The sequence below is a fragment of the Bufo bufo genome, chromosome 2, assembly GCF_905171765.1.
Source record: "Bufo bufo chromosome 2, aBufBuf1.1, whole genome shotgun sequence".
Classification (NCBI taxonomy): domain Eukaryota; kingdom Metazoa; phylum Chordata; class Amphibia; order Anura; family Bufonidae; genus Bufo; species Bufo bufo.
In genome coordinates this window covers 414,977,994-415,050,082 of record NC_053390.1, presented here as the reverse complement: position 1 = coordinate 415,050,082, position 72,089 = coordinate 414,977,994, and the positions used below count along the sequence as shown (strand labels likewise).

Below are 72,089 nucleotides of genomic sequence, written 5' to 3'. Positions count from 1 at the left end.
GTCGAGCTTGAAAACAAACAAACACGTTTGCTCATCCCTATCTATCAGTAAAGGTGAAGAGTTATCTGCAAGAAGTGTGATGCTTTTGAGCAAGTGTATCAAATTCAGCCAGATATATGGGCCACTGATAGAAAAAATTGGCCCGCATTCATTTTAAATACAATACAATTATAGAAGTGCAGTACAACCCACACAGGATCCCGTATCTTCTGTGTTACATGAGTGTAATACCACACATACAGCACATGCATGTCTCACACTCACCACCCCTGAGCTTCACCCCAATCGGCCGTGCCCAGAAATTACGCAAAGATCTCCCCTAGTGGTGAGAACAGTAGGATGAGAGAGGTATCACTACTTTTTTGTGGAATTCTAATCCATTTTCAAAAATACCGTAAATTGTATGTAACCGGACAACCTCTTCTTAAGGGCTCATGCACACGACCGTATCCACAAAACATGGATACCAGCCAAGTAAATGCTGCAACTTCTTTTTTAACTCCTGATAAAATATCTTATCCTTGTCCGCAAAATGGAAAAGTATAGGACATGTTCTTTTTTCTGGGACTGCAGAATGGACATACAGTTGCAGAAAGCAGACCATGTGCTGTCCACATCTTTTGTGGCCCTATTGATATTAATGGGTTCGTATCCAATGCAGACAGAACATACAAAAAACGCGGATCGGATGCGGGCCCATTTATCTCAACGGGGCAGCAAGAGATGTTCGCATCCATAAGTCCACCCTGCAAAAATAAAATAAAAAAAACATGTCCTATTCTTGTCCGTTTTGCAGTGGCTAAATTGCACAACTATGCAAAAATCACAATGTGTGAACACAGCCTATGCACGAGTTCAAACCTGTTCTAAATGGATTCTTCATATGTTTTTTCTTTCAAAACAGAACCAAATCTCAATCTCAGCTGTGAGCTGTCCCAGCTGAAAAGGAGAAAGCTGACTTATGAGAGAGTTCCAGGAAGATGCGATGGTCAAACTCGCCTCAAGTTTTTTTAATAAATATTTTACTATTGCAATGACCAATGTTCCCTGTCAGTTAATCGTATTTACCACACTTTGGCTATCAATATAACTTAGAAGTTAATAATACAGTATATGGGCAATTTCATGTTTTTGGTGAAAATCCTCCTTAGGTCTCATGCACACGACCATATTTTGCATCTGCGTCCAATCCGCATTTTTTGCAGATCGTAAACGGACCCATACATTTCCACAGGGCCACAAATTATGCAGACAGCTTTCGGTTGGCCATTCTGCTAATTATAAAACATATCCTATTCTTGTCTGTTTTGTGGACAATAGGCAGTTCTATTAGATATATGCGGCATACCACAAAATACATATGGGCGTGTGTATGTAGCCTTATTTACAGTATATTTCTGGGAGAGTGTCAGACTTCGGTCCTTTTCTCACATCTGCTGTTGGAAAAAAATAGCGGAGCATGCAGTGCTTTTCCAGTAAAATTATGGATACCATGACTGATCCAGATGGACACATTAGGTGTCAATGAGGTCTGTTGGTGTCTGTCATGTGACTGATCAGTCACAGCTTGAATTCTGTTTTTCTGCTCCTATTACAGAGGAGAAAGGAATTCCTAACAGATGTGATCACCTTTCTTGACTGAAAGAGATCTACTTGTTTCCAAACGTTGCAAATACAGTGAAACTGGGACACTTGTGTTCAAGCATAATGTATGTATCTAGGTAAATTACGGTTGCAGTGTAAAAGATTTCATTTGCACTGCCAGCTTTATTACTCTGATATAAAAGTGCAAAAACAGAGATTGTTTTCTAATGTCCATCAAATCAACATACTTTATTGTAAGTGAAAGATACTTAACCCCTTAGTGACTAATGACTTACTGTGTACGATATGATGTGGTGTTAGTTACCGCATTATGACGTGCACAGTACGTCATGAGATCAAAGTCTCACCACAAGTACAGTGCCATCTTAAGAGCATTATAGGCCCCCGGGCAATACAGTGCACTGGGGCCCTGTCTACACAATCACGCACTAGAATAAAAATGCAAATTATCAATAAGGCGATATTTATTGGGCATTTCCTCTTGTGGATTTTCCCCAGCAGTAGGATCAGGTAATGATACCATTGGTATTTCTGCTGGAATTGGAGTGCATGTAGATGTGGATGCTACATCTGGAGGAGCAGAACTACTGGCTGACGTTGCACCTGGATTGAGCCAAGATGTTAGTTTTGGAAGTTTGCACATTTTCTCTTTCTCCTCTGCAGCCTTTTTCCTCTTCTGTGCTCCACTCAAAACATTACGTTTCATTTCTGCACTAAAGGTTATTTTCACCAACACGTAATAAACTTTATTTTTCCTCACCTTTTTTACACTTCCTCGAACGAGTGGCAACTCTAAGATTGCTATATAAGGGGGACACATAAGATATTACAGTCAAAACTTGAGGGGCACTAATAACTTAAAGTGGATGTAAACCCAAACATTTTTTTTTTTTGTGATGTCACAATGTAGAGTACCCAGGCAGTACACACGCCACTCCAACATTAATACCCACCAGCACCAGCAGTACCCACACCAGCATTACCCACCAGCACCAGAGTGTGTGTACATTTATATATATATCTATATTTATTTCGTTTTTTTAGTTGTATGATTAAAGTGGATGTAAACCCCCAAGTATGCAGTATAGCACCCTATAGTATACAGCACCACACAGTATGCAGTATAGCACCCTATAGTATACAGCACCACACAGTATGCAGTATAGCACCCTATAGTATACAGCACCACACAGTATGCAGTATAGCACCCTATAGTATACAGCACCACACAGTATGCAGTATAGCACCCTATAGTATACAGCACCACACAGTATGCAGTATAGCACCCTATAGTATACAGCACCACACAGTATGCAGTATAGCACCCTATAGTATACAGCACCACACAGTATGCAGTATAGCACCCTATAGTATACAGCACCACACAGTATGCAGTATAGCACCCTATAGTATACAGCACCACACAGTATGCAGTATAGCACCCTATAGTATACAGCACCACACAGTATGCAGTATAGCACCCTATAGTATACAGCACCACACAGTATGCAGTATAGCACCCTATAGTATACAGCACCACACAGTATGCAGTATAGCACCCTATAGTATACAGCACCACACAGTATGCTGTATAGCACCCTATAGTATACAGCACCACACAGTATGCAGTATAGCACCCTATAGTATACAGCACCACACAGTATGCAGTATAGCACCCTATAGTATACAGCACCACACAGTATGCAGTATAGCACCCTATAGTATACAGCACCACACAGTATGCAGTATAGCACCCTATAGTATACAGCACCACACAGTATGCAGTATAGCACCCTATAGTATACAGCACCACACAGTATGCAGTATAGCACCCTATAGTATACAGCACCACACAGTATGCAGTATAGCACCCTATAGTATACAGCACCACACAGTATGCAGTATAGCACCCTATAGTATACAGCACCACACAGTATGCAGTATAGCACCCTATAGTATACAGCACCACACAGTATGCAGTATAGCACCCTATAGTATACAGCACCACACAGTATGCAGTATAGCACCCTATAGTATACAGCACCACACAGTATGCAGTATAGCACCCTATAGTATACAGCACCACACAGTATGCAGTATAGCACCCTATAGTATACAGCACCACACAGTATGCAGTATAGCACCCTATAGTATACAGCACCACACAGTATGCAGTATAGCACCCTATAGTATACAGCACCACACAGTATGCAGTATAGCACCCTATAGTATACAGCACCACACAGTATGCAGTATAGCACCCTATAGTATACAGCACCACACAGTATGCAGTATAGCACCCTATAGTATACAGCACCACACAGTATGCAGTATAGCACCCTATAGTATACAGCACCACACAGTATGCAGTTTAGCACCCCACACTATACAGTACCCCACAGTATATAGTAGAGCAGTATAGACCCCCACACTATACAGCACCTCACTGTATACAGCACCCCAAACTATACACGATACAGCCCCCCACACTATACAGTACAGCACTCTACACTATACCGCACCCACAGTATACAGCCCCCCACACTATACAGTACAGCAGTATAGCACTCCCCCCACTATACAGCCCCCCCCCCCCACACTATACAGGCCCCCCACACTATACAGCCCACCACACAGTATACAGGCCACCCCCCCCCCCCACACACACAGTATACAGCCCACCACACAATATACAGCCCATTACACAATATATAGCCCACCACACAGTATACAGCCCCCCACACAGTACACAGCACCCCACTATACAGTAGTTTACAGTATATTAAAATAACAACCCCATGTCACCTTTTTCTGATGTAATCTTTACACAGAAAAGCTCCACAGTTAACTTCTGCAACACTCCTGGTAGGACCTGTGATGACTTCATAGCCATGTGACCAGTAATTGCTAGGTTACTGGTCACATGGTAATGATGTCATTAAGGTCCTAGATCAAAACTCATTAAGGTCCTAGAATTAAGATCATTAACACAGTACGATCATGATGCCTGTGTAGCCGACAGCCTGACACCCGGGGCAGTAGCTAGCAGGGCTCAAGAGGCAGCTGCCTTGGGCCCCCCCAGGAGCAACTGGGCCCAGGGCAGCTGCCCCTTTTGCCCCTTGGTAAAGACGGCCCTGGCGGCAACGCTGCTAAATGACGGTTGGGAAGTTGGCTGGTGGGTTCACTGGGCAGGCGGGCCCCCAGGCAAGTGGGGCCCCCGGGCAACTGCCCAGCGTGCCCATTCGAAAAGACGGCCCTGCACAAGTACACTTGCGGTGACAGCGGCATCTAAACTGGTGCTACGGACAGCTGAGCTGATGGGATAGGGGCTGCACTGCTGTGTTCACTGTGCCCCGATCACCCCCCCCCCCCCCTTCAGGATGGCGAGCAGGACCAGGTAATAATGAGGGGGCCGAACTCCCACCCCTCCCTGCCCCCACAATTATTGAGGATGGCCGAGCGGTAGTAGATTGTCAGCTGTAACATACAGCTGACAATCTACTGTAACAACAGACATCGGTGCTGGCACTGATGTCGGCCGTTTAACCTCTTTCATGTCACGGTCCATAGGGACCTCTGTATGGAAGGGGTTAACAGGGAGGAAGCTCCTTCCCTCCCCCATCGGGCACTACGCTGCTGTGGTAGCGTCCCGATAGATCATAACAGAGGGAGGGAGGTCCCTTCTTCCCCCTCCCATCGGGCCGCTGCTCTACTGGTTACCATGGCAACTGGACGCTTTACACAGGCATCCAGGCTTGCCATGGTATTTAAGGGTACTGTCACACTTGCGGTAGAGGATTCCGGCAGGCAGTTTGTCAGACGAAATACCGGATCCATCTCTACGGTGTCATCCGTAAAAACGGATCCGGTATTAATTTTTTTCACAGATTTAAAGGTCTGCACATGTGCGGACCAGAAGAACGGATCCATCAATGTGGCAATTTTAATGCCGGCATAATACATTTCAATAGAAATGAATGCCGGATCCGGCATTCCGGCAAGTGTTCAGGATTTTTGGCCAGAGAGAAAAATGCAGCATGCTGCGGTATTTTCATCGGCCAAAAAACATAAGACGGACTGAACTGATGCATCCTGATGCATACTGAACGGATTGCTCTCCATTCAGAATGCATTAGGATAAAACTGATCAGTTTTTTTTCCGGTATTGAGCCCCTAGGATGGAACTCAATACCGGAAAAGAAAAACGCTAGTGTGAAAGTACCCTAAGCCTGACAGTGTTCTGCCAGAGGCAGGAGCATGATCAGGCTTACTGTGAATGAAAATACACTGCAGTACACTATGCAGTGTACTGCAGTGTATTGTAGAGCAATCAGACCCACTAAATCTTCAAAAAAGTATAAAAAAATTATAATGACATTTTCCCATATACGCACATTTATAATTGGGTAAAAATGAAGAAAAGAAAATACCCAAAACATATTTGGTATCGCCGCATCCATAACAACCAGCTCTATGAAAATATCACATGACCTAACTCCTCAGATGAACACTGTAAAAAAATAAAAACTGTGCCAAAAAAGACACCTACATCACAAAAAGTGCAACACCAAGCTATCAAAAAGGCATATGCCCCCCAAAATAGTAACAGTCACCTCATCCCGCAAAAAATTAGACCCTACCTAAGAGAATAGGCCAAAAAAAAAAAAAAAAAGCTATGGCTCTCAGACTATGGAGACACTAAAACATTATTTTTTTGTTTCAAAAATGCTATTATTGTGTAAAACTTAAATAAATAAGAAAAAGTATACATAAGTATTGCCACGTCCGTAACGACCTGCTGTATAAAAATATCACATGACCTATCCCCTCAGCTGAACGCCGTAAAAATAAATAAATAAAAACTGTGCCAAAATTACCAATGTTTTGGTCACCTTGCCCCAAAAAGTGTAATAATGAATGATCAAAAAATCATATGTACCCAAAAATGGTACCTGCAAAAAACGAGCCCCTGCACAAGACGACGGAAAAACAATGTTTTCTTTTTCAAAAATACTTTATTATGTAAAACTGAAACAAACAAAGAAAGCAGACATATTTGATATCATCGCATCTGTAACAACCTGCTCTATAAAAATAGCACATTATTAAAACTGTCAGATGAATGTTGTAAAAAACAAACCATTAAAACGGTGCCAAACCATCCATTGTTTGGTAACCTTGCCTCACAAAAAAAACATAATATAGAGCAACTAAAAATCATATGTACCCCAAAATAGTACCAATAAAACTGTCACCTTATCCCGTAGTTTCCAACCTTTTGATTGTTTCTACTGTAAGATGCATCTGGGGGGCTTCCAAAATCTGCCTTCCAAAAACAATACGGCGCTCCTTTTCTGCTGCGCCCTGCCATGCGTCCATACAGCATTCTTGTGAAATACCTAAAGGGTTAACAAAGTTTGTAAAATCCGTTTTGAGTAACTTGAGGGGTATAGTTTCTACAATAGGGTCATTTATCATGCGAGACCCAGAACAGAAGGTTGCAGTGATGTCATTGCGGCTTCTTGCGCTGTTCTAATGCCTCACATGCTTGAGGCCTAGCGGCATGAGGCTTGTGAAGTTGGACCGCCATGAGTGCTTCCCCCTTTATGGGTAGTGAAGTGGCACCCTAGGCGGATGACTACCTTCCTCTACCCATCGTCCCGACCCAAATTCAGAGCAGGGGCGGGCTGGGCCGGGGGGCAGGGAGGCAATTGCCCCCCAGGCCGCCCGAAATAAACGGCCACTGGGCCGACCGTCTTAAAAAAAAAAATTTTTTTTTTTTTTTTTTTTTTTTTTTTTTTATTCTTCAGGGCCGCACCGCCGATCATCACCACAGGCGGCGCGGCCCTGGATGTCATTGCGGCCGTGCTGTGTGCTGTGGGGCAGGGGAGGGAGAGGCGTGTCCCTCCCCTGTTCTTCTGATAGGCCGCAGGCACTAATGCCTGCAGCCTATCAGAGGCCGGCTCAGGCAGAGCAATGACGTCATTATCATTGCGACGCCTGAGCCAGCACACAGCAGGGACACAGGCCAGAAGAGGCTGCATCGCTGCTGATGGAGGTAAGTATTAGTGTTGTTTTTTTTTTCTTCTTTGCAGGGGGCTGGCACTATTGGGGGGGATCTGGCACTATGGGGGGGATCTGGCACTTTGGGGGAGCTAGCACTATGGGGGGGCACTATAGGGGGAGCTGGCACTATAGGGGGGGCTGGAACTATGGGAGGGCTGGCACTATGGGGGGCTGGCACTATAGGGGGAGCTGGCACTATGGGGGGCTGACACTATGGGGGGCTGTCACTATAAGGGGGCTGGCACTATGGGGGAGGAGCTGGCACTATGGGGGGGGGATCTGGCACTATGGGGGGGATTTGGCACTATGGGGGGATTTGGCACTAAGGTGGGGAATCTGGCACTTTGGGGGAGCTAGCACTATGGGGGGGGCACTATAGGGCTGGAACTATGGGGCAGCTGGCACTATGGGGCGGCTGGAACTATGGGGGGGGCTGACACTATGGGGGACTGGCACTATAAGGGGGCTGGCACTATGGGGGGGGGCTGGCACTATGGGGTAGGAGCTGGCACTATGGGGGGGCTTGCACTATAGGGGAGCTGGCACTATGGGGGGGCTGGCACCACGGGGGGGGGGCTGGCACTATGGGGGAGCTGGCACTATAAGGGGGCTGGCACTATGGGTGAAGTGGCACTATGGGGGGGCTGACACTATAAAGGGGCTGGCACTATAAGGGGGCTGGCACTATGGGGGGGGCTGGCACTATGGGGTAGGAGCTGGCACTATGGGGGGGCTGGCACTATGGGGGGGCTGGCACTACGGGGGGGGCTGGCACTATGGGGGAGCTGGCACTATAAGGGGGCTGGCACTATGGGTGAAGTGGCACTATGGGGGGGCTGACACTATAAAGGGGCTGGCACTATAAGGGGGCTGGCACTATAAGGGGGCTGGCACTATGGGGGGGGGTGGCACTATGGGGTAGGAGCTGGCACTATGGGGGGGCTGGCACTACGGGGGGGGGGCTGGCACTATGGGGGAGCTGGCACTATAAGGGGGCTGGCACTATGGGGGGGCTGCCACTATGGGGGGCCTGGCACTATGGGGGGCTTGTACTATGGGGGGGGAGCTGGCACTATGGGGGCATTTCTTGCTGGCACATTATGGGGGGGGCACCATGGGGGAGAGGAGCACTATGGGGGTATCTGGGGGCTCTAAAGGGGCTTTTTTTTTAATTATTGGCACATTCTGGGGGGCACTATAGGGGAGAGCAGCACTATGGGGCATCTGGGGTTACTATAGGGGCATTATTTGGGGGCACTATGGGGAAGTGGGGGCTCTAAAGGGGCCTTTTGTATTGGAACATTATGGGGGGCACTATGGCATTTGGTAGCACTAAGGGGGCATTTTTTACTGGCACATTATGGCAGGCACTATAGGGGAGAGCGGCACTATGGGGCATTATTTGGGGGCACTATGGGGGAGTGGAGCACTATTGGGGCATATGGTGGCACTAAGAAGGGAAATTTTTTTACTGGCACATTGTGGGGGAGAGGAGCACTATAGGGGCATCTGCTGGGGGTACTAAGGGGCATTTTTTTACTGGCATATTATGGGGGACACTATGGGGAAGGGGGAGAGGAGCAGTATGAGTGCATTTACTGGGGCACTATATAGGGGTATTTTATACTGGCATACATTATGGGGACATTAGCTCAACTGCGGGCACTAAGCGGGGGTATTTCATGTACTGTCATATTATAGGGAAAATTAGTACTACTAGGGGGTATTATGGGGAGCTTTACTACTACTGGGGGGCTATGAGGAACATGATTACTAGGGCACTATTGGGGCATTATTACTACTAAGTGTGCTCTGGCAGATAATTATTTCTATTGGTGGGATTTTGGGGGGCACTGTTACTTTGGGGGCACCCTAGCACAGTATCAGCTTAGCACAATTATTTTTGGGGGACATTATCTTTATACTATTAGTGTCTGGGCGCAGTTATTTTTTAGAGCACTGTGTGCCAATAATTGTTTAAGGGGGCACTATCTGTGTGGTAGTAGTATTCCCAGGGGTACTGTTTCTGCAGTATAGTATTGGGGGTGGCAGGAAACTAATGTCTGTTTCTCAATCTCTGCAGAGACGGGAGATGGCTGAAAAATCATCATGGCGGTCTGGTCTGAATGGAGAAGATGAGGAAAAAGAACGTCTACAACAAAGGTGACATTGGATGTAAGAGGTATGTGGCGCTATGTAGGAGAGGAGATGCTCCGGCTCCTCCCCCTGCCATTTGCAGAAGGAGGATTCAGAGCTGGGTGAGGATGACGAAAGGGGGCAGCAGGCCACGGGCGGGTGGCAGATGGTGGGGGGGAACCACAAGCCTTAAGCAGGATCTGGGGAGGGAGGAGAGCGGAGGAGCTTCCTGGCTGTAGCTTGTTGTATAAGCAGGCAGTGCAGCCAGGACAGGTCCTCCCCTCTTCGTATGATGTGTAGACAGGCCTCAACTATAGAATGTCAGCTGTACAGTGTGTGTTGGGAGTGGCCTATTAAATGTAGGAGGGGCTTTTAATAATGGGCGGGGCTAAAAATGGGCCACTTGACTGGATTTGCCCCCCAGGACTAAGGCTGCCAGCCCTCCCCTGATTCAGAGCACATTACTGCAGGAGGTATAACAGGAGAGGACTATAGCTCCCAACATGTCTAAGCCATGATTATTTAATATCAGAGCACATTACAGGGGGACGTATAGGAGGATGGGACTACAACTCCCAGCATGTCCAAGGCGTTATGTAATATTAGAGTACATTACAAGAGGAGGTATAAGAGAAGACTACAACTCCCAGCATGTCCAAGCAGTTATTATGTAATATCAGAGTACATTATAAGAGGAGGTATACAACTCCCAGCATATCCAGGGTGTTGTAATGTAGCCTGATATTATATAATGGCCTTGACATGCTGAGAGTTGTAGTCCTCTCCTCTTATATATTCTCTTGTAATGTACTCTATTACATAACAGGAGGTATAAGAGGAGAGGACTACAACTCCCAGCATTTCCCTGGCACTTACATTGAATCCATACTTCTTCACATCCATGGCTGGTCGTCTTCTTCATTACTTTACCGCACTGCTGAGCTCCACCTCCTGTTCTGGTCACATGATGGTGAGATCATCGCAGGTCCTTCATCCCCTTTTCTCTGCTGAGCTCCGCCTTCTGCATCTGACATTATGGCAGGTCCTGTCAGCACTAGGGTAATGATGTGTCTCTTATATATTGGGTGGCTTCACCCTAGAAAACCTGACCTCACCGGTAACGCCCCGAACCACGCAAAGCCACGCACCCACCACCAGCCAGAAAAACAGGGGGGAGGAGAGGGTAGAACTTTCAGACCGGAAGGTGAGCTGGGGGCAGCCGGGGTGCTTCTCTCCCCCTCAGTCAGCCACAGGGAGCCATGTCTGCGGCTCTAGTGACTGACTGGGGGTGAGAGAAGCCTCAGTCAGTTGCTGCAGCTCATGCTGAGACAGTGCAGTGCTGCTGCCTGAGCGTGAGCTACTGAAAGGGTGGACATTCCTGTGTCTGTCCAGGCCCTGCGCCGGACGGAGGGCAGGGAGCCAGAAAACCGGACTGTCTGGCCTAAAACCGGACGTCTGGCCATCCTACTTACATGTGAGGGAGGGGACCTTACACTGTATTGTAAAGTGTAGCTGTTCAGCTGTCCGCCCGTTTGCTTCCTCGGACGTTCAGCTGATCAGCAGCACTGAAGCAGGGGGCCCCTTAGACAATGAGGGCCCTGGGCAATTGCCCAGTTTACCCTCCCCAACGCCGGCCCTGGACATGGGACCCCTGTTCTCAGTATATGGACTTTAAGTCAGGGATGCCCAACCTACAGCCGTCTAGCTGTTGCAAAACTACAACTTCCAACATGCCCCGATATCTGTAGGCAGTCCAAGAATGCTGGGAGTTGTAGTTTTGAAACAGCTGGAGAGCCACAGGTTGGGAATCCCTGATTTAAAGGGAACCTGTCACCTGGATTTTGGGTATAGAGCTTAGGACATGGGCTTCTAGATCGCCGTTAGCACATCCGCAATATCCAGTCCCCATAGCTCTCTGTGCTTTTATTGTGTAAAAAAAACTATTTTATAGATATGTAAAATGAGACAAGTAAGAAGCCCAAGGAGCTGTTACTAACGTTTCCGGAGCCCAGCCACGTCCACTGTGAAGGAGCCCAGCGCCTCCCCGCATACTCCGAATACTCCTACTTGCTCCCCGCGTTACAAAGCTAGAGTGCCGTAATCTCGCGATGCGCGAGTGTCGGCATAGTGTTCCTTCCCTGTGCTGGCATCAGCCTCAGGGAACGAACTGCGCATGCGCTAGCTCGCGCATCGCAAGATTACGGCGCTCTAGCTTTCTGATGTCGGGGAGCAAGGAGGAGATTCGGAGAATGTGGGCGGTGCTGGGCTCCTTCACAGTGGGCGTGGCTGGGCTCAGAGTCAGAGAACACTGGACTCATCTCTGAAGCATGGAGGAGACAGGACTCATCTTTGCCTCATTCGCATATCTATAAAATCGTTTTTTTAACACAATAAAAGCACACAGAGCTATGGGGACTGGGTATTGCGGATGTGCTAGCGGCTATCTAGCAGCCCATGTCCTCAGCTCTATACACAAAATCCATGTGACAGGTTCCCTTTAAGTAGTTGGGTTGCGAAAGTTAGAGGCCTGGAAAAAATAAAAGCAATGCTGTTTGACAGTAATGAAGCTTGGCACTTTGAGTGTTTGCGCGGTGTGCCAGAGTCTTAGCTGTGAGCTTTTATAGATGTTTAGATCAGGCCTGTGTTCTCCTCTGCAGTAACATTGACAGTTTCCAGTATTACTGAAGTCTGAGTTCAGATTGCTAATCTCTTGTACTAAACTAAAAGTTATTTTCTACAGCCCGGAAACTTTTGTGGTTTACATAGTAATGTGGGGACATCTGCTATTGACACACTGTTACGGGGGTTATGTGCAAAAGACACTTATGGGGGCATCTACAGCAGACACATTGTTATGGCAGCATCTGTGGATGACCGATTGTTAAAGCTCACGCACACAACTGCATTCAAGATCTGAATTACACATAATTGCCAAAACAGTGGTAATTAGTTTCACTAGAGCATTCGTACAGCCATGTTTTCAAACGGTAGTATTGACAAATTTTTATTATGCGGAGCCTGCATAAAGGGAAATACAGAATACTGGGGTCTCCTGGCTGGCTGCCAGCCTTAAAGGGGTATTTTGGTTATACTGATGGCCTATTCTTGGGATAGGTCATCAATATAAGATCGCCAGGGACCTGACTCCAAGCACCGCCACCGGATCCTCTGCTTGAAGAGTCTGCTGCGCTCTGTGAGCGCTTAGCCCTCTTCTTAGGCCATGTAACGTGATATTCAGCAGTCAAATGGCCCAGACGCAGCTCAGTCCCATTTAAGTGAATGGGGCTGAGCTGTGATATCAAGCACAGCCGCTATACAATGGACAGTGATTTGCTTGGTAAAAAGCACAACAAACAGCTGATCGGTGGGGGTGCCAAGAGTCTGACCCCCACCAATCTCATATTGATGACCACCAGTGTCTGACTAGGGCCCACCGGCCCACCATATGGATACATCAAAATATTACCCTCTCACACAGTAGCAAGATGCTACCAGATGATTGACTATGGGGTCCTTGCAGCAATTTTGAGAGGGCAGGACCCTTGGAAAGAAGGATACTGGCTGTCCTGCCTCTGAAACTAGAAGTCATCTCAGCCACATGAATGTGTCTATAATAATAAATTGGGTAGTTTCTTCAATAATCTACTCAGTTTTTTATATAAACTTAGGATGGTTGAGGTACTGTACACTGCTTACCTATATTTAGTGCAGTAAGTCTACTTTGTCAAGTGCCCCTTGTGCAGGAGGTGGAAGACTAGTGTCCCACCCTGCTCAGGGGCCCACCGGGGGATTCACCTGCACCCCTGTGGGCCAGTCCGAGCCTGTTGATGACATATCCTGAGGATTGGCCATCAATATGAATATCCTGGAAAACCCCTTTAATGTTGTGCACCAGTTCTGCAAGGTAAGACTAGGGCTGAACAGCAACATCATGCTGCATGAGATAGCTGTAAATAAGAAATGGATCTTCAACCTTTAGGTAGATAAGTTTCACGTGACCTTGCAACCATCATAACATTTCCAACATGGACTCATACGGTTTTCCTCCTTAGGGTAGAAATTGAGTTGCACGGAATTGCAAGTTTACCATGAATTACACACAACTTCAGGACGTGCAATCCAATCCATGTCACTCCTGATTAAAGAATAATACTCTTTAGATAGGTGTGCAGGTTTATTGCCCCAGAGGCAGGGGATAAGCGACTGCAAGACTTTTACAGGTGCTGTTTCATGCATGAAAGATTAAACATAGATAGCCAACAAGTCCATAGTATCCTATAAGTATTGAGATCTTCATAAATCAGTGCAACATGAAAGCCCCCACCCTCTCCTTTGCTGACAAAAACAAAAATTTCTTGTTCATGTCAATAATGGAATCATCCCAAAAAAAAACTGTGTGATTACATTAGTAAATATCCCCATTTGTGTTTTACACACTCATTTTCACATAGACCTAATAAAATACACACAGAAGGAATCATTGGTAATGTACAAACTGTGCGATTTAGAGAACACTGGACTTTGCAAATAAAAGTGTGATATTTATTTTGAAGTTATAAAAATGTTACATTTCAGAAGACAATGTATAGTTATTCATATAACAATTATACCTGTCCAGAAAAATACTTTTTCACTTTAAATAGAAAATATTAGCAATATTTCTTTTAACCACAAATCCCTGCAACTTTCAGATGAAATTGGTAGAGGTTTAAGCAGATCTGCAGATTCTGTGACATTTCTAATCTTCTACACTGACATACAGTAGCATCATTTTTTGCCGTTGTTTAGAAAAGAAAATTATACAAAAAACTGTAAGATAAGGATTGGAAAAGGACTAATAAATATTTGAAAGGTGAAGGTTTTGGCCGCATTTGGAATGGCACCGAAAAGGCAGGCTGTATATATTCGAGATCTTCAAATGATACATACCTAGAATTACAAGCAGTGAAAAATGTTACACAATGAAAAAAGCCACATACAAATTAATGTAGAGTACACAAGGGCATGAGCACAAATGTTTCCTTCTTCACCTTCATACTGTTATGCGTAACTGAAGGGGACTCTACGGTTTTAGGTTTATTATACCGTAAGCACTCTGGCATTTTTTTTATATACAATTCTATCTGTGTAGTTTGTTTCATTTCAGCTCTGGTACGTGCTTATATTTTGAACATTTTCATAATTGGCAGCTGTCATGTGATCACCAGTCTGACCACTAGTCCAGACCCTTCTCTTCAGGTCCGCAATATACGGGCATCGGCCGTTTTTTGCACCAATCTCGGATACAGACCCATTCACTTCAACGCGTCCGTGAACCGGAAGGTGCGGTGCGGAACGTAAGCACAGAACCCCATTGAAGGAACGTAGTGACACTGTCACTACCATCCGTGCCTCCACACCGCAAAAAAATAGAACATGTTCTTTTTTTTTGCGGTGTGGATGGATCACGGACCAATTCAAGTTAAATGGGTCTGGATCAGTCTGCGGAAGCTGCACAGATGGTGCCCGTGCATTGGTGACCGCAAATCGTGGTCTAAAATGCACTGAACGGCCAGGCAACAGCTGTGTGCATGAGGCCTAACTATCTGTGTGCACTGAATCTCCAGTGAACGCTACGAGATGAAGCTTCACACTGTTCCCTCTGCCTCCTCTTTAGAAGACCTGACATGGAGACCACCCATCACTCGCAGGATGCAGAGAAGAGCATGCTGAAGCTTCATCACATAGGAATGCACTGAGACTGCAGTATGAGGGGGCAGCAGTTCTGTCACTTATCTATAGTATCAATGGCTGCCTGTGGTGTGATGAAACTTCACCCCCTCTGTCTCAGCAAAGTCAGAGGCATAGTTACAGGCTGTATTAGAGGAACAGGGATCTAAGATGGCAGGCAGTCATAATAGCATATCAACTATACAAGTACAAGGTATACACAAGCCACTACATTGCTGCACTATACTAGCACCACTGTTTGGGAGGGGTGGACATAACATACATATTCTATATATGAATTATTTAATATATCCTAATCCATATGGATTGAATTTCTATCGGCAGTCCTCAAAAATAGTGCCACTGTGTCTTAATATCCAAGAAATCTATAGTGGTATAACTTGATCATGAGCCCCAATACAATCTGTATAATAGAATCCCTTCGCTTTCTTTCAGTTATCCTTTTATTGAGTTTTAACGGGTAAAGGTTTAACAAGCAGTCTTGTAACAATGTAGATAGCACAATAGAAGGCCCGAAAGCCATCAGTTAAAAGAGCGGTCAGGAAGAATGTCAGTGGAGTAGTACCAGAAAGAGATTGCACCTTGTATATATATAGAAACACATAACTAGGCAATGTGGAATTTCATAAGAGACAGTTACAAGAGCCATAACCTTAACTGGGGAGTTGGCGAAAAAGGAGAGGGTAAAGGGGTTGTCTCACTTCAAGTGGCATATATCATGTAGACTAGAGGAAGTTAATACAAGGCATTTGCTAATGTATTGTGAATTGATTGTCCATATTGTCTCCTTTGCTGTCTGCATTCATTTTTCCATCACATTATACACTGCTAATTTCCAAGGGTTATGATCACCCTGTAATCCAGCAGTGGTGGCCGTGCTTGCACACTATAGCTGCACCCTATCTGGTGGCTGGGACCACGGGTGTGCGCAAAGACTGTCCGTTTTTCCTACAGTGTACAAGCACGACCACTACTGCTGGATTGCAGGGTGGTCGTAATCATAGAAACGAGCAGTGTATAATGTGATGGAAAAACGAATCCAGCCAGCAAAGGAGACAATGTGGACAATCACAGTACATTAGTAAGTGCCCTATATTAACTTTCTCTACATGATACATGCAAGTTGCTGAAGTGAGACGACTCCTTGGTAGTATAAAACTTAGGTATGGTGGGGTAGTTTAGTTAGTTGCTCTAATCTAGACTTTGTAGGTTTGGGCTTCTGCACGAGGAGTCTCAAGAAGTTGTGATGGACACATTTCCAAACCTTGAGTTACAATCCATTCACTTAATATGTGCCATTAAAAATACTGGTGTCTTGGCCTGTAGCAAAATGACCAGTGTCTGGGTTTGACTGCTACCTATGCACACCCTGTACTTATAGCCCTACAAATAACTCTCTTTGCCATATTTACTACACCCTTTAGGTCCCCTTTACTGTCAAGCAATACTTACATCGGTCAGCAATCAAGTACAGCAGCCTTAAAGCAATGAACATGACCTGGGCTCACGGAATGGATTACTCCCAGCCGGCATCCCAACCAAGAGAGCATCCTTACAGGCATTCTGCATACAGTACTGTTGAAGCTCTGCTGCTGCTTGAGAAACCTACAGGAAAAAAAACACACAAATGCACTGAGCACAATGAGTCAAACAGGCAACTAATCGTGGTGCTCAATAGTAAGGTAGGAAACATGTTATAGTGTTCAGAACTGGGTACAAATCTGAAACGTCCACATATGTGGTTGACTACAGGACTGATCTACCAAGAAGACAATTCCTGAAAGTACCACATTCCTTAGACACAAAATGAAAACGGACCAAATGTCATCAGATACGATTATCCACAAAAGCAGGATATAACAGAAAATTGTCACCGTCATTGCATGATGATATGGCACAATACATTACACAGATTATAAGGTATTCTATTCTTGTAATTAGGAAACAAAACTACCATGGCAAAGTCTGTGGGTTTCCCACAAGCTAATATTATACTGTCCAGGAATAAACACTTCCATGTGGTTAAAATAGATCATGGGAATTCACTTAATGAAAAGGCTAAGCTTTCACAATCTCTAAAGTAGCTATTAAAGTGCAATCAAATACTATACTTCTGTTTAAAGGGACACTGACAGGCCCAAAAAGCATATTTAGGTATATATATGACAGTACAGGTCTTATCAAGTGTATTAGAATCATCTAGGTATCCCCCCTGTCCACCTTATAAATACAGTAAAATGAAGTTTTATAACCTGCTTGAATCGTGTTCAATCTACCCAAGGGGCAGTGTTTCATCTCAACTTGCGCCCAGCCAGCCTCGCCACAACTGCCATTTGAAGCGCCGCCCAGCTCATCAATATTCACTTCGCTGGGCGGCTACTAGTGTCCCCGGCCATCTTCAGTGCATGCGCCCGGCACCCTCACTGGCCGGGATCGCATTGCGCCTGCGCACAGTCTGATTCTCAGAGGCCGAAGCAGCCTCTGCTTTATGCGCATGCGCCGGGCACAGTTCAGAGCAGCGCCTCAGAGTAGCTGCCCAGCGAAGTGAATATTGATGAGCTGGGCGGCGCTTCAAACGGCAGTTGGGGCGAGGCTGGCTGGGCGCAAGTGGAGATGAAACACCACCCCTTGGGCAGATTGAACACCATTCAAGCAGGTTCTAAAACTTCATTTTACTGTATTTATAAGGTGGACAGGGGGGATACTTACATGATTCTACTACACTTTATAAGACCTGTACTGTCATATATATACCTAAATATGCTTTTTGGGCCTGTCAGTGTCCCTTTAAAGGTGGCTCCAAACTAAAGAAGAACTAATAGCTAAAAGTACTTCTAAGCTGTCAGAACTGCATTAAAGGGCGTATGTCGCCAGTGTTGACCATGCTAAACTGCTGACAGCAGTAGGTAATGGCTAGGGAGAGCAGGACAAACACGCATATGTTCGTGGAGCTTTTCTCTTCAGGAGTAGTGTGAATATGAAGATAGCCAAGCAAGCAACGGTTCATTTGGCAGCCGATTTGCATCTTTCATCAAAATGTACAATTATCAGCAGCACATATCTGTGTGTAATCGGATGTGCTGCTGATAGTAGAACTGAATAAAACCTCATGCAGACGTCCGTGGAACACGGTCCGTGAGATACCGGACTGGCATTGCAGGAGCGCACGGCGTCATAGCAACCAATGACACCGTGCGCTCCTGCAATGCCAGTCCGGTATCTCACGGACCGTGTTCCACGGACGTCTGCATGAGGTTTAAGGGAGGAAAGACTGCTGTAGCAATCATTCTTCCCATATACGACATTTAAAACAGTGTCACAATGCGGTCCTGAAACAAAAAAAAAAGTTTGCACCCACGATTTCAGATCTGAAAAAGTTTAACTGCTACCACTGGGCAAGTTGTAATGGAGACAATATTGCTTATCACCCAGCTTGTCCATGCAGACCTGAAACTAAGAACCAGCACGCAGTTTTTTGAGCCGATCCAAAAAGAACAAAAAGTGATACTTCTCACCTATTTTTAATCAACTACTGTGTTTGTTTAAAAAAAACTGCATTTGTAATTCCAGGCTAAGGCCTCATGAACAGACCGCATGTATTTTGCGGTTCACAAACTGAAGGATCCACAAAATATGGATGACATTCGTGTTGCATCCGTTTTTGTGGGGATCCACTGACTTCAATGGGTCCGTGGTCTGTATTTTGCGGCCAAGTACAGAACATGTTCTCTCTATCTGCAGAACAGACTTACGGATGCGGAAGGCACGCGGATCATCCGTATATCCGTTCCGAAAAGGATAAAACAGGTCCGATACTTAGCCACAAAATGCAGTCTATGAACGTTATTGAAGTAAATGGGTCTGCAAAAAACAAAACGAAACAGATGCAATGTGGACATCACACAGACATCATCCGTATTTTGCAGATCCATGTTTTGTGGACCGCAAAATACATACGGTCGTGTGGATGACGTATAAGTCTCCATAACAAACTCCAATATCCCACAGCAGCTTAAAATTAGAATTTTGTGAAAAGGTTCAATATTCTAGGCTCAAAGTGTCACACTCTAGTCAGCTAATTAGTCCATACCCCCTGAGCAAAGGGTACCTGAGATTGTGACTTTGGGGTCTCATAAGCTGTAAGCCATAATCATCCAAATTATAACAAATAAAGGCTTGAAATATCTCGCTTTGCATGTAATGAGTCTATCTCATATGTTAGTTTCACCTTTTAAGTTGCATTACTGAAATAAATGAACTTTGCACGATATTCAAATTTTTCGAGTTTCACACACACATTATATATATATATATATATATATAAACAGTACCCCTCTACCACCGACATGGTCTTACTATTGTCACCTACTGAGCTGAAGTTGCCTCACAGTGCCAGTCAGTGGGAAAGCTAGGCGACTCAGAGCCATCATACATGGAGCCCTGCCAACACTAATGCCAAGCTCTCCCACAGACTGCAGCTCCGAATGGGAAAGCAGTGTTTACTTAATGACGCTGGACATGCGTGAGGAAGTACACCGTCCAAAAATAGTTGTTTGTGGTCGCTTGCTCATTTTACAGCATTTACGTTTCTTTTTTTACAGATCCAATAAATGCTTCTAATTATATTCTCATGCAGGAAAATTTTGAGCCAAAGGGAACAGTTGTTCATTCCTCTAATAATATAAATTTTACAATATTCTCTACCCTGCTATTTAATTAGTTTGAAGAGCCCCAAGCCAAATATTTCACAGTGTAATATCTGAATACCAAGTTTGTATAAAGATGGATAAAAACATCCTAAAAGTAACCCTACAGCTTCTATGGGTCCCATATGGGGAGGCGTAGAGCCAAGGGTGGTCCCTTGCTGTTTACCCATAGGCACTGTAAACCTGTGCAGCGCCATGCTAAAACAATGTGGGAAGGAGGTTTTAGGATTGTATACCGTAAAAAAATATATAATTAAACAGTAACGTAAAATATGCTTCTCTTTAGCATTCCGATTCTCTATGTTGCTGCTATAGCACTTTGGCGATAAACCTCTTGTTCTCCATTGACAATTCTTGTACTACGGAACTCATACAGGTTAATAAAACACGGAAAGGTCCTATTGTGAAGACTACAATTAGGCTACATTCACACGTCCGCAAAATGTGTCCGCATCCGTTCCGCAATTTTGCGGAACGGATGCGGACCCATTCATTCTCTATGGGGACAGAATGGATGCGGACAGCACACAGTGTGCTGTCTGCAGCCGCAATTGCGGAGCGCGGCCCCGATTTTGGGTCCGCAGCTCCGCAAAAAGATAGAGCATGTCCTATTCTTGTCCGCAGCTTGCGGACAAGAATAGGCATTTCTATGGGGGTGCCGGGCTGGTGTGTTGCGGATCCGCAATTTGCGGGTCCGCAACACACCACGGACGTGTGAATGTAGCCTTACACAGCGATCTTGGTTTTGAGACAGTGTAGCTGGGCAGCCACAGGAATAAATTCAGTCACAGACGACCACTGCCCCTTAGGCCTCATGCACACGACCGTATTTTTTGCGGTCCGCAAAAACGGGTTCCGTTTTTCCGTGATCCGTGACCGTTTTTTTCGTCCGTGGGTCTTCCTTGATTTTTGGAGGATCCACGGACATGAAAAAAAAGTCGTTTTGGTGTCCGCCTGGCCGTGCGGAGCCAAACGGATCCGTCCTAAATTACAATGGACAGATCCGTTTGACGTTGACACAATATGGGGCAATTTCAAACGGATCCGTCCCCCATTGACTTTCAATGTAAAGTCAGGAGTTAATATACCATAGGATCTGAGTTTTCTCCAATCCGATGGTATATTTTAACTTGAAGCGTCCCCATCACCATGGGAACGCCTCTATGTTAGAATATACCGTCGGATTTGAGTTACATCGTGAAACTCAAATCCGACAGTATATTCTAACACAGAGGCGTTCCCATGGTGATGGGGACGCTTCAGGTTAGAATATACTAAAAGAACTGTGTACATGACTGCCTCCTGCTGCCTGGCAGGTGCTGCCAGGCAGCAGGGGGCAGCCCCCCCCCCCGTAGTTAACACATTGGTGGCCAGTGCGGCCGGCCGGCCCCCCCCCCTCCCCTGTAGTTAACTCGTTGGTGGCCAGTGGGCCCCCCCCTCCCTCCCCTGTAGTTAACTCGTTGGTGGCCAGTGGGCCTTCTCCCCTCCCTCCCCCTCCTAATTAAAATCTCCCCCCTATCATTGGTGGCAGCGTAGTGTACCGATCGGAGTCCCAGTTTAATCGCTGGGGCTCCGATCGGTAACCATGGCAACCAGGACGCTACTGCAGTCCCGGTTGCCATGGTTACTTAGCAATTTGTAGAACCATTATACTTACCTGCGAGCTGCGATGTCTGCGTCCGGCCGGGAGCTCCTCCTACTGCTAAGTGACAGGTCACGAGAGCGGTCCGTGGTATGCCGGGCTGGATTCCTGTTCAGAGCAGGAGGTTGCTATGACGCCGTGTGCTTCATGTCGCCGCTGCACTACAGTAATACACTATACGAGTGTATTGCTGTAGTGCAGCGGCAGCATAAAGCGCACGGCGTCATAGCAACCAATGACGCCGTGCGCTCCTGCTCTGAACAGGAATCCAGCCCGGCATACCACGGACCGCTCTCGGCCGCGGAACACGGCCGTGTGCATTCGGCCTTAGGCCTCATTCACACTACCGTATGACTATTTCAGTGTTTTGCGGTCCGTTTTCCACGGATCCGTTGTTCCGTTTGTTTGTTTTTTCGTTGTGTTTCCGTTCCGTTTTTCCGTATGGCCTATACAGTATACAGTAATTAAATAGAAAAAATTGGGCTGGGCATAACATTTTCAATAGATGGTTCCGCAAAAACAGAACGGATACTGAAGACATACGGATGCATTTCCGTATGTGTTCCGTTTTTTTTGGCGTACCCATTGACTTGAATGGAGCCACGGAACGTGATTTCGGGGAAAATTATAATAGGACATGTTCTATCTTTCAACGGAACGGAAAAACGGAAATGGAATGCACACGGAGCACTCCGTGAACTTTCCGCATCCGTTGCTCTGTTCCGTGGTCGGCAACAAAAATACAAACTGTCCTAATCTTGTCCGTTTTGCGGACAAGAATAGGCAGTTATATTAATGGCTGTCCGCTCCGTCCCGCAAATTGCAGAACGCATACGGACGCCATCCGTGTTTTGCGGATCCGTAATTTGTGGACCGCAAAACACACAACGGTCATGTGCATGAGGCCTAAATCTCAGGATTTATGGAAGAAATTCATGGAAACTAGATAGTTTGTATTGTTTTTAATATGTTTGAGTCTTGGTGCAGTAATAAGACATATCTCAGGTGTCGATATTCTTATCCAGTATGTGTCTACTGCAGGTATATGTACGTGTACTTATCTTGTTATTGATTACCTTTATATTATTCCACTCTGTGAGGCGAGTTTGAACTTGTTTTTTCCTATTTAGCCTGTTTAAAAACTTAAAAAAAGAAAATTCAGACAATAGTCTAGATTAAATAAAATCGCACCGTTTTGTGTCTACAGCTTTAGGTAGACCTATGTGTCCCAAGGTTGTTCCTGCAGCGTCACTGAAACAAGTCATGGTTACGCTCACTCATCGGCCCCCTCTTCTTCTAGCTAACCTACTGATGGAAGGGACTATAACTGCAGGAACTACACAGAATTTGTATGTGGTATGCAACCAAGGAGAAATCTAGGTCTGTATCGGAGTAGACACAAAACGGACTGATATTTCTTACAAAGTTGCTTCAATTTGCAAGTTGGTCCATTCCAAAAAACTGAAGTGTGAACTGCACCATTCCATACATTTTTCTGGGTCTGTGAACAGTACACGGACAGAAATTATTGCCATCTAAATTAGGATTAATTAGTGCTCATAGAACTGTAGCATGCCAGTCCTGGGAATGTATGAACAACTGGGTGACAACTGGGTGTTACCGTTCAACTAAACGAGTCCCTACACAGTCTTTTTTTTTTAAACATGTTCTTATTGAAATGTAGGCCTCAAGCACATGACCATATGTTCAATCCGCATCCGATTTTTTTTTTCGTTTGTTTTTTGTTTTTAAAGGGGGCTGCAAAAGATGGTGCAGCATATCATGTGCTGTCCGAAATTCATATGTCCGTCCGGCTGGTCCCGCAAAAATGACAAAACATGTCCTATTCTTGTCCAGTTTGCGGACAAGGATAGGACATTTCTACAGGAGTATATACGACCGGGATCTGTGTTTTGCAAATCTACAATTTGCAGACCAGAAAACGGATACGGTTGTTTGTATGAGGCCTAAAACAAAGACATACATTACTCATACAGAAATTTTATAACCTCAAAAGACAATTCCATCCAATGTGGCTATAGCAGTACTAGTGTGGCAGCTGAGTATTAAACCATAAAGGTCCACCATGTTACAGGATGAAGTCATAGGCATAATTAAGGCAAAAACTGAAGAGTTATCCCAACAGCTGTAATTACCCCTGTGGTCGCTGCAATGCCGAGCAGTGAAGAGGCACGGGGCTGAAAGGGCTACACGGCGACGATACTTTTACTGGTCCTGCATGAGATCGAATCCCATTATGCTGTATCTGACTCATCAATCATCACTAGCCGAGTATCATATGAGCAGATATTATCTTACTGGCCGTTTCTCATAAGGACACGCTCACATTATCATTACCAATGATTTCATTATCTGGGTTAGCAGCTCATCTAGCTGGCAGGCTGCTCCTTCTACAAGGCATGCAGAATCAATAGCTGGAAAAAGACATGAGAGAGCCATTCAGTAAATAGAGGCATGCATTATTCAGCACACCCACTGCCTGCGGGCTGGAGACTGTACACAATTACAGAACTGTGTCACCGGGAGAGAACGATAAGGATGCTCCAGCCCGAGTGTGATACAGTCATACCACTTATTTTTAAAGAGGACCTGTCTGTTTTAGCACTACTTGCATTCCCCATGTAAGGCCTCATATGCACACGACAGTTTTTGTGGTCCGCATCCGAACCGCATTTTTTGCGGCTCGGGTGCAGAACCATTCACTTCAATGGGGCCACAAAAGATGCGGAGAGCACTCAGTGTGCTGTCCGCATCCGTTGCACAGTTCCGTGGTCCCGCAAAAAAAATATAGAATGTCCTATTCTTGTCCATTTTGCGGACAAGAGTAGGCATTTCTACAATGGGCTGCCCATTCCATAAATTGTGGAAGGCACAGGGGCGGCTTCCGTTTTTTGCGGATCCGCGGTTTGCAGACCGCAAAAGACGGCACGGTCGTGTGCATGGGGCCTTATAACAACTCCCCACCATCTTTTATTTCTATGTAGTGCGATTCCTCTATTATTCCTGTTAGAAATGTATCAATAATTGCAAAGTTGGGTGTTACCAGTTGTGGGTGTGTCCCTGTGCAGTCTGACACTGGTAGCACAGATTGGATAGTGTCATAATGTGCAGGGACACACCCACAACTGGTAACACACAGTTGTACCTGTTTTAACTTCTAGCAGAAATAATAGAGGAATGGTACAACATAAAGTCATCACAATCAATGCTCTAGAATTGTCATTTAATGTGGAATACAATTATTATGTAAAACAGACATGTTGGTATCTGGGAGATGCGGAACGGAGGCACGGAATGGAAGCCCACGGAAGCACTACGGAGTGTTTCCATGGGTTTTCTGTCCATGCCTCTGCACCGCAAAAAAGTAGTGCATGCACTACTTTTTTGCGGTGCGGACAGATCACGTACCCATTCAAGTTGAATGGGTCTGGATCGGTCTGCGGCAGCCGCACGGATGTTGCCGTGCATTAAGGACCACAAATTGCGGTCCCCAATGCACGGAACGGCCAGCACACGATCATGTGCATAAGCCCTAAGGCCCCCTGCACACGGCCGTTTTTTTTCCCCGTTTACTGGCCGTTTTTTGCGTTCCGTATACGGTCCATATACGGAACCATTAATTTCAATGGGTCCGCAAAAAAAAACGGAATGTACTCCGTATGCATTCCGTTTCCGTATTTCCGTTTTTCCGTTCCGTTCTAACATAGAACATGTCCTATTATTGCCCGCAAATCACGTTCCGTGGCTCTATTCAAGTCAATGGGTCCGCAAAAAAAACGGAACACATACGGAAATGCATCCGTATGTCTTCCGTTTCCGTTCCGTTTTTTGCTGAACCATCTATTGAAAATTTTATGCCCAGCCCAATTTTATCTATGTAATTACTGTATACTGTACATGCCATACGGAAAAACGGAACAAAAACGGAAACACAACGGAAACAAAAAACGGAACAATGGATCCGTGAAAAACGGACCGCAAAACACTGAAAAAGCCATACGGTCGTGTGCAATAGGCCTAATATTGTAACATAAAATACAGCATGCAAAACTTTTATTTATATAGTGATTAAAGGGGTTCGGACTCCCGGCACCACCACTGATCAGCTGTACGAAGAGGCTGTGGAGCTCTGTGAGCGCTTATGCTTCTTCCTAGGCCAGTGATATCACGTTCATTGGTCATATGGCCTGGGCACAGCCATGGGTGCACCTAACCTTTCTGCTCCCTGAGGCGAAAACTGATACGGCGCCCCACAATGAAAGTGCTCATTGCCCATGGCCCTTCCGCTGCCCCCCTCTTGCCCCTACCTGGTGCTGCCTGAGGCGATCGCTTCACCTGGCCTCATTGGTGGTGCACCCCTGGGCCCAGCTCAGTTCTATTCAAGTAAATGGGGCTGAGCTGAGATACCGAGCACAGCCGCTATACAATGGACAGTAATGCTCATCAGAGCTCTGGTGAGTGCCACGGCTTCCTCAAACAGCTGATTAGTGGGGGTGTCAGGAGCTGGACCCCTGCCAATCTCATACTGATGACCTATCCTGAAGAAAGGCCATCAATATGAAAATCCCAGAAAAACTTTAGTTAGGGTACAGCCACACATGGCATAAATGCTGCAGACTCCTCATTCTCTAGGAGTCCCAGCAGTGGACTTGTGGTAAGGATTTTAAATCTGCAGCATGTCAATTTATGTTGTGGACTTCACCCTGAGCAAAGCATAGGGTGAAATCTGAGGGAAACCCATAACAAATCCGCATTGGAAAATCCACCCCATGCAACCCTATGGACATGGCCGGATTCAGATTCTGCTGTCACTATTAGGACTCATGCACACGGCCATAGTTTTGGTCCACATCCGTCCGCATTTTTTCGTGGATCAGATGCAGACCCATTCAACTCAATGAGGCTGCAAAAGATGTGGACAGAAAACCCGTGTGCTGTCCGCATGGGCACGTTCTTCATGTCTTGCATCCAGTTTGAACGGACCCTTAGGGCTGTTTCACACGAGCGGATGCCGTGCGTGGCATCCGCTCCGTGAAAGAGTGCCAAGACCCGATGCAGACTGCAGAGGCACGGAGCATTAACATGACTGATAATGCTCCGTGCCTCTCTGTGATCTCTTTACTACGAAATCACAGTGACAACTTTGATTTCGTAGCAAAGAGATCACAGAGAGGTACGGAGCATTATCAGTCATGTTAATGCTCCGTGCCTCTGCAGTCTGCATCGGGTCTTGGCACTCTTTCACGGAGCGGATGCCACGCACGGCATCCGCTCGTGTGAAACAGCCCTTAATGTGTCATTGAGGGAGAACGTCCACCTTTTTCAGCTGATCGGTGGGGGTGCCAGGTGTCAGACTCCAACTGGGCGGATAATGATAACTTATCCTAAGGATAGATCATCAATATATGTAGCCCAAAAAAAAACTTTTATATTATGGCCGATCAGTGTAAGTACAACTATTATATAGCTGGAAGCTGGAAAGGTCAGGCTTGTTTGATTTCAACATGCTCAATCTATGTATCACCATAGGACCACTGGGGTTCTGAATGGTACAGCCACAACAAGGAACCAACATATGCTGATATTATGACTGTAAAATGTACATAGCTATAAACCAGGCATGCTCAACCTGCGGCCCTCCAGCTGTTGTAAAACTACAACTCCCACCATGCCCTGCTGTAGGCTGATAGCTGTAAGCTGTTCGGGCATGCTGGGAGTTGTAGTTTCGCAACAGCTGGAAAGACTCAGGTTGAGCATGCCTGCTCTAAATAGTAGTAGTAAGCAGTCCTCCAATTTTAGCTATTCTGTTGAGCAGGGTAGCATTCTGTAAAAAGGAAAAATCCACCAGAAAACAGGAAGGAGCAGATTTTTAAAAAGGTACAAATTTTGGTGCGGATTACATCTCACACTGAAAAGAATGGAGACATTGGTGTCATTCACAAAGGCCATTTTTTTAGCTTTGTTTTTCCTCTGTGCTGCAGGAGGATTCGGCTACTTTAACAAATTAGGCACGCCGCAGGCAGTCCGTGCGACTGGGGTGAAACCACTCCAGCCCTTGCCTGGAGTAGATTTCACTCCTCTTTTACGCCCATCTCCAGGCATAAAAGATGGTAAATTCATTGGGGCCAAAGTCTCAGCCCCAGCCACTTCCAAGTGGTGAGGACAGCCCGAAAATACCCAGCACAAAAATGTCACAAAAAAAGGGTCTTGCGACTTTTTTAATAGGGATCGACCGATTATCGGTTTTACCGATATTATCGGCCGATATTGAGGATTTTGAACGTTATCGGTATCGGCATCTATTTTGCCGATATACCGATAACGTATTGGGAACACAGAACGCGCTGCTCTCAGCGCTCTGTGTTCCCTCCGCAGCACAGGGGAGAAGGAAGCAGTGTCTCCTCCCCCTGTGATGCTGCTGCCGCTGCCGCCAATGGCAGGAGAGGAGACAAGAGGAGGGGAGGGGCTGTGGCCGCTGCGCCACCAATGAAGATGAGTCTTTCATTAATTCATATACAGGAGGCGGGAGCTGGCTGCAGAATCACATAGCCGGCTCCCGACCTCTATGAACGGCAGCTGCGGTCCGCGGTAGTTAACCCCTTAGGTGCCGCGGATCGCAGCTACCGCTCATAGAGGTCGGGAGCCGGCTATGTGACTCTGCAGCCAGCTCCCGCCTCCTGTATGTGAAAGAGAGGTATCTTCATTGGTGGCGCGGGGCGCCCCCCCCCCCCCCCCCTCAAGCCCCCTAGTATTAATCATTGGTGGCGCAGTGCGCCCCCCACCCCCATCCCAATAGTAAAAACATTGGTGGCGCAGTGCGCCCCAACCCCCACCCAGTATTAATCATTGGTGGCAGTGGCCACAGGATCCCCTCCTCCTCCGATCGGAGCCCCAGCAGTGTAAGCCTGGGGCTCCGATCGGTTACCATGGCAGCCAGGACGCTATTGAAGCCCTGGCTGCCATGTTCAGCTCCATGCTGCTGTGTGCACAGAGCACAGAGCAGCAGGGACAGTGTGAGCTCCTATTCACCCTGATAGAGATCTATCAGGGGGAATAGGACAAGGGTTCTAGTCCCTAAGGGGACTAAAAGTTAGTAAAAAAAAAAACACAAAAATATTAAGTATAAATGAAAAAGATTTACAAAAAAAATAAAATAATAATACACGTTAACAATAAACATTAATTTTCAGCAGATTTGTGTAGGAAAAATTTTTTTTCCTCAAAATTAAAAATACCCAGAATATCGGTATAAATTATCGGCTATCGGCCTGAAAGTTGACAAATTATCGGTATCGGCCCTAAAAAAAATCAATATCGGTCGATCCCTAGCGGTTAACACCTAAAACTGGAATGGTGGGCTTAGTAAATGAACCTCATTCTGCTTCAGAAAAGCTGCAGCGGATCAGAGGGCAGGGATTCACAGTTTTCCACCCCACAGGATAACACGGGGAGAGTCTTTGCTACGTATTTTGTGGCAGATTTTTCCACCACATGTGAAGGCAACTTTAGGGTTCATGCACACGAACATATATTTTTTTCAGTGTCTGTTCTGTTTTTTTTGCAGCCTGTATGCGGAACCATTCACTTCAATGGGGAAACCAAAAAAATGGAAACGACTCAGTGTGCTTTCTATGTCCATATGTCTGCGTGGCCGTTCCGCAAAAAAATAAAACATGTCCTATTATTGTCCGCATTACGGAGAAGGATAGAACTGTATTAGGGGCTGGCCCTTCCATTCCGCAAAATGCAGAACACAGATGGCCAGTATCCATGTTTTGAGCATGAGCCCTTAGGGAAACTCAAACAGAGGAGAACAGTCTTACTCGCCAATATATGGGTAAGTGCTCTTTTGTATTTTTCTTCTGGCAAGCACATTTTATTCATATTGGATTTCAAAATCCTGTATTTTAGTCCCAAAAAGCACATCCCACTGGATTTGTGGTCAGGTGGACATTTATTAACACCAGCATATTAAATGTTGGTCTTAATTAAGGATGAGCGAATCGACTTCGGATGAAACATCCGAAGTCGATTCGCATAAAACTTTGCGCCAATACTGTATGGAGCAGTCAAGTTCGGGAAATGGTTTTTTACAGTACAAATTAATTTATGAAGTTATTACTTCGAAGTCTCGCGAGCAATAACTTCGGCTCATCAGAGCAAATACATTCTAATACTGTACGGAGCTCCTGCTCCGTACAGTATTGGAACGAAGTTTTATGCGAATCAACTTCGGATGTTTCATCCTAAATCGATTGGCTCATCCCTAGTCTCAATCTATCCTCCTCAGGTTTCAGATGTGCCACAATCATAAAAAAGAAGCTTCCTGGTGTACATTATAACAATGTGCCAAACCAGCTGTAGCCACCCCTGCACTTCCCACTCCTTGCCCCTTTGCCCACTTTGTGAAAAAGTGGTGAGTGAGGCTCTAAACCGCCAGAAAGTAGCGAAAGTTTGCGCAACCATAGCATGCGACAAAATTTGGTTTAGTACAGGGAATAATAAATGTCCCCCTAACAGTCTTTTAACATACCCCATTAAATTGTGCAGTGCTGCTAGAAAAATGAAAGAAATGAGAAAACACATTAAAAACCTCCCAATATCAGGGAGGAAGTGTGGAAGTGTTGGTTATTGGTAAATAATGGACAAGAAATGGACTAACTTAGGGCTCATGCACAGGACCGTTGCCTGTTTTGTGGTCCGCAAATTGAGGATCCGCAAAACACAGGTACCAGCTGTGTGCATTTTGCGGACCGGAACGTGTGGCCCATAATAGAACAGTACTATCCTTGTCCGTAATGCAGACAATAATAGGACATGTTATATTGTTTTGCAGCACAACCATGCGGACACAAAATGCACATAATGTAATTTCCGTTGTTTTTGCAGTCTCATTAAAGTAAATGGTTCTGCATACGGGCCACTAAAAAAACGTAACGGACACAGAAAAAAAAACATTTGGGTGCATGAGCCTTTTATGAGCATGAACATGAGGACGAACTGACAGATCATCGATCAATATGATGCTGCGAGTCCAGTTAGAAGAGCAGTGCTCGGTCCAAGAAATGCAGCCATAACATGGAGCGTGTTCCCCGGACTGAACACGCTTGTATCAAACTAGGCAAACAACTAAGAAATGGACACAAAGTTATGCCTCATTCACACAGTCAGTGTTCGATCAGTGATTGTGAGCCAAAACCAGGTGCGGCTCTAAACACAGAACAGTTGCAAACCCCTTTATGATACCTTATGAATGTGTAGTCTCCAATCCTGGTTTTGACTCACAATTAGGGATAAGCAAACTTCTGTTTTCAAGTTCGGCGTACAAGGTTCGGGTTATCTAAGAATTCCGTTATGGATTCCGCTACCACGGACCATAACTTATGGTTACCTGAACCTTGTACGCCGAACTTGAAAACAGATGTTCGCTCAACACTACTCACAATCATAGATGAAAATCACTGACCACACATTAAGGGCTCATTGCCGTTTTTGCAGTCCGCAAATTGTGGATCCTTAAAACTCAGATACTGAAAGTGTGTGTTCCGCGAATGCCGGAACAGAACTTCCGGCCCATAATAGAACTGTCAATAATGCGGACAAGAATAGGACTTGTTCTATATTTCTGCAGGTGCACACAGAACGGACATACGGATGTGGACAGGACACGGTGTGCTGTGCACATCTTTTGCAATCCCAATGCAGATCAGATATGGAAAAAAATATGCTCGTGTGCATGAACCCTAACTATGTGAAAGATGAAAAACGTATTTCTAGTGTTGAGCGGACTTGTGTTTCAAGTTCGGTGTCCAAAGTTCAAGTTATAAAAAGAATTCCGTTATGGACTCCGAATTCCGTTATGGTCTGTGGTAGCGGAATCCATAACGGGATTCTTCGATAACTCGAACCCGAACTTTGGATGCCGCACTTAAAACACAAGTTCACTCCAGACTACTGATTTCTACTGCTTGTTCAGGGGCGGACTGAGCGATCGGGCACTTCGGACGTGGTCCGAGGGCCTGGCGGGGAAGAGGGCCCGCAACAGCAGGTCACAGGGAGATGAACGCTCCGTTGTGGAAGCGTTTATCTCCATAGCCATCTGTATCGCCGTCCTCAGGACAGCGATACAGATGGCTGTGCTGTGGGGCAGGGGAGGGAGAGGCGTCTCCATTCCCTGTTCGTCTGATAGGCTGCCGGCCTATCAGAGGTCGGTGCAGGCGGCGCAATGACGTCATCGCGCCACCTGAGCCGTACAGCGCGGGACACAGGCCAGAAGAGGCCTGCGTCGCAGCGGAGGTAAGTAAAAGTGTTTATTTTATTTTTTATACCGGACTATGGAGGGGGGGGGGGGAGGAGAGAGGCACTTGCTACTGGCACATGGGGGGAGAGGCACTTGCTACTGGCACATGGGGGGAGAGGCACTTGTTACTGGCACATGGGGAGGGAGAGAGGCACTTGTTACTCGCACATGGGGGGGAGAGGCGCACTTGTTACTCTGGCATGGGGGGGGAGAGGCGCACTTGTTACTCTGGCACATGGGGGGGAGAGGCACTTGTTACTGGCAAATGGGGGGGGGAGAGAGAGGGGCACTTGTTACTGGCACATGGGGGGGAGAGAGGCACTTGTTACTGGCAAATGGGGGGGGGGAGAGAGAGAGGCACTTGTTACTGGCACATGGGGGGGAGAGAGGCACTTGTTACTGGCACATGGGGAGGGGAGAGAGGCACTTGTTACTGGCACATGGGGAGGGGAGAGAGGCACTTGTTACTGGCACATGGGGAGGGAGAGAGGCACTTGTTACTGGCACATGGGGAGGGGAGAGAGGCACTTGTTACTGGCACATGGGGAGGGGAGAGAGGCACTTGTTACTGGCACATGGGGAGGAGAGAGAGGCACTTGTTACTGGCACATGGGGAGGGAGAGAGGCACTTGTTACTGGCACATGGGGAGGGGAGAGAGGCACTTGTTACTGGCACATGGGGAGGGGAGAGAGGCACTTGTTACTGGCACATGGGGAGGGGAGAGAGGCACTTGTTACTGGCACATGGGGAGGGGAGAGAGGCACTTGTTACTGGCACATGGGGAGGGGAGTGAGGCACTTGTTACTGGCACATGGGGAGGGGAGAGAGGCACTTGTTACTGGCACATGGGGAGGGGAGAGACGCACTTGTTACTGGCACATGGGGAGGGGAGAGAGGCACTTGTTACTGGCACATGGGGGGGGGAAGAGAGGCACTTGTTACTGGCACATGGGGGGGGGGGAAGAGAGGCACTTGTTACTGGCACATGGGGGGGGGGAAGAGAGGCACTTGTTACTGGCACATGGGGGGGGGGAAGAGAGGCACTTGTTACTGGCACATGGGGGGAAGAGAGGCACTTGTTACTGGCACATGGGGGGAAGAGAGGCACTTGTTACTGGCACATGGGGGGGGAGAGGCACTTGTTACTGGCACATGGGGGGGGGGGGAAGAGGCACTTGTTACTGGCACATGGGGGGGGGAAGAGGCACTTGTTACTGGCACATGGGGGGAAGAGAGGCACTTGTTACTGGCACATGGGGGGGCATGGAGAGGCATTTGTTACTGGCACGATTGGGGGGCATCTATGGGGTGCACTTGTTACTGGCACATTATTATGGGGCACTATGGGGGCTTCTACTGAGGCCACCAAGAAGGGGTATTTTATTATGGGCAGCTCTGTGTTGTACTAGTATTATCAGGGGTATTATCTGTTTCTGCAGTATAGTATTGGGGAGTACAGCGGCACAGTATTGGGGGTAGGAGGCTGATTTGTCTAGAAGATGGGAGGATGATGGAAAAGTAATAAACTAAGATTTTTTTTTGTTGTCAAACTGCAGAAACGGGAAATGGTGACAAAATGGTGGTCTGGTCTGAAAGGAAAAGACGAGGACAGAGAACATCTACATCAAAGGAGAGGTCACTGGATGTAAGAGGTATGGGGCGCTGTATTTCTGTAGTGATGGGATCAGGGGCGTAACGCTCGCGGTGCGACCGGGGGTTGGAGGCGGGATATGGGTATGGCTGGAGGTGGAATATGGGCGTGGCTGGAGGCAGAACATGGGTGGGGCCTGGAAGGGGGCCCTTGATCTATTTTGCCCGGGGGCCCTGAGGGTTCTCAGTCCGCCCCTGAGCTTGTTAGTGATCAGTTCCTTGGCTGCCCTGATTTATGTGTGTTCCAACAAACTAGCACAATATAGGAAACTGACCCTAAAACAATTCCATATTATTTGAGCAAAACATGTAATTACACCAAACTCTACAGATACACATTTATATACAGTGAAGGACGACCATGGTCCGAGATCTTCAGACTAAACACAGCCTATTAGGGTGCTTTCACACAGTTTTTTCCCCAGCATTTTTTGCTGAGTTTTTGCAGTAAAAACACCAGCTCCAGATATTAACTGAAGATCAAGGGAAATATATAAAACACAGGACAGACATGTTTTTGGCTACTGGCATTTTTTCTTTATTATAAGGCATTTTTTGTCTTTCTTGCTTCACAGCATGCTGTGCCTTCTGGCTTTTTTCCACATCACCTTCTCTATAGGGGAAAATGCCATGAGAAAACACTGGTTATAAGACACATTAGGGAAGATTTATCTAAACTGGCGTTAGCGAAAACTGGCTTAGTTGCCCATGGCAACCAATCAACATCCACATTAGATTTTTCAGAGCGTTTTTGGAGCTCTTTGTAGAAAAAACTGCAGAAAAAAAACATATATCCCCCAAAAAATGCTTTCCACAGCTAAATTTATGTGTGCATGGAATGATCATCAGGTTAGCAGCATACGGTGAGAAGGGGGATTCCTGGCACTGTATATGGCAGATTAATGCCTGGCACCAACCTCATCATTCTTGGTGTGAGGAGCTAGCAGTAATTAAAAGCACAAACACCCCAGATCTGAGCAAAAAAGTGAGGTAAAAGATCCAACAAGTAGCACAGTCATTACCTTGATCCTCTCCACGCTGGCCTCCAGCTTCAGCTGCTCCACCAGTCTCTGCATGGTGCTCAGGTTGGAGTTAGAAGACATGTTGTTCACCTAGAAGAGTTCTATCTGTTACTTCCACAGATACTGCTCTGATCCCAGGGCAGGAAATGATCTCACAAGCAGCTAAACTAGCAGTCTCCAGCAGTCCTCCTACCCATCCAGAGCACAACAGCAGCTTCCCAACTAGGGACAGGAGAAGGTTTGGATCAGAGCGCCACCTAGTGGCACAAGTAGAATACAACGTTGTGTGCCAACTCGACTAGTAACAGAAATAATATGGAAACTGAATATAAGAAAGTTAGATTACAAAATGGTTTCTAAAAATTGTTGTTAATATTATTGGATCATATGAAACTTTAATCCTTTAGTTTTTCTTTAGAAGAATTCTTATATTTACCCCACATAACTTGAATAGTGCATCACAATATCCCACCACTGGAATAATAAACACAATGATGGCATAGTAGTGGGGTGTTAACCCCTTCTTGACACTGCCATTTGTTTTGTTTTTTACTCCCCACATTCTATAACTTTTTTTATGTTGACATAGCCTCATGAGGACTTGTTTGTTTTGGGACATTTGGCATTTTAATTTGTATAATGTATTAAAAAGCTTTAAAAACATTTGGAATAGAAAGTAGAAAAAACACAATAATGCCAATGATTTTTGGGTTGCGCTTTTGTTTTCCGGCATAGAGTTCCGTCGTCGGGGCTCTATGCCGGAAAAATCCTGATCAGGATTATCCCCATGCATTCTGAATGGAGAGAAATCCGTTCAGGATGCATCAGGATGTCTTCAGTTCAGGACCGGAAAGTTTTTTGGCCGGAGAAAATACCGCAGCATGCTGCGCTTTTTGCTCCCGTCAAAAATCCTGAACACTTGCCGCATCTACGGATCCGGAATAATAGCCCATTGAAATATATTATTCCGGATCCGTCCTAACATCTTCAGTTGTTACGACGCAACGACGGATCCGGAAGTTGCGTCTGCGCCTGCGCCAGGAAGTAGGAAGGACTTGGCTGGCGCGAAAAGAGACTGATCCGGAAATCCTGAAGCCAACATCAACGTTTTTTTTCCGGATCCGTGGCACGGATCCGGCCCCATACCGGATCCGTACGACGGATCCGGAAAAAAAACGTTGATGTTGGCTTCAGGATTTCCGGATCAGTCTCTTACCAAAAAAGCCGGAAAGACGCATCCGGAAAGAAAAAATTATGCGTTTTTACGCGTTTTTCCAGATCCGGCGTGTAATTCTGGCAAATGGAGTACACGACGGATCCGGACAACGCAAGTGTGAAAGAGCCCTAAAGCCGTATGTGTTTGTGACCTTTACTGACTCAGTCCAAGCACAGCCTTAGGGCTCGTTCACACGACCGTGACATTTTTTTGCGGTCCGCAAATTGCGGATCCGCAAAACATGGATGGCGCCCGTGTGTCTTCCACAATTTGTGGAACGGAACAGGAGCCTATTATAGAAATGCCTATTCTTGTCCGCAAAATGGACAAGAATAGGACAGGACTCATAATTTTTGCGGGGCCAGGGAACGGAGCAATGGATGCGGACAGCACACAGTGTGCTGTCCGCATCTTTTGCGGGCCCATTGAAATGAATGGTTACGTATACGGACCGTATGCGGAACGCAGAAAACGTCCCGTATACGGAATGCAAAATACGTTCGTGTGAACGAGCCCTTAAATTGGTCCTCAGCCTTCTATAATAATTCAATGCTACTTTACTCAGGGGTTAATTCCTAGCAAAGTTGCTTTTTCTTGCAGCTTTTACTAACAGGAATGATGTTTTCCTGCAGCAGGATTCTGTCTTGGACTACTTGACAGAAGCACACACCAGACATGTACTCTCTGTGGCTTGCTTACTAGCAGACCCCACGAACCAGGGGAAGTGGGCCCAGCCTACTACCCAGTCACTGCAATACCCCATTAACGACCCATGATGAGTATAACCAGCATGAGCAATTGTTAAATCTTGCAGGTGTGTGTGGAGACTGCCAGAGAGTTGATGTACAGTGTGCTCTGAAGATTGTCTGGCTAGGTCGGTGTGGAGAGGCGGATTCAACTGGCAGAGGATGACTGGATCATGGTAGAGGACAATTTGGAATCTGATGAAGGAGAGCTATATCTTTGCGCATGGAGCAGGGGGTTCCATGGCTATCAGGACTGTAGAATGGTGAGTGGGTTTTGCACCACCTTTTTCAGAAAGAAAGCATTCTTGGAGATGCCCAGGGGTGGACTGGGAACTTAAAGTGGCTCTGGAAAAAAAAAAAAACTAAAAGTGGCCCCATGTTATTGGCGGATCCAAATTGAGAGAAGGCAGGACAAAACAAGCAGGCAGCGTCAGCAATAGCATAGCGCAAAATACTGTCCCATCAGAACAGTACATCACAGTGTAGCACAATATATTGCCCCAAAAGCTGCCCCTATGTGGTGGCAATCAATAGATGCCATTTTCTGTCCTCCTCCAGTTGTTTCTGATTAGAATGTAGGCTTAGAAGGTGAGGAGCAGGAGCAGTTGAATTCATGATGGTATGTGCGGTAGCTGGCCGGGTATATGAGTACCTGATTCTCACAGCATTATTTATTACTGAGAGCTCATTATGTACCTTGGACTCAAAACAACAAAAAGTGAGGAGAGATTATTGATACCTCCCCTACGTATTCCCAAGTATATCCAAAACTAAAAAGAACCCCAGGAACGGGGTATAGGGAAATAAAACGTAACTTTTACTATTAATCGCATAAAACTATCTCCACACCTAAATGACATACAATACAGAAATAATTCAATGTACGCCTGGCTGAGACAGTACCCAAAGCACACTACCCAAAGTGAATGGGACCAAAGAAAACAATGTAAGGGAAAAAAAGAAAAGGAACAATATCACCAATCCAGACGTGATGGATAGTTGGGAGGATGTGGATCGTTCACAGACCCCAAACTAAATCTGGTACCCCGGTGTGCTCTCTTGGATACGTAGTCTGTATACAGCTGGGCGAATTAGAGGTTCTTCATTGTAACACAGGTAGACGGACGAGTGATTCCTGGTGACTTGCAACAAAGCGGTAGCAGGAACAACTGGCCCTATATTACCCTGTAAAGATGGAGTGGGGGCTAGAAATGCCCTACTTATCTATACAGAGCACCCGCACCGAAAGAAACGACCCCGTCCGGGTCATGCAGCCCCTACCCACTGGCAGGCAGGTCGTCATTATCATTGTTTATCATTAATCCCTGTTCATTGCAGGGCAACTTCTTTTGGGGTCTTGTTGCGTCCTTTGTGATTCCACTGAACCATGGGATGAGTCTAGTATAATTACCCCCTTAGTCCTGTTTTTTTTTTCTTTGTTTTTCCTACTTTTGGGCCCCCTCGTTTATGTTTGATGTACTCAGTATAACCTATGTACTCAGCATACTTTTGTATTCAGCATAACTGATGTACTCAGCAGTATTTTATACTCAGTATCTTGTTGTACCCAGTAATTTTACCTACCCAACGTTCTTTTTTTTTGTGTGTATTTAGCTTACCATATACTCAGCATACCCTTAGATTGCCTGTTTCCCCTGATGAGTTATTCCAACGAAACGTGGCACGTCGGGAACATCTTTTTAGGGTACATAAGGGATTCTGCCCGGGTTTAGGGACAGGTATCCGGACGAGGTCACCCCTTTTGGGTATAGATAGGTAGGGCATTTCTAGCCCCCTCTCCATTTTTACTGGATAATATAGGGCCTATCACGTCTGGATTGGTGATATTGTTCCTTTTCTTTTTTTCCCTTACATTGTTTTCTTTGGTCCATTCACTTTGGATAGTGCGCTACATGCTGTCTCAGCCAGGTGTACATTGAATTATTTGTGTATTGTATGTCTTTTTGGTGTGGAGATAGTTTTATGCGATCATTATTTACCTTGCCAGCAGGAGAGAGGAGGGCTTGGGCGGCACCTCTGGGCATCGGCCCACTGGGAGATTTCCCTGTAAGGTCTTTGGCCAGTCCGCCCCTGGAGATGCCCTTTGGGGTGAATTTGATATGGTAAACTGAGGATTTTAAATTAATGGCTGCAGGACTATGAAATGGCTGCAGGACAATTTGGGATGGACTTTAAATGTATTAAGCTACTTAGGTCCCTATGCGAAATGCTATTTGAATAATTTTATGTTATTATGGGCAACTGATATTTTTATTTTATGGTAATATGTATATTGGATTTGTTGGTGAGTGCAGAAAAATGGCAGCAAGGAAAGGTATTACATCAGTATCATAAAATGTCAGTGGCGGATTGGCCATAGACCTTACAGGGAAATTTTCCAGTGGACCGATGCAGATGGGACCACCCAAGCCTTTCGCTTTCAGCGGTAATTAACTCGGTGAGAATCAGGTACTCATGTACCCGGCCAGCGACCGCACACGCCCTCCTAAATTCAACTGCTGTGGCCCGCAGCTCACCTCCTAAATCTCCTGTTTCATACTGTATCTTAATAATAGACAACTGGAGGAGAAGGACAGAAACTGGCATCTATTGATGGCCACTGCAGAGGGACAGATTGTGGGGCAATATACTGTGCTGCACTGTGGTACATGGTTGTGATGGGATGGTATTTGTGTTGCCCCACTTTCTGTCAATTTGGGGCCATTTTTATTTTATTTTTTTCCCAGGGGAACTTTAATTTCCCTGTCCGGCCCTGTAAAAAGACATGTGTTCATAAGGAGAACTTCTCCCAGAGAGTAACCTATTCTAGGGTGAAGATTATGGTTTTGGGAAGAAGGGTATCACGGTGTCTAATCTGGGTACCCAGAGAGATCTTTAGAAAATTCCTGTTTTGTCGTGCTGAATTTAAAGATAAATTGAAAAGTAGACGTTTTTAACCCCTTAAGGACCCAGGACGAGAATGCTCGTTCTAAATGGCCGCTACTTTGTGCCCCAGGACAAGCATTCTTGTGCTGCGGTCCTTCCTCCCCCCCATGTGCGGTACCACGATAAGCGGCAGAGATCCAGCTGTTACTGACAGCCGGATCCCTGGTGCATCCGCCAGCATCGATGATAACGCCGATGCCGGTGGATTAACTCCTCATATGCCGCGGTCAGCGCTGACCGCGGCATATGGGAAGTTTGTGCTCCCTCTCCTCGATAGTTGCCATGGCAGCCCCAAGCCATTTAAAGGCCTTGGGACCCAGCAGCTACGGAGGCCTATGAGGCCCAGCCCCCAGGCTGGGTGTCATAGGCAAACTATCAGTGTATTACATATTTAACCAAGGTTAGGGCGAGCACACAACACTTAGACCACAATATTGAATAATGTCAATAAAATTTAAATAAATCACAATCATACTACACGTGTATAATATAAAATCTACAATTAGCATTGCTCCCTAAAATACAAATAAAATCAATGAGATTAAAATCAATAATAGTACTGAATTCCACACAATGGAGTTAATAAATGAAATCAGTCCCTTATATTCACAACACGCTGGAATCTGGTGCTTATATAGTCTGTGGGTTCAAATGTGGGCAATACGAATCCACCCAACTGAACTCCTGCTCATATGGTGTCTCGCACCTCAGTATCGTTGAGCACAAAATGTATACGGTGGGGTTATTTATGCTGGTTTTAGTTTCATGCCCATCACATAAGATTCTACAAGTAGAGTCTTCCTACCTTCCCGTTGGTATATACCATATAAGCGTCTTTGTGGACGTAAGAGGTAAACGAGCGGCGCGGGGTAAAAAGATATGGCTTTCAGACACTAAAACATGATTTTAAAACCAAAATATATTATAAAAAACAGACATATTAGGTATCTTCGCGTCCTTAACAACCTGCTCTATAAAAATATCACATGAGCTAACCTGTCTGGTGAACACCGTAAAAAAGAATATATAAAAACCGTGCCAAAAAATCCATTTTATGTCATCTTACATAAAAGGTGTAATACCAAATGATCAAAAAGTAGTATGTACTCCAAAATAGTACCAATCAAACCATCACCTCATGCCGCAAAAACTGAGCCCCTACATAAGATAATCGCCCGAAAATAAAAATAATATGGCTTTCAGAATAGGCTACTTTCACACTAGCGTCGGGGCTCCGCTTGTGAGCTCCGTTTGAAGGGTCTCACAGGCGGGCCCTAACGCATCCGTCCAGCTACCAATGCATTCTGAGTGGATGCTGATAAGTCTGGCAGCGTTCAGTCTCCGCTCAGCAGGCGGGTGTCCGCCTGGCCGTGCGGAGGCAAACGGATCCGTCCAGACTTACAATGTAAGTCAATGGGGACAGATCCGTTTGAAGTTGACACAATATGGCTCAATTTTCAAACGGATCCGTCCCCCATTGACTTTCAATGTAAAGTCTGGACGGATCCGTCTGAACAACTTTCAGACTTAGAATATTTTCTAAACTATAATGCAGACGCATCCGTTCTGAACGGATCCAAACGTCTGCATTATAGGAGAGGATCCGTCTGTGCAGACACCAGACGGATCCTCTCTGAACGCTAGTGTGAAAGTAGCCTAAGGAGACAGAAAAACATGATTTATTTAAAAAATGCTTTATTATGTAAAACTGAAACAAAAGAAAAATAAAAGTAGACTTATTTGGTACTGTCGTGTCCATGACAACCTGCTCTATAAAAATAGTACATGATCTAACCTGTCAGGTGAACACCGTAAAAAGCAAAAAATAAAAACTGTGCCAGAACAGCCATTTTTTTGTTACCTTGCCTCACAAAAAGCATAATATAGAGAAATAAAAAGTCCTATATACCACAAAATAGTACCAATAAAACTGTCACCTTATCCTATAATTTCCAAAATGGGGTCACTTTTTTGGAGTTTCTACTCTAGGAGTGCATCAGGGGGTCTTTAAATGTCATATGGCAACTTAAAATTATCCCAGTGAAATCTGCCCTCCAAAATTCATATGGCGCTCCTTTTCTTCTGCGCCCTGCCGTGTGCCCGTACAGCAGTTTACGACCACATGTGGGGTGTTTCTGTAAACTGTAGAAAGCTGTTAACCCTTGATGTGTTACAGCAAAAAAAATAATTAAAATGGAAAATCTGCCAAAAAAGTGAAGTTTAAAAATTGAATCTCCTTTTTCCTTTAATTCTTGTGGAACACCTAAAGGATTAACAAAGTTTGAAAAATCAGTTTTGAAGGGGTGTAGTTTCTATAATGTAGTCATTTATGTGTGGATTCCAAAGTGACTTTAGAATTGAAGTGGTCCTTTAAAAAGTGTGTTTTGGAAATTTTCTTAAAAATTTAAAAATGCGCTTCTAAAATTCTAAGCCTTATAAAATCCTAAAAATGATGTAAACATGAAAGTCGACATATGGGAAATGTAAAGTAATAACTCTTTTATGATGTATCACTATCTGCCTTAAAAGCAGATCAATTCAAATTTAGAAAATTGCTAATTTTTCGAAATTTTCGGTAAATTTGGGATTTTTTAATAAATAAAGGTGAATTATATCGACTCAAATTTTTCACTATCGTGAATTACAATGTGTTGCGAGAAAACAGTCTCAGAATCGCTTGGATAAGTAAAAGCATTCTGAAGTTATTACCACATAAAGTGACACATGTCAAGTTTCCAAAAAACGGCCTGGTCCTTAAGGTGAAAATGGCAAGGTCCTTAAGGTGTTAAACCATTTTTACCATTTCTAATCAATAGCAATGTTACATTGCTTGGTAACAAGGTGGATTAATTGGAAACCCTTGTTATGAACCAGCACCTGTTTAGTGAATGTAGTTTAATGCTTTTCATGGAGATCTGGTTGCGTGCAGACATTCCTGATGCAAATGTGGATATCCCTGGTTTCTATGTGTTGTACACTGATAGTGATCTGAAAGCTACAGGAAAGTGGAAGGGGGGTAGTTTAGCTCTATATGTGAATTTGAAATGGTGTAACCAGGAGCATGTTAATATTGAGATGTTAGTTGTAGGATATTGAGATGTTAGTGGTAGGGCATAGCGATATTACCTACAAAGGGAATTTGGTGTTGAGCTTGCGATCTTAGAGTATATACTTCCAACGGCCAATCAACTCAATATCCAGAGGACTTTAGTTGCCTCTGCTCAGCCTAAATTTAAGCAATATGTAACATATGCTGTACCCTAGTGTCATGGTCTTACCTTCTTGCTGTTCTCCTTCGTTTGACATGTGCTGGCGGCCATCTTGGTTTCTGGGTTTCTTGTAGCCTTCCACCCTGCGGCTCCTCCTTCCCACTGGGAGGAGCTGGATGCCTAGCTCATATATATAGGAGGTCTGTGGCTTCAGTTCCTTGCTTGGTCCTCCTGTGTTCACATGCTTCTAAGATTGCTGCTGCTTCTGGTTCCTGATCCTGGCTTCGTCTGACTACCCTTCTGGTTCCTGATCCTGGCTTCGTCTGACTACCCTTCTGGTTCCTGATCCTGGCTTCATCTGACTACCCTGCTGGTTCCTGATCCTGGCTTCGTCTGACTACCCTGCTGGTTCCTGATCCTGGCTTCGTCTGACTACCCTTCTGGTTCCTGACCCCTGGCTCTCAAAGACTCTGCTTCGGTTTCACCATCCGTTTGGACTTTTGCTACAGCTTTATTTTCAATAAAGCCTTCTTATTTTCACTTATCTCTTGTTGTACGGTCGGGTTCATGTTCCGTGACATTAGGACCAAGCCATGAATTCTGACGTACAGGGCCATCCTCGCTACCATGCTGGTTGCCAGACTTGATCAGCAGGATCACCTGTTGGGTCGGTTCTCTGTGGCGTTGCTAACCCTGCTTGAACGCACGTCTCATTTCGCTTCCCGTTGCGATTGGGTCGGTTGTCGCTCCTACTGCCGCTCCGGTTGTTGCGCCAGAGTCTACCCCGACACCTGTTGTTGCGCCTGCGGTGTTTCGGGGTATGACCGGTTCTGCCCTCTTCCACAGCGCTTTGGGGAGAGCCAACTCAGTGCCGAGGTTTCCTTAACCAGGTGGGCATTTATTTAGAGTTGCTGCCACATGCCTTTCCTACTGAGAGATCAAAGGTGGGCTTCTTGATCTCGCTGCTCTCGGACAAGGCCTTGGCCTGGGCAGCCCTTTATGGGAGAACAACAATCCGGAGGTGGTTGCCGAGTTTTCCGGTTTTGTTGCTTTCTCTTCGGAAGGTATTCGATGTGCCGGCTCGTGCTGCCTCTGCTGCGAAGCTCCTTATGTCCCATCAGACAGGGTTCACGATCCGTAGCTGAATACGCCATTGAGTTTCGTACCCTGGCAGCAGAGGTGGCTGGAATAATGAGGCTCTGGTCGCTGCTTTCTCTCATGGTCTCTCGATGCCTTGAAAGGATGAGGTTTCAGCTAAGACCTACCAGTGGAGCTCGAGTCTCTTATTTCTTTCCTGATTTTGATTGACACCAGACTCAGGGAGAGACCTTCCTTTAAGGAGAGCCTGCGGAGGTCTTCTAACAGATTGGCGCCTACGTTTGCTGTCCCACCCGTGCCTCCCTCTCCTCCCACGCCTCCTGGGGATGACTTGTCTGGGGGTGAACCCATGCAGGCTGGGGTTTGCTCGCCTGTCCGAGGGGGAGAGGGTACTCCGGAGACGCGAGGGCGATGCATGTACTGTGGTCTCGGTGGCATTTTGGTTGGCATGTCCGTACCGTCCGGGGAAAACGCTCGCACCTGAGATCCTGTCGGGGGCAGATCTTGGGTGGAGTCTCCTCGTCCCCGGTTCCCGTGTTGACAAACCACTGATCACTGTTGTCCTCTCCTGGGTCGGGGGCTCGGTGACGACCCAGGCGTTGGTGGACTCTGGTGCTGGTGGTTTGTTCATTGATAGTGTGTTCGCTGCCGCCAATTCCATTCCTCTGCAGGCTCGAGGTTCCCCACTGGCTCTTGAGGCGATAGACGGCAGACCCCTTCTGCCGCCACACGTGACTCATGAGACCCTTCCAGTGGGGATAGCCATTGGTGCCGTTCACAGAGAGTCGGTCTGCCTCCAGGTTCTTTCGTCTCCACACTACTCGGTGGTCTTGGGGTACCCCTGGCTCCAGAAGCATAATCCGACTTTCGATTGGAGATCGGCCGAGATCATCTCGTGGTCACCGCAGTGTGGGGCTAGTTGCATCCATGGGTCTGTCAAGTTGCTGTGTACTTCCTCGGACTCTCTGTTGCCTCCTGAATACGAGGAGTACCGGAATGTATTCGATAAGGTGCGCGCGGTTGCTCTACCTCCGCACCGCCCATACGATTGTGCCATAGACTTACAACCTGGTGCCGTTCCTCCTCGTGGCAAAGTCTATCCACTGTCGGTAGCGGAGAATGAGGCCATGGAGGAGTACGTGAGGGAGGCGCTTTCACGCGGACACATTCGCAAATCCTCGTCCCGGCAGGGGCTGGGATTTTTCTTTGTGAAAAAGAAGGGCGGTGAGTTGAGCCTTGCATCGATTACAGGGGTCTCAATCGCCATCACGATCAAGAACGCTTACCCGATACCCTTGATTTCCGAGCTGTTCGATCGCCTTAAAGGGGCCACGGTCTTTACCAAACTCGACCTGAGGGCGGCATATAACCTGGTAAGGATCAAGGCGGGCGATGAGTGGAAGACCGCGTTTAACACCAGGACCGGTCATTATGAATCCTTGGTTATGCCCTTTGGGTTGTGCAATGCGCCCGCAGTCTTTCAGGAATTCATCAACGATGTTTTCCGTGACCTGTTGCAGCAGTGTGTGGTGGTCTATTTGGATGACATCTTGGTATATTCTGAATCCATGGAGGCCCACATTCTGGATGTCAGACGAGTGTTGCAACGGTTACGAGAGAACAAGCTGTCGGTAAGCTTGAGAAATGCGAATTTCACCGATCCCAGGTAACCTTCTTAGGTTACATCATTTCCGCTGAGGGGTTCTCCATGGATCCTGAGAAGGTTTCGGCTGTCTTACAGTGGCCCCAGCCCCAGTGGTCTTCGTTCCCTGCAGCGCTTTTTGGGCTTCGCCAATTATTAGCGAAGTTCATCAGGGACTTTTCCATGCTGGCCAAGCCTCTCACGGATCTGACCAGGAAGGGCAGTAATTCCCAGGTCTGGCCGCTCGAGGCCATCCGAGCTTTTGAGGCCCTAAAGTCCGCCTTTGTGTCGGCTCCGATTCTGTCGCATCCCAACCCTGGGTTGCCCTTTGTCCTCGAGGTGGACGCGTCTGAGACGGGAGTAGGCGCCCTTCTGTCTCAGCGTAGAACACCAGAGGGTCCTCTGCTTCCTTGTGGGTTTTACTCCCGGAAACTGTCTTCCGCGGAGTGCAACTATCAGATTGGTGACAGGGAGTTATTGGCCATCGTGCAGGCCCTTAAAGAATGGAGGCACTTGCTCGAGGGTTCGGTGGTTCCGGTTCTCATCCTGACGGACCATAAGAATCTGACCTACCTTTCTGAGGCCAAGAGATTGACACCACGTCAGGCAGGATGGGCTCTGTTCTTGTCACGTTTTAATTACGTGGTCTCCCTACCTACCCGGTTCCAAGAACATCAGGGCGGATGCCCTATCACGGCAGTACTCCGAGATGTCCAGGGAGGAGTCGATTCCGACTGCGGTCATACCTCCGAATCAGATCCTGGCCGCCATTCGCACCAGCCTGACCTCTCCCCTGGGTGAGCAGATTTTGGCGGCTCAATCTGGTGCTCCCTCTGGGAGACCCAACGGCAGATGTTTTGTGCCTGAGGAGTTGCGCACTCGGTTGTTGCGAACCCTACCATAACTCCAAGACCGCGGGGCATCCTGGAAAGAATCAGCTGTCCTGGGCTGTTTCACGTCTGTTCTGGTGGCCTTCCCTACGTTCCGACATCGCCGCATATGTAGCGGCATGCTCCGTTTGTGCCCAGAGTAAGTCCCCTCGGCACCTCCGTTGGGCCTTCTGCAACCCATAGCCACCGGGGAGCGCCCATGGTCACACCTGGGGATGGATTTCATTGTGGACCTCCCTGCATCCCGAGGCCATACGGTCATTCTCATGATTGTGGATCGGTTTTCCAAAATGTGCCACTGTGTTCCTCTCAAGAAGTTACCCTCTGCAAGAGTTGGCCACGATTTTTGCCAGGGAGGTCTTCCGGTTGCACGGTTTGCCAAGGAGATTGTGTCGGATCGGGGGAGTCAGTTTGTGTCCAGGTTCTGGCGGCGCCTTTTGCTCCAGTTGGGGGATTCATCTCTCCTTCTCCTCGGCCTACCACACTCAGTCCAATGGGGCCGCAGAACGATCCAATCAGGCCTGGAGCAATTCCTTCGTTGCTATGTCCTCCGATCACCAAGACAATTGGGTTGACCTCCTGCCTTGGGCTGAGTTTGCCAGGAACACGGCGGGTGAACTCTTCCTCTGGGACGTCTCCCTCATGGCCAATTATGGGTTCCAACCTGCCGTGTTACCGGAGGTATTCTCTCCCCAGGATATTCCGGCTGTGGAGGATCACCTTTCCGTCCTACGTGCTTCTTGGGTACAGATCCAGAAGTCCCTTGAGGCCTCTGCGCAGCGCCAGAGATTCCAGGCTGATCGCAGACGAGCGCCTGCTCCTTCCTACCAGGTCGGAGACCGTGTATGGTTGTCCACCCACAACCTCAACCTTCGAGTGCCCACTCCCAAGCTGGCGCCTCGCTTTGTTGGTCCCTTCCGAGTGCTTCGCAGGGTAAACCCGGTAGCCTATGCCCTTGCGCTTTCCTCCTGGCATGCGGATCTCTAACGTGTTTCATGTCTCCCTGTTGAAGCCACTGGTGTGTAATCGTTTCACTTCCTCGGTTCCTCGGCCTCGTCCGGTCCGAGTGGGCAATCGTGAGGAGTATGAGGTGAGCAATATCCTGGACTCACGCCTGGTCCGCGGTCGGGTGCAGTTTTTGGTCCATTGGCGTGGTTATGGTCCAGAGGAGCGTTCCTGGGTTCCCTCCGCAGATGTCCATGCTCCTGCCTTGCTCCGAGCCTTCCACGCACGCTTCCCTCAGAAACCGTTTTTTGCTCCGCGGAGGAGGGGCCCTTGAGGGGGAGGTACTGTCATGGTCTTACCTTCTTGCTGTTCTCCTTCGTTTGACATGTGCTGGCGGCCATCTTGGTTTCTGGGTTTCTTGTAGCCTTCCACCCTGCGGCTCCTCCTTCCCACTGGGAGGAGCTGGATGCCTAGCTCATATATATAGGAGGTCTGTGGCTTCAGTTCCTTGCTTGGTCCTCCTGTGTTCACATGCTTCTAAGATTGCTGCTGCTTCTGGTTCCTGATCCTGGCTTCGTCTGACTACCCTTCTGGTTCCTGATCCTGGCTTCGTCTGACTACCCTTCTGGTTCCTGATCCTGGCTTCGTCTGACTACCCTGCTGGTTCCTGATCCTGGCTTCGTCTGACTACCCTGCTGGTTCCTGATCCTGGCTTCGTCTGACTACCCTTCTGGTTCCTGACCCCTGGCCTCTCGAAGACTCTGCTTCGGTTTCACCATCCGTTTGGACTTTTGCTACAGCTTTATTTTCAATAAAGCCTTCTTATTTTCACTTATCTCTTGTTGTACGTCTGGTTCATGGTTCCGTGACACCTAGACCTGGGTATCTGCGTAGTTCGTTTGATAATGTACTGTACTGTAATGTTTTTATACATTACTATGTAATGTGACACACCCAGGATGCTTAAGCATGAAACAGGCATGGCCAGAGTTAACAGTCCTGGCCCAGCCCTCTCTAGAACTTAAGGTGTGGGCATGGGCGTAGCTATAATGGAAGCAGGGGAAGCGGCTGCTACAGGGCCCAAAATTAGAAAGGGCCCGTCCTGGAGGAGGACTGAAAGATTTTATTGTCAGGGACCCCTCAACAGTATTATATTATACATTATATACAATGACAGTATATACAGTGACATGACATACAGTATATATGTGTAGGAAACAGAGCAGCTTCCTGGCCTGATCTGATAAAGCTATCTTGACTAGCTGCCAGAGTAATGGTTGCATGGGAGGAGGGGGTTGCTGGGGGGTGGGTTGGAGCCATTAAAAAATTTGTTGTGGTGTCCAGTCAGTTCTAGTTACGCCACTGGGTGTCGGCTAGCTCTGCCTCCTAGTTCCAGAAGATTCTAGTTGTGCTAGGAGTAGGTAGTGTGAGGACGGACATGGAGAAGGCAGGGAGCAGGTAGTATGTGTTCTTCTTGAAAGGCATTCAGCTTCAATTCTTCTGGAGACTAACAGATCCCCAGGTGTCCTCCACTACCATAAGATAGATAAAGAGAGAGAGGGTGTTAGAAAAGAATTAGATAATTTTCATGGTTATAACGTGAGAGTTAGCAAGGTTACCAGCATGGAGCATTACAGACTTTGCTTCAATGAAACAAAACACCCGATGCACCACAGATTAGTGGATTCAAGAGCTACAACATTTTAGTCAGCAAGGTAATCAACGTACAGCATTCTAAGGCCCTGCTGCAGTGGAAGGATAAAGTGTTCAGACACCCTGCACACTTCAGGTATGATTTGCCAAGTCCTTTGAAACAGAAATCCCAGTACTAGATCCTGTAGCAAGAGAAAGAGTGATTTAAGGTCCTTAGTTAGGTCAGTCCATAATTTGATCTACCTTAACCCCTTAGTGACCAAGCCTGTTTGGGCCTTTATGACCAAGTGTTTTTCTTCCTTTTTTTCATCGTCGCGTTCCAAGAGCTAAAACATTTTTATTTTTTTGTCTATATAGCTTTATGGGGGCTTGTTTTTTGCGGACAAGTTGTAGTTTTAATGGCTTCTTTTTGGGGGTACACATAACTTTTTGATTAACTTTTATTAACTCTTCTGGGAGGGGAGATTGGGAAAAAAGCAATACTGCCACTGTGTTTTTACATTATAAATTTGATGGCGTTCATTTTTCTGTATAATTAACAAAATATTTTTATCTTCTGTGTCAGTACAATTACAGTGATACCAAATACATATCTTTTTTTTACATTTTACTACTTTTTTGCATTAAAACCCCCTTTTCTTTTTTTAAAGAAAAAAATGTTTTTGCATTGCCGCTTCCCAAGACCCATAACTTTTTTATTTTTTTTTCTATGGAGTTCTGTGAGGACTTGATTTTGCGGGACAACTTTTCGAGTAAATGGCGCTTTTTGATCGCCTGTTATTAAGTTTTTTTCTGTGGCAACTAAGAATAAATTTGCAATTCTTTCTTTCTTTTTTTTTTACGGCGTTCACCGTAGATGATAATTTATGTGATATTTATGTAGTCTGGGTCGTTACGGACGCGGCAATACCAAACATATGTGGGAGATTTTTTTTTTGCAATTTTCAATGGAAAAAAAGCGTATTTTTTTTAATGGAATTTTTTATTTAAACCGTTAGGGACGCATGACGTACCGGTACGGTATGTTTCCCGAGTCCTTAAGGACCCATAACGTACCGGTACGTCATGAGTTTAAAATGAGATTGCGGCGCTGCGGGGGTTAATCGGAACAGGATGCCCGCTGAAATCATTCAGCGGGATCCTGTCACAACGCCTCAAAGATTTTATGCCGGCGGGTGGTGCAGGGGGGGTTGTGCAGGGGGGGTGTTGCAGGCGGTGCGGGCGGTGCGGGAGGCGGGCGGTGTGGCAGTCGGGATCGCGATCCCCCGGCAGCCTCCTCTTGAATATTCATTGGCGTCCAGTGGTATACCAGAGTGTCAGCACATTGCTGACACTCTGGTATAAACGGCTGACATCTGTGCTGTGATGTCAGCCGTTTAACCCTTTCCATACCGCGGTCCGTACGGACCGCTGTATGGAAAAGGTTAACAGTAAGAGGGGGCTCCCTCCCTCTCCCATTGGGGGGCTGCTGTGCCTTTGCAGCCCCCCGACATGATGGGGTCACAGAGGGAGGGAGCCCCCCTCCTTCCCCTTCCCCGTCTGCTCAGTTGTGGCCACAACTGAGCAGACGGGGAAGGTTCCCATGGCAACAGGACGCCTTCTCAGGCATCCTGCTGTCCATGGTGCTGAACAGATCTGTGCTAAAGTGTAAGTAAAATACAGTACAATACACTATATAGTGTACTGTACTGTATTATACAGACATCAGACCCACTGGATCTTCAAGAACCAAGTGGGTCTTGGTCAAAAAAATGCAAAAAAAAAGTGAAAAAAGTAAAGATTAAAAAAACACATTTATCACTGAATAAAAATGAAAAAATAAATACACTACACATATTAGGTATCGCCGCGTCCATAAAGGACCTGATCTACAAAACAGTCATGTTACTTTCCCTGCACGGTGAACACCATAAAAATTAAAAAATTAAAACTATGAGGAAATTGAAATTTTGCCCACTTACTTGCCAAAAAAGGTAATAAAAGTGATCAAAAAAAGTCGCATGTACGCCAAAATAGTACCAATCAAACCGTCATCTCATCCCGCAAAAATCATACCCTACCAAGATAATTGCCCAAAAACTGAAAAAACTATGGCTCAGGACTATGGAAACACTAAAACATGATTTTTTTGGTTTCAAAAATGAAATCATTGTGTAAAACTTACATAAATAAAATAAAAGTATACATATTAGGTATCTCCGCGTCCGTATCAACCGGCTCTATAGAAATATCACATGACCTAACCCCTCAGATGAACACCGTAAAAAAATAAATAAAACGGCGTAAAAAAAGCAATTTTTTGTCATCTTACGTCACAAAAGTGTAATAGCAAAGCGATCAAAAAGTCATATGCACCCCAAAATAGTGCCAATCAAACCGTCATCTCATCCCACAAAAAATGAGACCCTACCTAAGATAATCGCCCAAAAACTGAAAAAACTATGGCTCTCAGACTATGGAGACACTAAAACATGATTTGTTTTGTTTCAATCATTGTGTAAAACTTACATAAATAAAAAAAATTGTATACATATTAGGTATCGCCGCGTCCGTGACAACCTGATCTATAAAAATACCACATGATCTAACCTGTCAGATGAATGTTGTAAATAAAAAAAAAAAAAAAACGGTGCCAAAAAAGCTATTTATTGTTACCTTGCCTCACAAAAAGTGTAATATAGAGCAGCCAAAAATCATATGTACCCTAAAGAAGTACAACAAAACTTCCACCCTATCCCGTAGTTTCTAAAATGGGGTCACTTTTTTGGTGTTTCTACTCTAGGGGGGCTTCAAATGGGACATGGTATCCAAAAAAACAGTCTAGCAAAATCTGCCTTCCAAAAACCGTATAGCATTCCTTTTCCTTCTGCGCCCTGCCGTCTGCCCGTACAGCAGTTTACGACCACATATGGGGTGTTTCTGTAAAACTACAGAATCAGGGCCATAATAATGAGTTTTGTTTGGATGTTAACCCTTGCTTTGTAACTGGAAAAAAATATAAAATGGGAAAATCTGCCAAAAAGTGAAATTTTGAAATTTGTATCTCTATTTTCCATTGAATCTTGTGCAACACCTAAAGGGTTAACAAAGTTTGTAAATTCAGTTTTGAATACCTTGAAGGGTGTAGTTTCTTAGATGGGGTCACTTTTATGGAGTTTCTACTCTAGGGGTGCATCAGGGGGGCTTCAAATGGGACATGGTGTAAAAAAAAACTGTCCAGCAAAAACCATACGGTGCACCTTTCCCTCTACGCCCTACTGTGTGCCCGTACAGTAGTTTACGGCCACATATGGGGTGTTTCTGCAAACTACAGAATCAGGGCAATAAATATAGCATTTTGTTTGGCTGTTAACCCTTGCTTTGTTACTGGAAAAAATGGATTAAAAATGTAAAATCTGCCAAAAAATGGAAATTCGCAAATTTCATCTCCATTTGCCAATAACTTTTGTGCAACACCTAAAGGGTTAATAACGTTTGTAAACTCAGTTTTGAATACCTTGAGGGGTGTAGTTTCTAGAATGGGGTCATTTTGTGTGGTTTTTATTATGTAAGCCTCACAAAGTGACTTCAGACCTGAACTGGTCCCTAAAAAGTGGGTTTTTGAAAATTTCTGAAAAATTTCAAGATTTTCTTCTAAACTTCTAAGCCTTGTAACATCCCCCAAAAATAAAATATCATTCCCAAATTGATCCAAACATGAAGTAGACATATGGGGAATGTAAAGTAATAACTATTTTTGGAGGTATTACTATGTATTATAGAAGTAGAGAAATTTAAAACTTGGAAATTTGCAATTTTTTACAAATTTCTGGTAAATTTGGTATTTTTTTATAAATAAAAATGATTTTTTTTAACTTCATTTTACCAGTGTCATGAAGTACAATATGTGACGAAAAAACAATCTCAGAACGGCCTGGATAAGTCAAAGCGTTTTAAAGTTATCAGCACTTAAAGTGACACTGGTCAGATTTGCAAAAAATGGCCAAGTCCTTAAGGTGAAATAGGGCTGAGTCCTTAAAGGGTTAATAAATGTTTTTACCACTTAATAGTCCCACAAGACTATAACAGACAGTATTTTGATTGCTTTTAAAATGCAGTGCATTATCCCAATAGTATAGTGCAGTGATGGCGAACCTTTTAAAGGCCGAGTGCCCAAACTGCAACCCAAAACCCACTTATTTATTGCAAAGTGCCAACAAAGCAATTTAACCTGAATACTATAGTCCAATATAGTATATCCTCTATGTACTTTATTATTTCGCTATAATAGCCTGCCTACATTCAGTGTGCTGCCTGTGCTGCTCATAGTGCGCCTGCGCTGATGAATGGCAGGAAAAGTCTAAAGCATATTGTACACCATAGACTTTTTCCAGAGTGCGGGTGCCCACAGAGAGGGCTCTGAGTGCCGCCTCTGGCACCCGTGCCATAGGTTCGCCATCACTGGTATAGTGCATTGCATTTTAATGGCAAAGCTATTCTAACATTGACCAGCAGGCTGCGCCTCTCTGGCGCAGCCAGCTGGAAATTACAACAGCCAGGACCTGCAACAGATGCCAGGTAGCCTTCAAACACATCGCCACCCCGTGATCACATTTGCGGGGTGCCGATGGGAGTCCGCTCCCTCTGTCAGCACTTTACATGCGGCGGGCGCCATTGCCCGCGGCATGTAAAGTGTTAAACAGACCGGATTGGCACTCCTGCCAGTATGGGCTGTTAGAGCAGGGCCGCGGTTCTCATGTGAGAGCCGGGTCCGCACTCCCCGCTGCACGGCGGACCCGTGCAGCACTTAGACTGGGCCGCCGCAAAAAAAGCGGTGGCCCAGCATAAGGCTCCTTAGTGACCGACGTATAAACACCTATGGGTGGTCACTAAGGGGTTAAAGGGGTTGTCTCACTTCAGCAAATGGCATTTAAAATGTAGAGAAAGTTAATACAAGGCACTTACTAATGTATTGTGATTGTCCATATTGCCTACTTTGCTGGCTAGATTCATTTTTCCATCACGCTATATACTGCTTGTTTCCATGGTTACAACCACCCTGTAATCCAACAGTGGTAGCTGTGCTTGTACAGTACAGGAAAAAGTGCCAGCCTCTCTGGTGGCCAGGACTGCAGGAGTGTGCATACTCCAGATATTTTTTTTATAGTGGATAAGAACAGCCGCCGCTGCTGGATTGCAGAGTGACTGTAACCATGAATCAAGCCAGCAATATACAAGTGCCTTGTATTCACTTTCTCTACATGTTAAATGCCATTTGCTGAAGTGAGACAACCCCTTTAAAGGAAATCCTTTTTATCTAATCTGTTTTTATTTTCTGATTACAGATTTTTTTATTCTATTTCCTGAACATGATTATCGGGGCTGCCATCTTGCCTGAGCTGTTCTTAACAGCATTTACAAAGCATTAAAAAAAAAACAGAAGCCACATGGTCCATAGTCACAATGGTCAGGATGGGACCCTATTGACTTCTATGGGAGAGTGTTGTAGGCTCTCTGTGACCTGTGCAGCGGTCATTGTACAAGGAATAGATTAGCTCTGACAATCACCTATTGTGAATGGTGGATCCTGTCTTATCTATACAAAGAGGTGATATCTCCTTATCATTACAGGCAGGTTTAGAATAATATATAACTGCAGTAAAGTAATCTGTACAGACTTATGACCCCTTTACACGGGAAGACGATCTAGCAGATTTTTGGCCGATAATCACTAACGAGAGTTCGCATGAATGCTTGTTGGTGATCATCTGGCAGTGTAATACTGCTGCCAATTGCCAGATGAATGGGCTTGATCATCGGGCAATCCAAATCTTTTGATATGTTAAAAAATTATAATTTGCAGTCAGCAGATCGTGGTGTCTAATAACGATCTGCCTCTAGCAAACCACTATACAGCATGGGGACGAGCTATAGTATAGCGGTCGCTCCTCCTCGTGCTATGGAGGAGATCGCTGCATGTAATAGCAGTGGTCTCCTCCGCTAGCGTGAAGGCGATTGCCGGGAGGGAACGCTTCCCTCCCGACAATCGTCTGCCACATTGGGCTGTGTAATACAGCCTTAAGGCTTAGTGACCAGTGTGAAAACTGCAGGAATTTATGATTTTTGTTTAAATATAGCTATTGACATGGAAAATGAAAAATAACATCATCAAAAATTCTTTAAAAACGTATTAAACATAAAAACGTGATTTAAACAATAGGTCATTTTCTGATGACACGTTCCCTTTAAACCAATGTATCACCTGGTTGTTCTGAAACAGCCAGTGGTGATGAAAAGTATTAAGCGGTGGAATACAGAGGTGGAGGATGAGCTAAGATGCTGTTTTGAAACTACAGTTTGGAAGATGTATGATTTAGTGGAGGGGAATATTAATGGGGCAGCGGAGCTCGTCACAGCCAGGGAGAAGGAGACTCCCCCCCCTGAGTAACACGGCCGTCTCCTCCTCCTTGTACAGATGGTATGGATTAGCATACAGGGTGGGAAACCAGAAGGGGGGACACAGCAGGGGATCAGAGCAGCCCATCAGGAAAAAAAAAAAAAGCAATATCAAATCTCCTCAATATGCCCTACACTGCCAGGTACTTATATTGTAATGTCAAGACCGGTGAAAGGTCCTCTTTAAGAAGGTTAAATGTTTTTCAAATAACAGACCCTGGGTTATGAAGGAATTAAAATGCTTCCTAAATAACAAAAACAAGAACAGGGGATAAAGAATTAAAGGGCATCTGTCAGCAGACTTGTAACTATGAAACTGGCTGACCTGTTACATGAGGACTTGGCAGCGGAAGGCATCTGTGTTGGTCCCATGTTTATATATGCCCGCATTGTTGAGAAAAATAATGTTTTAATATATACAAATGAGACTCTAGGAGCAATTGGGGGCCTTGCTGTTACAATCAAAGTGGAGAGGGCGCAGCAGTTACACAGAGAGCAGAGACTCTAGGAGTAATGGCAATGCCCCCGTTGCTCCTAGAGGCTCATTTGCATATATTAACACAGATGCCTTCAGCTGCCAAGTGCACATGTAACAGATCAGTTAGTCTCATAGGTACAAATCTGCTGACAGATGCCCTTTAATGTAGGAGGTTCAGAAAGAGTTGAAGTTTAAGCTGAAGGAAGGTAGGGATGCGCATAGGAAGAAGTTATAAAGTAGGTTGGTAAGTAAAGACATTAAGACAGTGTGGGCCTGTATAAAGAAAATAACTGTATAAAGAAAATAACTTGAGAAACTTGTGGTTTCTTGTAAATTGAGAAGAGAGATTGTGGAATACTTTGGTGAACAGACCCCAGTTTGTGCACTGGAATGTGCTTTTCAGATACCCATTGGAGTAGTATTGGGGTGCCAAAAGGAACAGTGTTGTCACCATTTTTGTTCTCACTATTTACAGCAGATTTTCAGTACAATGGTGAATTGTGTCATTTACAGAATGTTTCAGATGATTCAGTAATAGTTGGCTATACTATGGTGGATGTGAATTGGAATACAGGAAGGTATGGTTTGATTATTAGTGTCTCAAAAACTAAAGAAATGCTTGTTAATCTTGGATGAGAAAAGGATATTGTTACCCCAATAATAATTGATGGTCAGAATAGAGAGACCGTTGACACCTATAAATAATTTGAGAGGGTATGTTGACAAATTGAACTGGAAGGTGCAGGTTGATAGTGATTATAAGAAAGCAGATTATATTTCCTTAGGAGGTTAAGGTCTTTCAACATGTATGGAAAGATGTTGGAGATGTTTTACCAGACTGTTATGGCGAGTGTATTATTTCTTGCAGTGGTGACATGGAGCTCCAGCATTAGAGTTTGTGATGAGAATAGAATAAAGAAGTTGATTCGGAAGGCTGGAAGTGTAGTTGGTTGTCACTTGGAAAATTTGGAACATGTGGCTCATCGACAGATGCTTAAAAAGCTTAGTGTAATTGTAGGGAATGTAGATCATTTGCTCCATTGGATTCTAGTTGGATAGTGTAGCACTAAAATTATTTTTTACGCAAGGCAATTGTCCTGTATAATAGGTCATTATCTTATGTTAAGAATAATAATTTGTAGTTTATTTAAATATGTTTTATTTAATTTTAAGTGTATTGTCACGTATGCTGCTATAACTGCACTTTAATTTACCTTTGGGATTAATAAATCTGTATCTGTGACGTTAGTCGGTAGGGAAGACACGGACAGTGTGCCCTCACTGAAACCCAGCCCACTTTCGATGCTTACTTGCAGTGCAAGCCCTAGGTAGCAAGTCCACAACTGGTCGACATTCCCTACTATACTAAGGTGCAAGGCACACAGAGACAAAAACAACACAAAAGCAGAGTATGACAGAAATGGGTCATAACAAGGCAGATGATACAGTACCAAAACGAGAGATGGGGGGTAGTCAAATAGCCAAGATCAGAACCAGATGGGAAACAGTACCAAATCAGAGAGTGGTCAAAAGCAAGCCAAGGTCAAATATAGGAACAATCCTAAAGTACACACTGAATCGGAACCGGGTGCACAGCTATGCAGTGAAGGACTATCACTGGCAAAGGTGTATTGCCAGGAGGGTGTCACGGCTGGTGGTGGGGGAAAAACCCCAGCCGCGCGGTGCCAGGAGATGGTAGGGTTACCACTTGGCCAAACAACACAGAATTAGGGAGCAGGTCACCTCCTGTTACGTCCCTAACTCTGACCCTGTCTCCTACCTGCATGGGCCGACCTTGATGGTAGGAGGGCCCATACTCAGGAACCTCGGATCCCTGCTGACCCTCCGCAGATCCCTGACCTAGGAGCTGGGTGAGACGACCTACTCCTCCTTGGCACGGAGGAGCAGGAGTCTCAATGGCCAAGCAACAAGGGGAAACAGTAAACACCTTATGGCAGTGACAGGCAAACGCAATCAACACAACACTCACCTGTCACAGAGCAACACAACCAGGAACCCATGTGCAGGTGCTGTTAGTTCAGGACACCAAAAATGACAGCACACACAGAACTCACACAGGGACCCGGACCATAAGCTGCAATGATACAGAAACCCCACACACACACCTAGATAACACAGTGTAACAAAGGTTTTATGACCAGAAGGGAGGCCCCCACTGGTAGATGGTAAAATACACAGGAGGCTGCTCCAGCTAGCAGGGCTGAAGCAACCTACTGGAGCCTGCAAGAGACTCAGGCTATATAGGCCAAAAGGCCACACCCACCGGTCAACCACACCCAGTGACATCACACACACTGGGAAGGAAGTTAACCCTTCCAGCACACAGAAGGGAAAACTCACATATAAGGGGAAGTGCACACAAACTAAGAAACACACAAACACACTCACCTGTTACCGCCAGCAACGGCATGCGTGGCAAAAATGTTCTGGGGAACAGCCAGCAGGCCGAGACCCTGCCACCACATGCACACAACAACAACGTTGCCGCGGACAACCGCAGGTAAAGGAAGGTGTCTCCGTGCATACAACACATGACCTAGTGCACCACAAACAGACAAAGGGAGTGCACATAAAACACGTTGCCAAGGGCAACCGCACGCATGCTTGTTATCCGCGGCAACCGCACCTGAGGCAAACCACCAAGTGCCCCCAGCTGCGGTTGACACAACACCAAAACCGCGGGTAACTGCATGCGGCTCCTAAGAAGTCACGACCATGACCAAGGGTCGTGACAGAGGGGATTTAAATAGAGTGCTGAGCCCCTGGATCAAAACCTGATATGTCTATGGACTTGGCGGTCCATAGTGCAGTTTTCAATCTTCAAAGTAACTGGGCAGCTGGGCTGTAACTCAGCCCGCTGCCCATCTCCTCCAGTGCACGCACACTGCAGGAATAAAGCATTGTGTTCTGTTGCTAGGGACGCGTGGCCTGGCAGTAGGTCTCATCCAGCATGGCCACCACGATGCCAGAGACCGCAGCGCTGGAGATTGGACATGTTCATGGCAATATCATATTGTATTACACTAAGAGCTCTGCCGTAATACACAGCCGGCATCCCTTTGCAACTGCTGGGATCAGAGTTAGCTCAGATGCTTGCAATTTTACCCCCTAGGGTGCCTTCACACACTGCAAATTATTTGCAGAAATTCCCATTACCGTAACAAGTTCAATTCATTTGAATGGGGTGGCAAGCACGTGGCTATATAACAAAATTGTTATACAATACATTAGTTGTACCTCATAAATGGTCTCATAGAGTGTATTTGCTCTGAGAAACCTTCAGGTCAAACATATGTATACCAGATCTGTGAGTAACCAAATTCTCCATAAACCCTTAATTTATTGGAGAAATCAGGTTACAATTACCTTGTGTTGTCACGAGGTAATACCCTTTTCATTAGGAAATAGGTGGGTGGAAATAGAAAGAAGAGAGGAAGATATTTAGGTCATAGTATTATTTCTGATGACAAATTGGATCCCGATAAATTAATGAATATAACTGAGCCCTGCCTCTCTCAGTTTAAGTGGGTCAATGCCCACTGTACTGAAGGAGCCGTTCTAATAACCATAAGACTACCAGTATTCACTATATATTTGAGCCTTCTTTTCATCAGAAATATAAAGAAAAATATTCCACCCACTGTATTGATTTAAATATCCTGCCTATAGTGTAAATTTGGGTCAATGCAAGGCATTTCTTTAGAAGGATGGACGATTGTGTAAATTGTAGCTGTAACACCCCAGAGTTGTGTTACTAAACTTTTACCCCGCTACAATCGGTTAAGAGCATTTACCTTGTTATCGGATGTAATTTTACATTGTGTCATTCACAAATGTGCATAGACCATGTTAAATGTAAATTACTGTTGTCATTTTCCATGTTCACCAGCAGTTTAGTATTTCTAAGCTAGAATAGTTCATTCCAGCTTAGCTCCCCCTCTGTGAGCAGAGTGGGCTGCGCCCACATCCTGCAGCATGGGAGAGAAGGAAGTTAGTCAGTGTGCCAGTCACCCCTGTTGGGGAAGGCTGTGTGTTAGGAGCGCCCCGATATAGGGAAGAAAAGCCAGGATCTTGTCTCGTGCTGAGACACATGATCAAATCCCCAGCCTGAGCCCTGCAGCCTCAGCTGGATGAAACAGCAGACAACCTCCAGTTCCAGGAAGAAAGCCTTCCCTGAGAGAATCTAACTGTGAGTAAAGTCCAGAGACCTAGGAGAAGCCATATTCCTCCTCAGCTAGTCGGTCCCCATAAAGCAGAAGATAGAAAGAAAGTGCAGGAGCCAAATCCCTGCCACGTGTTTAGAGCTACTAAGCAGACGTCATTTACTGCAAGCTCCAGGTTTATAGAGCAGAAGATTCATTCCTGCCAACTATTGCCAATACTGCTGAGACCCAAGACCAAAGCTGTATTTTGCTAGGATGAGAGTTATCTTCAGTAAAGCCAAGTTTGAAATTCACCTAAAGGTCTGGACCTCAATTTCTGCTGCAAAATCCCTCTATTACTCCTACTATCACCACACTCAATTTATTGCAATTAAGCCAGGAGTCCAGCCGTACCCAGGTAGGAGACACCGTTGACACCATTATCACTACCATACAGAGACATTACACCACTCTGGCATTCCTAAACTGGGACGTGCGTTATAACACCTTTGAAGGGCCCTGTGATTGTACCCTGAGCACGCTGCAATTGGCGTCACAAACAAACTATAGACTATTAACCACCCATATCCTGACCCACTGCATAAGTGATGTCAGCGTAACCCGTTCCTGGTCACTGCATAGACAAAAGGTACTATGAAATATATACCGGATACAGGCCTTTGACTACCTAAATACCAAATTTTTATAGTGTATAGGTCGAATATACGTGTTTCTAACAGTACCAACAATTGAAGGGTCTCTCTTTCATCATTTAAGGCAAGTTATATTTACTTGAAAATAGTGTAGATAGATACTAACAGATTCAAGGATATCTTAAAAACTAGACTGGTTAAATCACAAGTCATACGTCAGGGATTTTATCTTTAAAATACCATGGGGAATATATCAGGGAAAGCTTTAGGATGTGGAAGTCTTTCTTGTTGTCAGAAGAATGTTTCTTTAGAAGGTGATGTTAAGTATATGCACAAATTAGATCCAGAGAATGTATGTGGATAAGTGGCGTTGTAACGAATACCACACCTCGTGCCCGCTTGACGTCAACTACGTCGAGCTCACAAGAAGCGGTATGGTCACAGGTTTACCAAACAGATCGGCGCTGTAATGGCCGCCGATCTGTATGCACACTAGCACGCTACGCCTCAACCTAGAGGTGGTTAGCTTAGGCAGGACAGTAGTCTGTTAGTGATAACACCGTACCTCACACTAGAGGAAGCCGGTGTTAGGCAGGTTATCCTACTGTTAATTGTCGTCCACTGCCTCGGTCTAACATCACAGTAGAGGCTTTGGGCTGTGTTTTAAGTATGGTGCTCATAGCTCCTGATGAAATGCATTTTTTATGCATGGAAACGCATTGAACTTTTACCATAAAGGGGTATGTCAGGGCAATCCTTGCTCTGTATACAACAATTGGAGTGACGGCTAATGCTCTGCCATAGTCCTGCACCGTTACTATCTTAATGCAGTGAGAGTCTGCGCGCTGACACCCACTGTTAGGAGTGTTGTTTGGTGGTTTTCACGGCACCAGACTTCCCCCTAGATAGTAGTTTTCACCCGGGTCACACACCTTGTACCCTGTGGTGTTTTGAGCCCCCTGATGTGTTGGTTGGTTTAGTTTGTGAGACTGACGTAGTGCTCCAGATGGTTGTGCTGTTTGGAGACACAGGTTCATTCTCACAAATCTAGTATTAGTCAGTCGCTGACTGCTGCACTGACAGGTGGATACCCTTCATTTTTAACTAAATATATAATAAAGCCATTGTTATTTTGTTTTAGCGCCTATCCTCACATTATTGGACAGATTGATCTTCTGCAGAAAGTATGGTGAATGGACTGCTGAGGACTGGGGCAAAGTCATATTCTCCGATGAAGCCTCTTTCCGATTGTTTTGGGCATCTGGAAAAAGGCTTGTCCGGAGAAGAAAAGGTGAGCGCTACCATCAGTCCTGTGTCATGCCAACAGTAAAGCATCCTGAGACCATTCATGTGTGGGGTTGCTTCTCATCCAAGGGAGTGGGCTTACTCACAATTTTGCCCAAAAACACAGTCATGAATAAAGAATGGTACCAAAACACCCTCCAACAGCAACTTCTTCCAACAATCCAACAACAGTTTGGTGCAGAACAATGCATTTTCCAGCACGATGGAGCACCGTGCCATAAGGCAAAAGTGATAACTAAGTGGCTCGGGGACCAAAACGTTGACATTTTGGATCCATGGCCTGGAAACTCCCCAGATCTTATTCCCATTGAGAACTTGTGGTCAATCCTCAAGAGGCGGGTGGACAAACAAAAACCCACTAATTCTGACAAACTCCAAGAAGTGATTATGAAAGAATGGGTTGCTATCAATCAGGAATTGGCCCAGAAGTTGATTGAGAGCATGCCCAGTCGAATTGCAGAGGTCATGAAAAAGAAGGGCCAACACTGCAAATACTGACTCTTTGCATAAATGTCATGTAATTGTCGATAAAAGCCTTTGAAACGTATGAAGTGCGTGTAATTATATTTCACTACATCACAGAAACAACTGAAACAAAGATCTAAAAGCAGTTTAGCAGCAAACTTTGTGAAAACGAATATTTGTGTCATTCTCAAAACTTTTGGCCACGACTGTACACAGAGAATATATACAGTGGTCTGAGGTTACAGATTACAGGTTATATGGGTACAACAGGGTTAAGCAGTGTAAAAGTCAGTTACCGGGTAAGATGAAAGTTCCTTTTGGTTGGGAGATGTTCTTTGCTGGAGTCCACATGAAGGGCCGTGATCTCAGCGAGTTCCTGGGTCCCTCTAAACACATTTGTAACATGTGACCCTTCTTCAGAGAAAGACCCGGCCCCTTGCTGGCACCAGCCTTTTAACCAGTAGCCGGCCCCTCCCCTCCCGGCCTCAGGGAGGGGTCCACTCCCCCTCTTCTGGGCTGGCAGCAAATGACCCACAAAACCCTTTAGGGTTCATAGCTCCAGACCAGAGGGTCACAGGGAGATGGTTCTGGGACCAATTGACCTGGCTGGGTTGGTTCCGGACTACAAGTAGAGTCCAAACCTGGTACCGTTATGTGGTTTCTATGGGGAGATATGGATATCTCCCTCCCCTGACCTCGTCCCATTAAACAAAGACCATGGGCACGTACATCGTGGCCACGAGACACAAATATGTTGCAGGTTTGCGCCTGTGATGGCCAGGCGATTCATAATTCCTTATGAAAGTTAGGTGCCAACATGTCTTGGAGGTCTCAGATACCCCATGCTGGGGGTTTTCCTGCAGGATTTAGCTTGGCTCCAAACTGGTGGACTGAGGTGTGACCTTCTCCACCTGGGGCCTCCTTGAAGCCTGTGTGACGGTCACGTACACTACACACAGGAGGGAGGATAGTGACCACTGCGCTCCACCCTCACCCCTGGCCCTGCCTACTTGCCTCGCAAGTCCTAATGACAGGGGACAACTAGACGGCAGTCCCTAACTTAGGATACGTGCTGGGAAGACAGACAAGACAAATAACGGAACATGAACGGACCAGGTCAATACCTACGCAGTACTAAGGAATGAGCAGAGAATAGTCAGGAAAAGCCGAGGTCAAATACCAGGAGAGAAACGAAGTACAACAGGAGTCCGCAAAGAATCATCAGGTGGAAGCCGGGGTCAGGATACCAGGAGAGATGCGCAGTACAGAAGGAGCAGGCAAAGGATCGTCAGGGAAAGGGATCAGGTAGTGTTCAGTAGTCCAACAAATAGCCAGGAACCTAGAATTAACAGGCAACCTGTTGCCAGCAGGCTGCCTGTATTTATAGTGGGGTCTGAGCGTCACATGACCGACAGACAGACAAGTCGAGCACCGAGTGATCAGCTCGGCGCTCAAGGCAGACCTAGGAGCAGGGAGCCTCCCAGCTAGCAAAGCGCCCTGGGAATGAGGCCAAACACAGATCCTCGCTCCCAAAGCTAAGCAGCAGGTCTGTGGCTGATGGGAGACCGAGTGCGCCTTTGGCGCCCCGTGACAGTACCCCCTCTTTTGCGAGGGGCCACCGGACCCAAGACTTCAGGCGATGGCCTTTCAGGGTGTTCTAAATGAAATTTTCGAACAAGTCTAGGAGCATGAACCTCCCTGGCGGGTACCCAAGATCTCTCTTCGGGTCCATACCCCTTCCAGTGAATCAGGTACTGTAAGGAATTACGCACTCTCCTGACATCCACTATCTTAGACACCACATACTTGACAGCATCACTAACAAGAACCGGCGGAGGCGAGGCTTTCAACGGTACAACAGGATTAAAATATTTTTTAAGTAGAGATTTATGAAATACATTATGAATGTGGAACGACTCGGGCAGCTCCAACTTAAACGATACCGGATTAATCACCTCCATGATCTTCTTATACGGTCCAATAAAACGAGGAGCACATTTTCTAGAAGCTACCTTGAGAGATAGATTCTTGGAGGACAACCATACTTTATCCCCAACCTGAAAGTTCACCCCCTTGGAACATCTCCTATCAGCCTTGAGTTTTTGAGAACTTTGAGCCTTTTCTAGATTCGATTGAACCAGGGCCCAAACTGTGCACAGTTCGGAGGAGAGTTTATCCACTTCAGGGTTAAAGGAGGAGACGGACGACCCAGAATGAAAACGGGGATGAAAACCATGGTTACAAAAGAAAGGGGAGACCCCAGCAGAAGAATTAACACGGTTATTCAAAGCAAATTCAGCCAACGGAAGGTATTTAACCCATTATTGCTGGTCATCAGCAACATACGACCTCAGGAATTGTTCCACAGACTGATTAAGGCGTTCAGTCTGCCCATTACTCTCAGGGTGGTAGGCGGAGGAAAGACAACGAAATCTGACATCTTTGACAGAAAGCCCTCCAAAATTTGGACACAAACTGCACACTCCTGTCAGATACAATATTTTCCGGGATACTATGTAACCGTACAATTTCTTTCACAAAAATAGACGCCAGGGTCTTGGCATTCGGGAGTTTAGACAGAGGAATGAAATGAACCATCTTGCTAAACCTATCGACCACTAGCCAAACCACAGTCTTAGCCTCCGCCGGCGGCAGGTCAGTAATAAAGTCTATCGAGATATGGGACCAGGGTCTACTGGGAATGGGTAGGGGTCGTAGGTTACCAGCAGGGCAAGTCCTAGGTGTCTTAGACCTAGCACAAACCTCACAGGCTGACACGTAGGACTTGACATCCCTAAATAGAGTAGGCCACCAATAAGATCTAGAAACCAGCTCTCTAGTGCCCTCAAAACCAGGATGTCCACAAAAGGCAGAATCATGACACTCACCCAACAGCTGGAGACGAAATTGTATGGGGACAAAGAACTTATCTGTTGGGGTGGTTGCCGGTGCCAGATGTTATTCAGCCTTAATGAGAGCCGAGATATCTTGGGTTAAGGCTGCTACAAAGATATTTGCTGGTAGGATGGATTCAGGCGGTGCCTCTGTAGGCTGAAAAGCATGGAAGCTCCGAGAAAATGCATAAGCCCTTACGTTTTTACTTCCAGGCTTGAAAGTAATGGAGAATTCAAAATGAGTAAAAAACAGTGCCCATCTAGCCTGACGGGGATTCAACCTCTTAGCAGATTCGAGAAACATAATGTTCTTATGGTCAGTGACAACAGTTACACAATGCCTTACCCCCTCCAGAAAATGCCTCCACTCCTCAAATGCCCACTTAATGGCCAGCAACTCCCGATTCCCTATGTCCTAGTTTCTCTCGGTGGAAGAAAATCTTCTGGAAAAGAATGCACACGGTCTCAGGTTAGTTAGACTAGCAGGACCTTGTGAAAGGACTGCTCCTGCGCCGTCCTCAGACGCATCCACCTCCACAATAATAGGTCTCTCCTGATCTGGCTGTATCAGAATGGGAGCGCTACTGAATTTCTTTTTTAGTGTTTAAAACGAAGTAATAGCCTCAGTAGACCAGTTCTCCAAATCCGCCCCTTTCTTAGTAAGGTCGGTCAACGGTTTAGCAATTACTGAAAAATTCTTAATAAATTTACGGTAGTAATTGGCAAAACCTAAGAACCGTTGTAAGGCCTTTAAGGATGAAGGCTTTACCCATTCCTTAATAGCTAGTACCTTACCAGGATCCATCTTGAAGGCGTGAGAGGTCAGGACATGCCCTAGAAACAGTATCTCCTGTACACCAAAGACACATTTCTCTTGTTTAGCGGACAACTGATTCTCCCTCAACACCTCTAATACTTGTCTAACATGAGACACATGAGATTTAAAATCAGGAGAAAATATCAAAATCTCGTCAAGATAAACAAAGTGTCCTGCCGGAGTATTGAACGCCGTCTTCCATTCATCTCCCTCCTTGATTCGGATTAGATTATATGCCCCTTTCAGGTCAATCTTAGAAAACCAGGTTGCCCCCAGAACCTGGTTAAATAAATCCGGAATCAATGGGAGAGAGTATCTATTCTGGATAGTGATCTTATTTAATTTCCGGAAATCGATACAAGGCCTAAGACCACCATCCTTCTTCTTAACGAAGAAAAACCCTGCTACCATAGGAGAGACAGAAGGTCTAATGTGCCCCTTACCGAGGCTTTCCTTAATATAATCCTCCATGGCCTTGCGTTCGGGCTTAGAGAGCTTATAAATACGCCCCTTAGGAAACCTGGCACCTTCTACTAACTCTATGGTGCAATCATAAGGTCTATGGGGTGGTAGAACCTCCGGGGTAGGTGATGAGAACACATCAGAATATTCCCTAATGACCGTGGGTAATATATCAGATTCTACTGAGACCCCAGCTTGTACCACAGAAAAGCACGAGTCACACTTAGGTCCCCCATTTCACCAACTCCCCCCTGGACCAATCAATAGTGGTGTTGTGTAATTGTAGCCAAGGCAACCCTAGTACCACCTCGACCGGTAAGTTCTCCAGGACTAAGAGGAAACATTTCTCAGAGTGGCACACCCCCATGGTTAAAGAAATCTCTGAGGTACATCACCTCACCATACCACCTACCAGGTGAGTGGCGTCAATGGCCATGACATGGATAGGTGGAGGAAGAGAAAAAATTGGAATACCCAGTCTAATGGCGTACTCAAAGTCAATAAAGCTGGCCGCTGAACTAGAGTCAATAAAGGCCTTACCCGGCCATTTATTAACCCCCAGAGATATTGTTATAGGTACCAAAAGCTTACATTTCGTAATATCAGGGTGTACCTGGTCTTAAGGTTGCCTTGCCTTGGGAGACTTAACGGAGAGGGCCTTCTTAAGACACTGGTTGATCCAATGGTCAGGATCTCCGCAGTAAAAACACACTCCACGTCTGCGGCACAGATTCCCTTGAGTCATGCCGACCTGCATGGGTTCTTCGGTAGAGACCTCAGCATTGTTTCTGGGATAGACCTCAGGCTGGACCACCACCTGAGGAGAGAACTGTCGTTCCTGTCGTCTCTCTCTAACCCGTCGGTCAAGTCGGACTACAAGGGCCATCATCACCTCTAGAGTCTCTGGAAGCTGATATCTCACTAGAAGATCCTTTGAGTTATCAGACAGACCTGACCTGAACTGACTCTTAAGTGCTGGTTCATTCATCCTGGGGATCACCCTGTAACCGGGAAATGACAATGCCAACGCGTTGACTCTCGGGGCTCAAACGGAAAAAAAGTTTACAATTCTCTTTAAAGGAAAGAAACTTCTTCCGATCTCCAGAAAAGGGCTCAGAAAGCTTAATCTGGGGCTCTAAATGCGGACTGGAGGCCTGAGGGATGGAAGTACCTTGTCCTAGCTCAAAAGAACAGAGTTTCACCCCTAGCTCCTGCACCATCTGCGTCAGGTTAGAGACATGGTCAGTCAGGGTCACCAGAGGATTCATGATACAGTGGTTAGGTTATGGCCTGTTAATCTGTGACGGTCACGTACACTACACACAGGGGGGAGGATAGTGACCACTGCGCTCCACCCTCACCCCTGCCTACTTGCCTCGCAAGTCCTAATGACAGGGGACAACTAGACGGCAGTCCCTAACTTAGGATACGTACTGGGAAGACAGACAAGACAAATAACGGAACGTGAACGGACCGGGTCAATACCTAGAGAGCTACGCAGTACTAAGGAATGAGCAGAGAATAGTCAGGAAAAGTCGAGGTCAAATACCAGGAGAGAAACGAAGTACAACAGGAGTCCGCAAAGAATCGTCAGGTGGAAGCCGGGGTCAGGATACCAGGAGAGATGCGCAGTACAGGAGGAGCAGTCAAAGGATCGTCAGGGAACAGGATCAGGTAGTATTCAGTAGTCCAACAAATTGCCAGGAACCTAGAATTAACAGGCAACCTGTGGCCAGCAGGCTGCCTGTATTTATAGTGGGGTCTGAGGGTCATGTGACATGGCCAGCGTCACATGACCGACAGACAGACAAGTCGAGCACCGAGTGATCAGCTCGGCGCTCAAGGCAGACCTAGGAGCAGGGAGCCTCCCAGCTAGCAAAGCCGCCCTGGGAACGAGGCCAAACACAGATCCTCGCTCCCGAAGCTAAGCAGCAGGTCTGCGGCTGATGGGAGACCGAGTGATATTCCTGGGTCCCTCTAAACACATTTGTAAGATGTGACCCTTCTTCAGAGAAAGACTCGGCCGCTTGCTGGCACCAGACTTTTAACCTGTAGCCGGCCCCTCTCCTCCCGGCCTCAGGGAGGGGTCCACTCCCCTTTTTCTGGGCTGGCAGCAAATGACCCACAAAACCCTTTAGGGTTCATAGCTCCAGACCAGAGGGTCACAGGGAGATGGTTCTGGGACCAATGGACCTGCCTGGGTTCCGACTACAAGTAGAGTCCAAACCTGGTACCGTTATGTGGTTTCTATGGGGAGATATGGATATCTCCCTCCCTTGACCTAGTCCCATTAAACAAAGACCATGGGCACGTACATCGTGGCCACCGGGACACAAATATGTATCAGGTTTGCGCCTGCGATGGCCAGGCGATTCATAATTCCTTATGAAAGGTAGGTGCCAACATGTCAGGGAGGTCTCATTGATCCTGGGCAAGGCCGGATACCCCATGCTGGGGGTTTTCCTGCAGGATTTAGCTTGGCTCCAAACTGGTGGACTGAGGTGTGACCTTCTCCACCTGGGGCCTCCTTGAAGCCTGGACCCCCTGGGGCTTACTTCCTTGCCAACTGACACTCAGATGGCTGGGGGGGTGGAAACTTATTTTGCATGTACACTGAACATGCCAAGAGGTGAATCAAATGACAATCAGGGCTGGGGCTTTGAAGCAGTGGCCTCCTGTGGAGTTCACTACCTCCGCTATTTGTCAGCAAATGGGGGTGTGAGGACATGGCTGACAGTAAATATTAATCCATATTCCTCACAGGCGTAAAAAGTTTGAGTTTAAAGGGAAGCTGAGTGTAGTTGGATGTGACAAATAAGTGAAGGAAATTTAAAAGTGTGATGAGAAAAGGAGAAGAAAGTATGGGATTGATTCTGCAAGAAAATGGTTGAAAAGTCTCTCAAAAAAGGGAACAAGGCAGACAGAGGAGACAGGAAATGTTGCTCCTGTGTGATAAAGAAAATGAGAATTCCTTAATACTATCCAGACCCCCTCCCTACCAGCAAAATGTCATAGCTCAAGCGCAATCCTCACAGAATCCTCCTATGCAAGCACCTTCTGCATCTATGTCAGCTACAGCCTCTCCAGATAGAACTGATACCTCTTCATCCCCCGATACCTCTGAAAATACAGTCCTGATCAAAAGTTTAAGACCAAAAAATCATATTCAGCATGGCTGGATCTTAACATGGTTCTAAGTAGAGCTTCAACATGCAACAAGAAGAAATGGGAGTGAGACAAAACATTTTTTGAGCATTCAATTTAATTAAAACAACGAATAAACTGAAACAGGCTGTTTTTCAGCTGATCAAAAGTTTAGGACCACACCTCCAAAAAAAAACTAAACCCCCCCAAAACAGAAATCCAACTTCCAAATATGAACTCAGTAATGAGTAGCTCCGCCGTTATTGTTTATCACTTCAAAAATTCGTTTCGGCATGCTTGATGCAAGCGTTTCCATGAGGTGAGTGGGAACATTTCTCCAAGTGGTAAAGACGGCCGCACGAAGGCCATCTACTGTCTGGAACTGTTGTCCATTTTTGTAAACTTCCCTTGCCATCCATCCCCAAAGGTTCTAAATTGGATTTAGATCAGGGGAACACGCAGGATGGGCCAAAAGAGTGATGTTATTCTCCTAGAAGAAGTCCCTTGTCCTGCGGGCATTGTGTACTGTAGCGTTGTCCTGTTGAAAAACCCAGTCGTTACCACACAGACGAGGGACCTCAGTAATGAGGAATGCTCTCTGCAACATCTGGACATAGCCAGCGGCCGTTTGACACCCCTGCACTTCCTGAAGCTCCATTGTTCCACTGAAGGAAAAAGCACCCCAGACCATTATGGCGCCCCCTCCAGTGTGGCGCGTAGAAAACATCTCAGGTGGGATCTGCTTGTCATGCCAGTAACGTTGGAAGCCATCAGGACCATAAAGGTTAAATTTTTTCTCATCAGAGAATAAAACTTTCTTCCACCTTTGAATGTCCCATGTTTGGTGCTCTCTTGCAAAGTCCAAACGAGCAGTTCTGTGGCGTTCAAGGACACCAGGTCTTTGAAGACGTTTTTTGTTTTTGAAGCCCTTCAGTCTCAGATGCCGTCTGATGGTTATGGGGCTGCAGTCAGCACCAGTAAGGGCCTTAATTTGGGTCGAGGATCGTCCAGTGTCTTGACGGACAGCCAATTGGATCCTCCGGCTCAGTGCTGATGACATTTTTTTGGGTCTTCCACTTGACTTTTTTGTTCCATAACCCTCAGGATCATTTAAGAATTTAAGAAATTCCAAATGACTGTCTTACTGTGTCCCACCTCAGCAGCGATGGCGCACTCTGAGAGACCCTGCTTATGCAGTTCAACAACCCGACCACGTTCAAAAAGGGAGAGTTTTTTTTGCCTTTGCCATCACAACGTGTGACTACCTGACAGAAAATGACAATGAATCCACATCTTTGCACAGATTTGGCCTTTTAACCCCTTAAGGACTCAGCCCTATTTCACCTTAAGGACTTGGCCATTTTTTGCAAATCTGACCAGTGTCACTTTAAGTGCTGATAACTTTAAAACGCTTTGACTTATCCAGGCCGTTCTGAGATTGTTTTTTCGTCACATATTGTACTTCATGACACTGCTAAAATTGGGTCAAAAAAGTTAATTTTTTTGCATAAAAAAATACCATATTTACCAAAAATTTTGAAAAATTTGCAAATTTCAAAGTTTCAGTTTCTCTACTTCTGTAATACTGTAATACATAGTAATACCCCCAAAAATTTTGATGACTTTACATTCCCCATATGTCTACTTCATGTTTGTAGCATTTTGGGATTGATATTTTATTTTTTGGGGATGTTATAAGGCTTAGAAGTTTAGAAGCAAATCTTGAAATTTTTCAGAAATTTACAAAAACCAAATTTTTAGGGACCACTACAGGTCTGAAGTCACTTTGCGAGGCTTACATAATAGAAACCGCCCAAAAATGACCCCATTCTATAAACTACACCCCTCAAGGTATTCAAAACTGATTTTACAAGCTTTGTTAACCCTTTAGGTATTGCACAAGAGTTATTGGCAAATGGGGATGAAATTTGAGAATTTCATTTTTTTGCCTAATTTTCCATTTTAACCCATTTCCACTAACAAAGCAAGGGTTAACAGCTAAACAAGACTGTATCTTTATTGCCCTGACTCTGCCGTTTACAGAAACAC

General features: G+C 45.8%; 1 protein-coding gene across 1 annotated transcript; it reads right to left on the bottom strand.

The window, feature by feature from the left end:
• Positions 1-14,326: 14,326 nt before the first annotated feature.
• GNG10 (G protein subunit gamma 10) lies at positions 14,327-35,060 on the bottom strand. The gene is made up of 3 exons (XM_040420349.1): positions 34,880-35,060; positions 16,990-17,142; positions 14,327-14,736 (listed from the first exon to the last, which is right to left on the bottom strand). Exons 1-2 carry the CDS (start codon positions 34,958-34,960, stop codon positions 17,017-17,019), a joined length of 207 nt encoding a protein of 68 aa, XP_040276283.1. The 5' UTR covers positions 34,961-35,060; the 3' UTR covers positions 14,327-14,736; positions 16,990-17,016.
• Between the last annotated feature and the right edge of the window lie 37,029 nt (positions 35,061-72,089).

Bases quoted from the DNA above. Each gene is read 5' to 3' on its own strand.
- GNG10 (XM_040420349.1), bottom strand. From the start codon at position 34,960: ATGTCTTCTAACTCCAACCTGAGCACCATGCAGAGACTGGTGGAGCAG. The intron at 17,143-34,879 runs GTAATGACTGTG...TTTTTCCTGTAG, and splicing joins CCAGCGTGGAGAGGATCAAG to GTTTCTCAAGCAGCAGCAGA.